At 42.3% G+C, this 61,427-nt stretch overlaps 3 protein-coding genes across 3 annotated transcripts in view; all 3 read right to left on the reverse strand.

Annotated features, from left to right (window-relative positions):
• Positions 1–7,964, reverse strand: part of srgn (serglycin) — an 8,912-nt gene extending 948 nt beyond the window's left edge. Inside the window, exons 1-4 of the mRNA XM_056278958.1 lie at positions 7,806–7,964; positions 4,113–4,254; positions 1,419–1,627; positions 1–1,123 (exon numbers count right to left, since the gene is read on the reverse strand). The exon at positions 1–1,123 is cut by the window's left edge and continues 948 nt beyond it. Coding sequence (XP_056134933.1) covers positions 1,056–1,123; positions 1,419–1,627; positions 4,113–4,254; positions 7,806–7,860 — 474 coding nt within the window. The 5' untranslated portion in view covers positions 7,861–7,964 and the 3' untranslated portion in view covers positions 1–1,055. The remainder of the gene's footprint in view (positions 1,124–1,418; positions 1,628–4,112; positions 4,255–7,805) is intronic.
• A 25,626-nt stretch (positions 7,965–33,590) lies between these two features.
• On the reverse strand, positions 33,591–52,824 carry kifbp (kinesin family binding protein). The gene is made up of 13 exons (XM_056278346.1): positions 52,357–52,824; positions 47,285–47,383; positions 46,901–46,980; positions 45,465–45,523; positions 43,466–43,590; positions 42,813–42,906; positions 42,474–42,586; positions 41,956–42,105; positions 40,700–40,774; positions 39,153–39,315; positions 38,462–38,636; positions 38,125–38,310; positions 33,591–37,771 (listed from the first exon to the last, which is right to left on the reverse strand). Exons 1-13 carry the CDS (start codon positions 52,810–52,812, stop codon positions 37,633–37,635), a joined length of 1,914 nt encoding a protein of 637 aa, XP_056134321.1. The 5' UTR covers positions 52,813–52,824; the 3' UTR covers positions 33,591–37,632.
• Positions 52,825–55,996: 3,172 nt separating this feature from the next.
• On the reverse strand, positions 55,997–60,421 carry mpc1 (mitochondrial pyruvate carrier 1). Its single transcript, XM_056278473.1, has 5 exons — positions 60,225–60,421; positions 59,470–59,473; positions 59,036–59,132; positions 57,835–57,967; positions 55,997–57,501 (listed from the first exon to the last, which is right to left on the reverse strand). The coding sequence occupies exons 1-5, from the start codon at positions 60,293–60,295 to the stop codon at positions 57,477–57,479; spliced, it is 330 nt and encodes a 109-aa protein (XP_056134448.1). The 5' UTR covers positions 60,296–60,421; the 3' UTR covers positions 55,997–57,476.
• Between the last annotated feature and the right edge of the window lie 1,006 nt (positions 60,422–61,427).

Raw genomic sequence — 61,427 nt, forward strand, 5'->3', positions numbered from 1 at the left:
TCCACGTTTTCAGCAGGTGTCTGACAGTGATCACAGTACAGCAGACCTTTGTTCATCCACACCAACAATATCCATTGTGAATACAGTTTGCTGACAATATTTATGAAAAATTCATGTTCTTTTTGTGATCACTTTTGTGATCCCTCTGCAAGCAAAAGCACAATGTAATATGCTGCTCGGATTGTCTTTGTTGCTTCAATGATTTTTGGATTATCAAGACTCTCCTGTGCATCTTTCCAGACTTGCAGTTCTCAACATTGAGTACACGACCCTCTGGATGGTCCCCAAAAGATACAAGGGGGGAACATGTGGAAAATTCAGACAAAGGGATCCTAATTTTATATGTCTATATTACATAATCAATTGTCATCTTGGTGTGTCTGAAAGGCACGTGTGCAACATGTTCCCAACCACATGTTGCTATGGGGGGTGAGGCTTTTAGGGATGGGTCAGTGGGGGGTTGGGTTTTAAAAGTGGTGCAGAGGGAGGGTCAAGGTCAAGGTCAAAAAATGGCTTAGAACTACCGATGGACATACAGAGGCACTATACTATTGCACTGATCTTACACTTTTAGAAAAGACTATTCCAAAACTTGTATGGCAAAGACATATTTCAACTTTTACTGCAGTCAGTTCCAAAAGGAGGAAACTTTTTAAAGTGAAGAGGTAAACACAGGTAATTACCAATAAAGCTATTCATTCACAAGAGTGTATGTCTTTGGCCTTGACTTGAGCCTTTTCTTTATGTTGACAAGTGTCTCACCATTGTTTAATGTTATTCTGCTCCTGAAGAGCTGCTGACAGAGAGAATCTGATTCACAATAATCGCATTTGGAATTTGAAAAAAATAATTCATCTCAACTTGTGATTGGCCAAGACAATCTTGTATCGGTTGTACTTTTCATTTAATGTTTGTCTTTGAATGGATACACAACAGATATCATCCGTGTGTGTGTGTGTGTGTGTGTGTGAGAGAGAGAGAGAGAGAGAGAGAGAGAGAGAGAGAGAGAGAGAGAGAGAGAGAGAGAGAGAGAGAGAGAGAGAGAGAGAGAGAGTCTACAGCTGCAGCAGATTGTCCTCTCTTAAGTCCAGTGCTGGTGGTCTTGCTTCATCCCCTTGCATACCTACAAGGTAAATACAGTGAGGTTAGATTGTTTGGTGCAGAGAATTGGAAGCCCTCTTACAGGACTACTAAACAAGCAAGATTCAAGCAGCGTCATTACAATTAGAATTTTTTAGCATAAACAAATCTACGGGACCACTGTGTTGTATAATGGGTGAAATCATCAATGGGAATTAATGTTTGCAGCTGATGGATTAATGGATTAAGTCTTTGTCAAGAATCTGTTCCCATCTAGAGGATACTATCAATATGAATGCAAAGAAGGTACCCCACAATCATACTTTAATCTTAATTACCTTGGAGCAGCCCGATCATGTCATAATAGGTCAAAGCCGCCCCAGAGCCGGGCTCAGGTTCAACTGTAGCAAAAATCCGGTCATCCACGAATGAAGGTTCAACCGCAGAGCCCTCTAAGATACCAGAACCTTCTTCAAGATGAAACCAGCTTGTCTTTTCTTCCTTCCCTTCAATGGGCCTATCCTCCTCCTCCACAGGCGTCGCCTTTCTAGAATGGAAATCAAAAATTAGTTGAAAGCAATGGGTGGATGGATGAAGACATGTCTGAGAATGCTCTTCAAGAAACTTTAACAAATAACAGCTCTTTTTTTTTTTTACTTGACAGTGTCATGTTTAAACGTTGCCCTGGGGGCTTCATTTTCCTGTTTAAACACTCCTCTAAAAAGCATGCGTTATATGTATTTCAGTTAATGTATATATATTCCTAGAATGCATTGAAACTTGTAAATTCCTGTCTTCTTATCATTTTCTACATCACTTCAAATACACTTGGCCCTTTATTCACTTTTTTTCTACATATGTACGGAGATTCTTCTCAGTTAAAGTCAGTGAAGCTCTAACAAAGACTGCATACAGTCTGTATAAAAGAGACTTTTTATCACGTAATTTGGTATTTCTACTTCATTTTTCTGCTCTACTTATGGCTTATATGTGCTGCTTTGTATTGTATCTGCTGATCTATTGTTAGTATGCTGTATGTAAGCATCCCACCAAAATATAATTTTAACATAGAATAAATTCTAGAACGTGTGCCAGCTGTCTTAATGGTAAACAGAACAGATTATAGTTGCCAATTTGATTACCTGTATCCCCATTGCACATAACCTGATTGTGCTCAAGCCTGGGAACCAGACTAGTTTAGTGCAGTAACATTTTACAGATGTAGACGCAGAACAATAGACCAGAAGCAGCAGGCTATCAGCCGTCAGCCCAACTTCCTCTCAACAGTTCCTTTAGACTTCCTGTTCAAGGTTGGTAGTGAAGTGGGTGAGAGTGGGGTGCTTAGATTGTTGGACTCTCAAGTTAGTCTAATAACGCCCAAGGCCGACAATGACTTTGTTTTGTCCTCACCCTCTATCTCACCTTCTCTTCCTCTCTATTCCTCCATGTCCGTTCTGGACTCCGCCCTCCGTCCTCTCAAATTTAATCTATCTGTCTCTTCCTGTTAAGCACGCCTACATCCCTTCTCTCTGTCTCTCAGTGCCGACTTCTAACAAATCAATATGATCTCACTGATAAAGCGCGATCTAATTTTCACATTCTCCACATTTCTTTTTTGGATTACCAGTTTAAATGGCTCTCATGGCAAGAACCATAGCACTCTGGCTCATGGAAAGGACACTGAAATTTTGACAATACATGCGCATCAGCTTGAAAATAGCGTGTCATCTCTATGTTTTTGGAAGGGCTTTCATCTGATAGCAGTAACATCTTTTGACAGGCGATGTTCAAGAGGAAACTGAGGGTTTAGCTAACAGAGTGTGATAGTACAGCTGACTTCCTTGGTAGTCCTACGTGCAAACATGCTGGTTACTAAATGCACATACAGGCCCCGAGTACTCACAACACACCAACACGCACACACCAACACAAAAAACACACGCTGGTTTGACATACTTAAAAAGGGCAGTCGATACGCCACAGTTTTGTCTCGGCTTCAGTTCTCATTTAATTATTCCATATGGGGGTAACAACTGCGAGTTTCAGCATAACCATGTTCGACAATCTCTTCCTACTTTCTCTTGGTGCAGAAGGTCCACCTTTCGATTTACTAATCCTAAATGCTGTGCATTTACATGAACAAAGGCTCACACAAAGGCAGAGTTTCAAGCTGAATTTGTTCTTTCTGGTGTCATCTGGAGTAGAAAACCATCCCAAAAGTAACATTTCCACCCCCTTGATTTGCGTATGAAAAGGTATTGATGGTGGAATTGCTTTGAGTCAATATTTAGCCCAATTTAATGACCTGTTTTACTACACAGGATACAGTGGATGGAGGTAAGTAAATTGGAGAGAAATAAAAAAGACATACAGTAAAGTTGGTAGCTGGGATTTGAAACCTGTATCATCATGTCCACACTATTTTTTCAAGTACACTTGGCCTAACATTTATCTAACTGTGACAGAAACGCATGTTGATCAGATGTAATGGCTCTTGTTTTGCATCTAAAAGTGAAGTTGCGCTTTATGTTACAAGTCTCTTCGGTTAAATTGCAAAACCACTTACTAAAGGCAACCATAGACCGCTGTGAAGAGGAAACATAGTTGAGTAAATCTGAAAAGACTAGCAATGTTTTTTTTTATTACATTTTGGTTCCATATCACCCACCACATTATTTTCATTAGTTTTACTCTCTTGTCAGTCCCCAATCAAACAAGTTTCATAGTTTGAATCTTTATTTTTCACTTATGTTTAATTTCTCTACCATGTTTCCTTTCAAATTAAATTGTATATTTTCTAATGAAAATAAATACCTCAGACACCATGTGGATGACATCAAGCTGAAGGGCTGAGAATATATGCGCATTCCCCAACCCCAGACAATTAAACATTAGCGAGAATGCCAAAACTGATCACAGATCAGCGTTTCTCTGCAGCTACAGTCCAAGTTCATGTTCTATATCCTATGGCAAACAAAACAAAGATCTGAGACAGACAGACAGAAACACACACACACACAAAGTACACTTACAAGTACGGTGCGGCTGAGACAGGAAGTCTGGTTGGCAGGTCTGAAGTCACTTGCACCACCGGACTATGGTAAGTCTGACAGTTGGCATCTGTATCATGGGGGTTACACTTCACAAACATATATCTAGCTGTGGTGGGTGCTCCTAGAAAGTGGGAGAGAGAGAAGAGAGAGAGTTGCACTGATAGATAAGATGGATTGGATGAAATCCAGGTAAAATACCCTTTAAATGATCCAGTTGTGGCTTATTTCATACAACTGATAAACTGAGGTAATAATCTTGAGCAAGGCGTTTAAGCATAGGTGTCCTTTGGTGTAAGACCTGCTCAGTTATTCTAAGTTGTGCTGAGGAGGAGTATTTAAGATCCACTGCCTAAAATGTAATATGGAAATGCCTGAGTGACAGAGTGACTTACACACTGGCACCTTAAAAGCATTGACTACTGCTCCAAACGTAGTTTCTTTCTTGCTGAGTTCAAGGAAAATAGTACACATTTCTAGTTTCTGATGACTTTGGTTTTTCTGATTGTTAAAATACAATTTTATATCAGGGAAAAAAACAGACCGTATGTCTTGACTTTGAGTTTTTTGGATGTGTTCGAAGTGCTATAGATACAGGACAGAAAACCGAAGCATAACAGCTGATTCAAACTGTGTTCCTTTGAGTTTTTCTAGCCTTTGATCAACTTGCCATTGTCTGACAAGATTAATGGAGGCTTGTGTCCAAGGTTTTTTTTTTTTTTGTGATGATGCATGCTACTGCTTTTCCATGCATTGAGTGGGGCTTACAGTTACTTCAAAGCTTTGCACCACGGTTCAGTAAATCCTGCTGATATAGATCAGTCTTCTTTGTACACAATGGCAACTTGATCAGTTTTTATTTTGCTCAAAGGAAGGTGATATATTTCTTTGGAAGCATAAATGTATTAAACTGTCAGTTTGTAAACTCATTTGCATAAACAAACTGGCTGAGGAGACTACAACATTGCAATTCGACTTTACTCCCACTTCTTTTTTGTTTAATCTACATATAACTAGTGCTCTGTGATGGCCTGGCGGCCTGTCCAGGGTGTCTCCTCGCCCAATGACTGCTGGGATAGACTCCAGCATCCCCGCGACCTTGAGAGCAGGATAAACGGTTTGGATAATGGATGGATGGACGGATAACCAGTGCTACAGACTGATACGTTCACGCTGCAAGAAGCTGCACCCATGGAGCCTAATATTCCGAGTATAATCAATTTGAAATTTCAATCGGTTGCAAAGGCGTAATTCAAACCTTTTCATAAACTCATCAATAGACAATGTGTACCATGTAAACGATTTAACCCGATTACTCTGGTTCTTTCTGTGCACGTGCGCCCTGCTGAGTAATTTCAGGTTGTCACCTGACGACCAGGTGACGGTCTGTTTGTTTGTTGCTCTGCTTCCTTGCTTTTCAACTTCTAGCAACTATAAATTGATTTTATGGCTTGCCTATACTATTTTATGGATTTTATCCGATCGTCGATCGTCCACTTGATCGCTCTGAAGTCTCCGACTCCGTACCCCTGCCGCTGTATGCGGCGAGAACCGTGTGGATTCAACCTTCGGCCGTGGGCATGATCGACGGTTTTGTTTAAACTTCCTCGCTGAGCTTTTTGTCCGATTTCTGGAAATACTGCCTATTATTGTTTAATTCATGAACGGGTTCGACTTTCGCTCGGCTGTGGCTACCTAAAATTCAGACTGGGCTTTCCTGGCTTTGCTCACGATCGCTGATCCCTGCATTTGTACCGCTAGCGGATTCTGCTGCTAGCTAGCACCGACTTGTTTTTCGTCAAAGTAGCTAGCTAGTGCTCCGAGACAGAGACTTTCGCCGGGTCGTATCTCTCCAAAGACTCCGGAATTCTCTTGCCTGTGTCAGTCGTGGTCCTCACAAAAGTCGGGATTGTGAAGACTGCCGGCTGTTTCAGAAGGCGAACAGAAAGACGGTTAAAGAACTGAATGTAAACTACTAATAAGACACGTTAGCCCCTAGCTAACGGGTCTGACCCTTTAGCCGAGCGGTTAGTGATATCGCCTTGTGGTGCAGTACACGCCCGTATCGAATCCCGCACCGGGCAAGAAAATAACCGGGTACATGAACATCACTGGAGGGCAGGAAAATAAGAAATAACGATCTATTCAGACACCCATTCAAGTGCACGAGGAAAAAGTCACACTGCGCATGTCCCACAGATGTCCCGATTAAATGCATCGGCGCATGTAAACAGCAGAACATTAGATCACACCTCATTTAAACAGCTGACCCGAAATCTTCAATGGGAATGATTTCAATCCGAATGAGGGAAGAAAAAGAAGAAGGGTGCATGTAACTGCAGCTAATGCCAGTCCGTGATGTATCAGGGGGAAACCTCATATCAAACTTTATTTATATAATTACATAACTAGCCAATGACCTCAACGATTTTGTCATTATACTGTTGTAATTGCGAGTTAACAACATATCCATCTTGTAGAAAAAAAACCAAACAAAAACATGAGATCAAGCAAATCTGTTGATAAATTACTATGAAATATTACAAATAGAGGAAGAGATGAAAAGTTGACCTCAACAAGTTTCCACAGTGGGGGAAGTTTTCTCCGTTTCAACGTAATCTGTCTTTTCCAACTGAGCGGTTGCCTTCGAATAGCTACACCGTGAGAGTAAAGGAATTTAACGGGGTCACGTGGCCACACTTCAGCCGACTCTTCCGAAAATATACGTCATATTCCCCTTCTCTCTCTGTGATAAATGAGTATACCCGGACCCATGCGTCTATATCGATCATTTAGACGAATGCATAGAGCCACAAATCTTTTTTTTTAAAACATTTCTTATCATGAACTGCACCTCGGCATTATAGAATAACAGTAATACTTGTATAGCAGTATGTGTGTGTGTGTGTGTGTGTGTGTGTGTGTGTGTGTGTGTGTGTGTGTGTGTGTGTGTGTGTGTGTGTGTGTGTGTGTGTGTGTGTGTGTGTGTGTGTGTGTACATACACAGAACATCTGTTGGGATTAAAATGTGTTGAAACCTTTTTGTTTTTGCCTGCGTACCACAAATTGTATGTGTGTGCATTTCGGGAAGGAATTTCACAGACCCACCTGAATCCAAATGAACCGTTAGACTGCCCATTTCACTCCTACACGGACCAAAACGCCCTCTCTCACTGATCATCTCTTTTATCAAGACGAGAGGCGATTTTCCATTTTGCCTCTCGTCTTCTTTCTTATCCACCGCAACATTTCCCTCGTGTAGAAATGAAGTCAACGTGTAAATGCACCTAACACATATACGGACAAGTTGTAGCGAATATTTCCGTAAAAGAATCTCTTTTTAATTTCCCTAGTTTGCCACCTTCACGCGGACTTTATATTGTAGCGAATTCGAGGGGGTTACCCCCCCCCAATTCGCTACAATATTAAAAATGACAGAAATTCGGTTTGGTCCTTTATGAGTCCACACGGTTCAGAGAAGCCACCTGATAGCCGAGAGAGGAAAATTGGGGACTTTTTAATCAAAATTTAAAGGTTAACGGGGGATTCATTCCCGAAATTTAGAAATTGAGGACGTTTCAACATCTTTACGGTCTGATTTTTTTAAAATTATTTTTTATTTTAACACGAATCAAGTGGAAAACAAGTCGTTAATGAACAAATTGATTGACATACCCATTCCGTTATTTAAGGCGAGGCACAGGACTGCGAGTGACAAAATCACGTTCATTGTCAGCGTTTCTCTTCCCTCTCAGACGCCAAAAATAAACAAAAAGTGGAGAAAATTAGTTAGGGGGAGAAAAAAAATAACGTACAAAACTAAATCGCTCCTTCTATGCCCTCAGCTGTGCACTGTGTGCGACTAGACTTTGCAAACTGCTTAAGTCGCAGTCGGACTTCCCCTCAAAAAGAAAAAAAGAGAAAAGAAAAGAGGAGAGGGGAGAAAAAAAAAGAAAAGCTCGGCCCCTCCGGTGCGTCACGGCTTCCTGAGATCGCCCGTCAAACTGTTTGAGGTTAGAAAGCGTTTCAACATCCGTAGTGGAAACTTTGACGGTACCGTTCATGAGCTGGGTTTGTGCTTGCGTAACATCACAAACTACGTTGATAAGTTAACAGAGATAATTTTTAGTTTCGCCTTTGAGGAACGGGGTCGGGGTCGGGGGGGCGGAGGGGGTACGCTTTCAGAAAGAAATGACAGAAAGGCAAAGAGGAAACCAAAAGAGAGAAATAATTCGCCTCGATGAAACTGTTAAGAATCATTTTGGGAGGGGGGGGGACAATAAACCCTAGCCCCCCCACCCCCCACGCACGCGCGCCTTCTGACTCAGGTTAGACGTGATGCTCCCCAGAGTTACAGCACAATGATTTGGCGGCAAATGAAGAAAGGTGGCTTAACTATGATCCTCAGTCAGCAGATCACCGTTAGCCGACTACCAGTAAGGGCAGTATGTTCAGAAAAACAGTCATCTATATAGTATGTTCACTTTCAAATCCGCTCTTCTCGATAACTTTCACTTTCATGTTTAGAAATGTAGGCCAGCCCTAAAAAATAAAATAAAAAAGGTGGGTAAGCTGCTTGTGTGTTTACCGAGCCAGAGAAACTTACCAGCATACAATGAGTCAATATTCATCCGAGATGCGCCGCTATAGCAGAAGCATTGTCAGCACTGGTAAGCCACTCAGGAAACTGCAGTGCACTTGCACCCTTATCTAGATCCTTTCTGTTTTCTTATCTGGGTTACTGAGCATGCATAAAGACGCCTTTCTATTTAAGATTTGTTGGGGATTTTTTGTTGTTGTTGCCTTTATTAAACAGGGCAGTGTGGCTAGACAGGTAATATAGGCTGAAGAGAGAGGGTGAACCCAGATAGCATCTGGATGTGGGCCACTTCAGACAATGACGCGGCACTGATGGTCTTCTGGCCCCGACAAAACGGATGTGAGCCTGAAGTGACTCACATGTATGATAGTAAATATGGCCCCAAATATGCCACATCAATTGTGGGCCTTTTTTGTGTGGCAAAGATACAGTGCTCTCAGCAATATTTAATCTGGATGTGACCCTGAAGTGGCCCGTGTGGTAAATGGTGAATAGGGCCCATCTTTGGTAAATATGTGGCACATGCGGCATTGCTATGGCTTGGTTCTGGCCCAGATCTGGCAAACAGGAGTGGACCGCCCAAGTGCCATCATTCCACACAATATGTGGGCCGGATCAATGTGTCAGTGTGGGTCAGGTCCGGGCCACAGCAATTTTGCTTTCTGGGAAGGCTCTGAGGCCAGCTCCATTCTTGTCGAAAATATGATGACTGCTTTGTACAACACATTTGTCGACGTAGCCCACATAGTGTGCACTTAACTAGCTGAGCCACTGGGGCATCCCTGGGCATTTGAACCCTTGAACCGGTGGACGGCAAAAGGCTGGTCCCATTAAATTATTTGAGAAAAATTTTCTGTATGTCATTTTTGGCACACTTCAAATACACAAAAGCCTTCAAATCTCCCAATTTCTCAAGCACCTAAAGTATTTATCGATAACAATGAGGACATCAAGTGTCATGATTTACGTATATCACATATTGTGTCCATAATTGTGTACTCAAGAGCAAATCTGTGCCCTTTTTAATGTGTGTGTGTGTGTGTGTGTGTGTGTGTGTGTGTGTGTGTGTGTGTGTGTGTGTGTGTGTGTATATATATGTGTGTGATTGTGTGTGCTTTTGTCCTGGTTCATGTGTGTGTGTGTGTGTGTGTGTGTGTGTGTGTGTGTGTGTGTGTGTGTGTGTGTGTGTGTGTGTGTGTGTGTGTGTGCGTGCGCACACATGTGTGGGCATGTGTTTTTGAGCTTGTGTAGGTCTGTGCATGTTTTCTGTTAAAATACACCAACATATTTGTGCGATTTAAGGCTCGGCTGACGAACAAGTTGAGACAGTTAGAGTACCGAAACTTTGCATGTCTCAGGGCCTCGGGCACATAAAATGTATAATATTAATTCCAGTCTTAATGATTCAGAAGCATGACAGTAATCAAATGGCTACTGGGTGCTTGGAGCTGGCACAGGGAAAAGTTGGCGCAATGTGCAGGTGTTACTGTGAAACAGGTGGTAAATATGGAGGCCAGAGTCTCATTTGGGTGATGTAAGGGGAATTCAGTGTTTCATGTGTGTGTTTCCATTGCTTTTCAAAGGTGCCCAACTAACACCAGTTGGAACAAGCTGGTGAAAAAAGGAACATAGGGACAAACTTCAGGGATGTTACAGAAGAATTAGTCTCCACCAAGGTCTCTCTCTTCTCCCAGCTTGGTACGACACCTCCAGTTGAGCACCAGAACACACCTGTCAGGAAGAGTTATGTTTAGCGGTAGAATTATACTCAAAGCAGCAAATTAATTCTGAAATGAAATATCCTTCTCGGTCTTCTGAGTTTTAAGCAGTGAGACAGCATGTAATGGTGAGGTTTGAATCTATGATCATTTGGTAAAAAGTGATCAGAAACAAACAAAAAAACAGAGATATTAAGTTTCCTTTATTAATCCCCTTGGGGAAAGTCAGTTACTGCAAATGAACCCATCCTAGCTGTGATCTGTGTAGCTAAGAGCACTTGGCTGCCGCCTTCATGCAGCACTCGGGGATCAACTCCAGTTCGTCTTTCCATTGCCTCGGTCAGGGGCACAGACAGGAGTATAAACCCTAACATGCATGTCTTTTTGATGGTGGGGGAAACCGGAGCACCTGGCGGAAACCCAATGCAGACATGGGGAGAACATGCAAACTCCACGTAGAGGAGGACCTGGGATGACCCCCAAAGTTGGACAACCCTGGGGTTCGAACCCAGGACCTTCTTACTGTTTGTGCTGTTCTCATTTAAAATTGCTTTTATACTATTTGTTTTAGCTACGACAACTTAAGCATCTCTTTCATCCCTTCTCTCATCTTCTTTCTCTCCCTGTGTGAATGGGCGTGGCAGTCTGCCTCTCCTCTTGTGTGCATGTGAAGTCTGTTCTCTCTGCAGGGCCCCACAGAGCAGAGCTGGTTTGTGGCGCAGGGTCCCGTCGGCTCCTGACTGCATCTGTGGGCTTCCCGACATCGTCTTGGATGGACACAGATTCACTAAATTTGCCTTGCACTCTCTTTACAATTTTGTTACCCAGCGAATTTAAATGTGCTACATTTTATGCATTAACTGTATGTATTCTACATCACCTCGCTGTGTGTAATCTATAATCTATGATGTTACATTATGATTCTGTTATTTATTTTGGCCATTTGACACCTATTGCATGTCCTGGAAGAGGGATCCTCCTCGTTTACTCTTCCTGAAGTTTCTCCCATACTTTCTTCCCTGATAAGTTTTCCTTGTGGAGATTTTACACATTTGGATCTAGGGTCCAAGGATAGAGGGTGTCATATGTCGTATATTGTTGTATATTGTACTGATTGTAAGGCTCTTCGGGACTACCCTGTGATTTTGGGCTATACCAATAAACTTGACTTGACTTCATGTCACTCACCACATACTCAATTCAAATGTTTCAGACTATGCAGTGACATTTTATGGAAGCCAAAAAAAGCACTTAGTTCCATTGATTTGACTGATATACTCTTATCGCTGAGACTTAAAACACAAAAACCTAAAAGGAAGCTCAGCATTGTGAATGAAATAAGCTAGGGTCATCCAAAACAACAAATGGATTTTAAAATACATTGTACATATTTTGGCATACCTTTGTCTTATCATGATTTATCACAAAATGTTAGGCTGTGTATTTATAATATACCCCTTCATATTCTAAATCTGTCATCATTCCTGTTTCTCTTCACCTCTCGTCTATCTTGGATGAGAAAGTTGCATTCCTCCGAAACCAAGACATGCAGTCAAACACAGGGAGAGTCAGAGTCTGTAGAGATGGTGAGCCGTCATGTTTGTCTGCTTCAACATACTGGAGCAATCTGACCCCACAGCCTGCGCGTGTGTGTGTGTGCGCGCGTGCACACGTGTGTCAGTGTGTTACTTGACTGTGGCAACTCTCGTCAAATGTTTAAGTCAAGTCAAGTCAATTTTATTTGCATAGCCCAAAATCACAAATTACAAATTTGCCTCAGTGGGCTTTACAGCAACACAACATCCTGTCCTTAGACACTCTCGTCGGATAAGGAACAACTCCCTAAAAAAAAAAAACCTTTCACAGGGAGAAAAAATAGTTCTTGTAGAACAGAGACAGATGTGGCTCTATGGACTAAAAACGGTAATCCTTAACTCAACCTCCCCATTTCTCTATCTCTCTCTTTTATTAGAGTATTTTTGTCTCCTCTTTGTCTTTCTCCTTGTTTTTTTGCTTCCTGTTGCTCTCTATGATAAGCCATGTCTCTCTGTTTGAGAGAAAAAGTTTGAAAAATACAGCAGAGAGTAGACAGAGAGAGAGAGAGAGAGAGAGAGAGAGAGAGAGAGAGAGAGAGAGAGAGAGAGAGAGAGAGAGAGAGAGAGAGAGAGAGAGAGAAGGAGCTCCTGAAATTTTGACAATTTTTTTGGTTCTAAAACGGGTTAAACCTTTCAAAACCAACCAAATGTAACAATTCCAAAAAGCAAATTAGTAATTAATATTTCTAACGTCAATTTTATTAGTCGGACTCATAACACTAAACCAATTTTAAATCTTGGCAAGCTAGCTAGGTAGCTAGCTAACTTCAGTGCATTTACGGAACTACCATCCACAAGACGGCGCCCAAGAGATCATATCCAGGATTCAAGCGGCCAAAACGACACCAAACTGCACTACAGGACTACAAAAACAAAACTAAAGGAGTACCAACTACTAATTTGGAACCGGAAAACAGGCAGAACCACCCTAGATTAAGGAAAAGATAGCTAACGCTAACCGCTAGCAACTTAGCTAACGAGCTAACAAGAAAAGACACACAAATTCAAACAGGGGTAAGCAAACCTTTTTTTCCCCACTGTTCGGAAGAAGAGATCCCTCATACATCACAACTAGCAGTGTAACTTACTTTTTACGGCAAGAACGGATCTTTCAAGAACTGGAACTCTTGTAGCTAGCTAACAAAATAATACCAACATTAGCTAGTACTGACATTAACCATCCCTCAGAGCTGACAGAAGTAAACAGCTGTTTTCCCAGCCCCTACCCGATTGGCTGAAAATACACGGACCATTTTTTTCCCCAGAATAATTGTTACATTTACGCAAAATAGACACAGCACCAGCAACAGCAGCACTGTGCAGTTCCCGCCCTTTTGACTATCCAGCAGACATACGCACAGAAAATGGCAGACAACAGTTCAGGGTGAAGCTCCAGAAAGAAAACCCAGAGACTCTGTTCAGAGACTGTTACCAAAGCAAAGGCAAGATGGTTACAACTAATCTGCTCTTTTACACAGACAACACAAATGCATGACATGCAGGTTTCTGTAAACATTTTGAATATATCACCAAAAAAGGGATATGCAAAGGACAACAAATTTATGTTTTTTGATGATGAAAACAAACAACGAGAACAAATTCCTCACCATGAACATATACCAAAATGGCACAATCATGATGCAGGGTTACCAAGCTGCCCTCAGTTCCTTTGAGAATGTGTGCCATTCAATTGAAAAACTATAAGAAAGTGAAAAAGAAAACATTAGCCAAGCCCTTGAAATGCCAAAGTTAACATCCAACACAGAGACTCTGACACCACCTTCCAGTGATCAGGGCCCCTTGGTCAATGCCATCACACATTTGTCTGCATTCCTCCCCCAAAGCCCTGGTCTAGAAGTTGAAATGGCCCAGTTAAGGAACAGTGTCTCCCTGATAGAGGTAGAGGTAGTGGAGCTAAGAGAAAAAGTGGGAAGCTGTGCAGCCAGCAACCCTCACACTGATGTTCTTAAGGACCAGCTCAGCCAGGCAAAGAACCAGATGAAAGTATCAGTGCAGGAAATAAAAAGAGAGGTTGAAAGTCTGATCCAAGACAAAGAAAATCTACAGAAAGAGCTCACAGAATTTAAAGACACAATGAGATAAGTCATAACAGAAATGTGGTGTGAAATAAAAAGGGAACTTACAAAACTCAGAGAGGAGCTCTACCTAAGAGATGAAATGATTGAAACTCTTTAAACAACATATCCCCCCTCCCACCCCAGACCCCTCACAGAGCTCTAACCTGCTACCCACCTCGCAGCCCAGCAGCCAACAGACCTTATCTGCCCCTGCAAAGAAAAATCCTGCTCCACCACCTGAATCCAACACACGCTCAGCCCCTGCACCCTCCAAGGAAAAAACTTCACCTACCTCACCTACACCAGCTAAGCTAGATAAAGACGCTAAAGTGGCCATCCTGATTGAGTCCAATGGCAAATTTCTCCAAGAACAGATATTCTTCCCTGGACATTTTGAATATAAAACTGAAAAACTGAAAAGAAAAAAAAAAGAATTCAAGATGCCCTGTGTTATCTCTCCGACCCTGAGTTTGGCACACCAGCTCACATAATAATACACACAGGCACCAACAATTTAAGATCTGAACAAGAGCGAGTAGGAAACCTCATCAACAGGCTGCCAAACAAAGCAACCAATCATTTCCCCAGCTCTAGAATCACTACCTCCACCCTTTTCCCTTGCAAAGACTTCCACCCAACAACAATCCAGAGAGTCAACGCTGACATCTCCAGAGGCTGTGCTCGTCTGCCTAAAGTTCATCTGACCTACCACTCCAACACAGGACTTGTATGACCACTACCATTTCAGCAAGAAAGCAGTGAGGAAGTTTGCAAAACACTGAAAGACACAGCACCAGGGAGACAGCTCCCCACAACAGATGGGCACCCTAGCCCCCAACCATGGCCCCCCAAAGGAATACACCAGTGTATAACCACCCAGACAGAGAGAGATATCCACCTATACATCAGCACCATGATCAACAGACCAACTAAGCCACAACACCCAGTCCACCATTTATCAGGACCAACACATCCCCCCCAGCACCTCAGCCAAAAAGAGCCCACAAGCCTGTCACATCCAGAGCAGGCCAAGACCCCTATCCACTAGGACCAGCCCACCACCCCTCCCACCCCCCTTTCAGACCAGTCCACTGGCCCTCAGCACATGCCCATCACTGCCCCCACCCCCCTGCCAGACCAGACCGCTACCCTTCATACAAAACACCCCACCACTACCTGGCTGTACCACCACCTCCAGCTACCAACTCAGCCCATCGCAACTCAGCCCAACAAAGAACCCCCCCCAAGCTGGAGCTATGCAGAAGTGCTGAAAGGACAAGGGTCACTTCAGATGGGTGAGATCAAACAGCTGCTCTAGTACATGTGCTCTAAATTCATTTAAGACTATCACGCAAAAAAACAAAACAAAAACGACCGATTAATGTATCTATCAACAATGTATTGTTACCGTTTTATGTTCTCAGAGGTTTATGTCATTGTGAACATTTAATTCTTAATATTTGTTAATATGGCCTCCCTTTCCATTAGTACTTGGAATATTCAGGGCCTGAGCTCATCAGCTTTTGGCCTGAAATGTACAAATAGAGAGTTTCAGGAAAACATTAAAGGCACTGATATAATGATATTACTATAAAGTCAAAATCACCCACTGTCCCCCAGACTATAACGAAATAATAGTATCTTCACAAAAATTCAGCACTGAACAGCAGGGAAGAAACTCAGGAGGTTTGGTAATGTGGTACAAATCAAAATTGGACAGACACGTCAGCGCCATGAAAACAGGCAAATATATCTGGCTAAAAATTAAGAAAGAAATCTTCAACTCACAAAAAGATCTCTTTCTCTGTGCAAAAAATATCCCCCCTTATGAATCTCCTTATTACACTGAAGACACATTCACATGATTAGAGACAGAAATGAGTCATTTCCAGGCCCAGGGAAATGTTCTTGTTTGTGGCGACCTAAACACATGGAAGACACCCAAAATGACTTTGTAAGTACTGATGGCAATAACTACATTTGTAACTCAGATGATAAGACTAATAATTTTGTTTACTCCCACAGAAGGAACTGCGATTCGGTTATAAACAGGCATGGAAGAGAACTCTTGCTGCTCTGTTGCAGTCTGGGTCTGTATATCATCAATGGTTGGATAAGAGGAGACACCTTTTGAAGACACATTTTGCTCACTTCTTAGGAATAGCGCAGTAGATTACGTAATAACTGATATAGACCCTTTGTCAATTAGAACATTCTCTGTCAAACCACTAACTCCCCTTTCTGATCACAGCCAAATCACTGTTTATCAAAATGACAGAAGATAACACGATCAGATTACTGCCCAGTAAGCTGTTCCACATTAAAAAAAAATCATACAGATGGGCCAAAAACAGTACAGAGGAATTCAAGAAAGCTATTGGCAATCATGAAATCCAAAATCTCCTAGATACTTTCCTAGATACCCCTTATGTCCTCAGTAAAGAGGGTGTCAATCAGACCGTGGAAACAGTTGACAACATATTTGGAAAAAAAACCCCAAAACAAAACAAAACAGCAGAAAAAGCAAGATTGAAAAAAAAAATCAAGATCAAAACCAACACTTAAGAAAGAAGACACTTCGTTTGATGCAGAATGTCAACCAATAAGGGAAGAACTTCGCAAATTATCTAATCAGAAACACGTATACATACATGCCTTCACCTGAAATGAGTAAAACACAAGTTAATACAAAGATAGTACGTATATCATATCTATGATTCACTATCTGTCACTGTCAGATCATTTTCTCATCAAATTTGAAGCATTATTGGCCTGTCCAGTTAATGTCAGCACAGATGTAATTGCCACTCGCCATATTGGTCCCTCCACTGTAGCTGCATTTGGCCAGCAGCTGCCTGAAGTCTTGGCTCCTTTCACTGTGGTAAATGACTCTGTTGAAAATTTCACTAGTGATTTAAATGTGGCCCTCTCTAGTCTCCTCGATTCAGTTGCACCTCTCACTACCAGAGCTAGGCAACTAAAGAGGCCTACACCCTGGTTTAATGATGAGACACGTGCTCTTAAGTGGACCTGCAGGAGACTGGAATGTAAATGGCGAAAATCAAAACTGGAAGTTTTTTACCTACCATGGCACGAGTGTTTATTGAAATACAAGTGTGATTTATCTACTGCAAAAACATCGTATCTCTCTCACTTAATAAATATTAATAAGCATAACCCAAGATTTCTCTTTGACACTGTATCTAAACTTACTAAAAAGCAGTCGTCTATTAGCTGCTCACCATTCACAGCCCACGAATTTCTAGATTTTTTTCTGCAATAAGGTTGATGAGATCTTAAACAAAAATAGTTCTTCAACTCCATCTAGTCCTGCAGATCCTGTCATACTAAATTCATATCTACACAATGAGTCACTGACAGTTCCAGTTATTACAGCTTTTGAGACTATCTCTCTTGATACTTTGACTAAGTTCGTGTGAGCTTCTAAACCAACCGCTTGTCTACTTGATCCCTTACCAGCAAAACTTTTTAAAGACCTCTGGCCTTTTCTTTGACATACAATGCTAGACATTGTTAATTTATCTCTTACTACTCGCATTGTTCCCAGCAGTTTTGAGACAGCTGTGGTTAAACCTCTACTTAAAAAACCGCACCTTGATCCAGGGTCTCTTAATAGCTATCGACCAGTCTCTAATCTTCCATTCTTCTCCAAAGTACTAGAGAGAGTTGTGTATCAACAACTTTTGACTCATATAAAAGAAAACCATCTATATGAACCTTTTCAGTCGGCTTTCAGGCCCTGTCACTCTACTGAAACTGCTCTGACCAGAGTGGTAAATGATCTTTTACTGGCTATCGACTCTGATTCCACTTCTGTGCTTCTACTACTGGACCTCAGTGCAGCCTTTGACACCATTGACCACTGTATACTTTTAGATAGATTAAATTGTAATTTTGGTGTCTCTGGCTTAGCTCTTTCTTGGCTTAAGTCCTACTTATCTGGAAGAACACATTGGGTCTGCTATAATAATATTATATCAAAAATTTCTGACGTTAAATATGGTGTGCCTCAGGGCTCAGTTCTTGGCCCTCTACTTTTCTCTCTTTACATTACACCTTTTGGCCAAATTATATGCAGTTATGGAATAAATTTCCATTGCTATGCTGATGATACTCAGTTGTATGTGCCTATAAGGGCTGATGATCATACTCAAATCACTAACTTAGAGGCCTGCTTGGCTACTTTGAAAAAGTGGATGTCACTTAACTTTCTGCTTTTAAATTCAGATAAAACCGAGATGCTAGTCATTGGCCCTGCTAGACACAGACACCAGTTTGATCAAGTAACGATAACCATCGTCAACTCTCTGGTTTCACAAAGTGTGGCAGCCAAAAATCTTGGTGTTACGTTTGATCCCAGCCTTTCCTTTGATAAGCACATTAAAGAAATCATCAAGACTGCCTTTTTTTCACTTACGTAACATAGCTAAAATTCGGTGTTTTCTCTCCATGGCTGATGCAGAGATTCTAATACATGCATTTGTTTCATCCAGACTTGATTACTGTAATGTTCTGTTCTCAGGTCTGCCACATTCTAGTACTAAAAGTCTTCAGATGGTTCAGAATGCTGCTGCTAGAATCCTAACTAAAACTAGGAAATTTGACCATATTACACCAATTCTTGCCTCCCTTCATTGGCTTCCTATCCATGTTAGATAAGAATACAAGGCGCTTCTGCTGACTTATAAAATCTTAAATGGGTTTGCCCCATCCTACCTGTCTGATCTCCTTAAATCTTACATGCCATCTAGAGCTCTTCGTTCTCAAAATACAGGGCTCCTGTGTGTACCCAAAGTGAAAAAGAAGTCAGCTGGTGGCAGGGCCTTTTCCTATTGGGCTCCATTGTTGTGGAATAACCTGCCTGCTGCCATCAGACAATCAGAGTCTGTTGAGTCCTTTAAATCCAAACTTAAAACTCATCTTTTTGCCTTAGCTTACAATTAGTTGCCTTTAAGTTGAGTGCTTCACAACCTGTACTGGATGGCGGGTTGGTTTTCTGTCTCAATAAATTTACCAACCACTGTTCTGCCGACGAGATTATCGAGCATAGATTACAGAGTATAGATTATGACTAATTGATGACTTAATTGATTATGGCTAATGACTATTGCAAACTGTTCTCTTCTCTAACATGTCTTTTCTCTCTCTCTGATTGATATCTTCTCCTTTCTCTTTTTCTGTGTTTGAATGGTGTCATGTGAGTCTCTCTTGCGCGAAAGTGCAGTCGGTTCTCCTCCCAGGTCTCCGTGGTGATGGTGGTCACCATTTGGATGCTGCCTGCCCTTCCTCTCCTCACATAAGTTTTTATTTTTTTACATAATGATGCTGGTCACGTGGCTTGGGTCCTGGACTGTTCCGTTGGCATGTGGACACTGCTTGGCATCCTGTGCATCATGTTCTTTATAAATTGTATGTCCATTATAATTCTGTTATCCTCTTTCAATGTTGTATTATGTAAATTGTGTGAACACAACATCCATTGCACGCTGTCCATCTTGGGAGAGAGACCCCTCCTCTGTTGCTCTCCCTGAGGTTTCTTCCTATTTTTTCTCCCTGTTAAAGGTTTTTTTAGGGAGTTGTTCCTTATCCGATGAGAGGGTCTAAGGACAGGATGTTGCGTTGCTGTTAAGCCCACTGAGGCAAATTTGTCATTTGTGATATTGGGCTATACAAATAAAATTGATTTGATTTGATTTGATTTGATATCTCCATATTCCAATGTGAGGCTGCACCCTAGATGACGACACTATTTGGTGCTCTATAGTGTCCCTTGGCAAGATTTTCTGTTGTTCGGTGGCACAGCGTAGCTGAGACGACCACAGAAGAATCCTGTTGCTTTTTGCCAGAACTGCTGCCAAGTTGACAAACAGAGCTGCTGGTTGCTGGAACCACTGCCGAGTTGACTGAGCAGAGCCGTCATGGTTTACCCTTTCTGGGTACTGACAGCTGGGTAGACTGTGCCCGGGGATTTGAATTCAGAGTTACCTTCTCCTAGCCTTTGCCTAAAGAGGCATCAACCTACAAGGCAGCAGTTGGTTTTGTTGTCAGAGTGTTTCCTTCTCCTAGCCTTTGCCTAAAGAGGCATCAACCAACAAGGCAGCAGGTGGATTTGAAATCAGAGTTCCCTTCTCCTATCCCAATGTGTTGGCTGGACCGGGCACCATGGGAAGTACCATACAGGCATGCAGGAGGACCAGATCTATCAGTAGGGACATCATCCTTGGCCAAAGGGCCCTTGCTGAGGTAAGGTGCTACCCCCTCTACCGCCGGCGGTTGCAGTTTAGCGTCTTACCCAGGACAGATAATCAGAAACACAGAGATCCAAATAATACATCAATTTGACTTCTATATTGTGAGACACTAAGACAACATAAATGCACACTCAGAACTAAAAAAGCTGTGCAGACATAACACAGTACACCTATAAGAAACTGACATTGATTGAGAAGTCAATAAACACCAATACGTTTTGGGACAATTGGAATCACTTAAAAAAAATCATCAAGAATTAGTAAGATGGAGATATCTGGACAAACTATTTCCAAACTCTTTTTAAGAAAGTGCAATCACATCAAAACGGACCAAGAAAACATAATAAGCAAACTAAAAAAATTGGAAATTTCCATCAAGGACAATCAAAATCCACTTTACTCCCCCATTACAGAGCAGGAGCTTTTAGTCCAAATTGACAAGTTGAAGCCCCAAAAAAGCATATGGGCCTGATGGCATTTTAAATAAAATGCTAAAAGATATGAATGAAAAGTTACAATCTGTTACACTTAAGTTATTCAATATAGTTCTGAATATGGGATTTTTTGATATCTGGAATCATGGATTAGTTACACCAACTTACAAAATTGGAGATAAATTTGGCCCCAACAACTACCAAGGTATCTATCTGTGTGAACAATAACCTGGGGAAGGTATTCTGCACTCTTATTAACTCTAGGCTCAAGAACTTCCTTATGAAACACAATGTCTTAAGTAAAAGCCAGATTGGATTCTTACAAAATTACCGCACTACTGATCATATTTACAACCTACACACCCTAATTAAAAAACATACTCAAAATCAACATAAACTATTCACTTGTTTTGTTGACTTCAAAAAAGCATTTGATTCCATTTGGCATTATGGATTGTTCTACAAAGTCAAAGTGGTGTAGGGGGTAAAACATGACATTATAAAATCAATGTACTCAGGTGCTAAGTGTGGCATTAAAATTGGATCCAAAAGAACCCAATATATCCCTCAAGTATGAGGAGTGAGATAAGGTTGCTCTTTAAGCCCAACTCTATTTAACATATGCATTAATGAGTTGGCAACCATACTGGAAAAGACATCGGCACCTAGGTTCACTCTGCATGACAGTAAGGTCAAATTCCTACTCTGTGCAGATGGCCTAGTCCTTCTTTCACCAACGGAGGAAGGACTTCAGATTCAATTAGACCATCTTCAAAAGTTTTGCCAGACCTGGGCCCTGGCAGTTAACATAACAAAACTAAAATATTAGGACATCCAGGTGGCATAGTGTTCTATTCCGTTGCCTACCAACATGGGGATCGCCGGTTGGAATCCCCGTGTTATCTCTGGCTTGGTCAGGTGTCCCTACAGACACAACTGGCCGTGCCTGCGGGTAGGAAGCTGGATGTGGGTATGTGTCCTGGTTGCTGCACTAGCGTCTCCTCCTCTGGTCTGTCGGGGCACCTGTTCAGGGGGAAGGGGGAACTGGGGGGAATAGCGTGATCCTCCCATGCACTACACCCCCCCCCCCCGGCAAAACTCCTCACTGTCAGGTGAAAAGAAGCGGCTGGTGGCGCCACATGTATCGGAAGAGGCATGTGGTAGTTTGCAGCTCTCCCCCGATTGGCAGAGGGGGTGCAGCAGTAGACCGGGACAGCTCGGAGGAGTGGGGTAATTGGCCAGATACAATTGGAGGGAAAAAGCCACAGAAAACCCCATTTCATATATATATATATATTAATCTTTCAAAAAAGATCCAGGTATCAGGGCCAAATGAAATTGAACATACACTAGATTACACCTACCTAGGCCTTAGAATACATTGTAAAGGAACATTAAACATGGCAGTGCATGAAATAAGAGACAAGGCACGCAGGGCTTTACTTGCCATAAAAAGATAAATTCCTTTCAAAATTCCATTCCGAATTTGGCTAAAAATATTTGCATCAACGATAGAACCAATTGCTTATGGCATTGAAGTGTGGGGCCCACTTGCAAGTCAGGAACGAGATAAATGGGGAAAAACATCAAATTGAGACCCTGCATGTTGAGTTTTGCAAAAACATCCTAAAAGTCCACTGGCACTCTACAAACAATGCAGGCAGGGCAGAATTAGGCCGATATGCTCTTCTGATTAGAATTCAAAAAACGGCGATTAAATTCTGGAAACACCTAAAATTCAGTGACCCACACTCTTTCCATTATAAAGCCTTGCAATAACAAGAGATGAGCAAAGATAAGAACTCTCCTGCCAACCTGGTCTTCAGCCATCCTGTTCCACTAACACATACCTTAAAGGCACAAGACCAGGTCCAGACTACACAACTTATTTGGCTTAAACAAATTTCCTCAAACCTAAAAGACAATTATTATGAATATTGGCAATCAAAAACAAAACCACAAAGCAAGATGCAATGCTATTTGGCCCTAGACAGAGAATATACATTAGTAGATTACCTAACTAAAAGAAAAGAAACAAATCTGAGAAATACACTGATGAAATACAGACTGAGCACCGCTTAGCAATAGAAACTGGCAGACACAAAAAAAAACTTTGCTGCCAAGAGACAAACGTTTGTGTCAGCAGTGCAAAGACAATGTAGTCGAGACAGAGTTGCACTTTTTAACAGAGAGCAAATCATTCCAATCTATCTGTGATTACTTCTCCCCAAAATCTGAAGAAAAACACCCAAAATTTGATGCTCTACCAAACCACAGTAAACTTATTGGGTGAAGATAAAGAGAGCTGTACTATACTATACTATACTATACTATACTATACTATACTATAGCTGCACAATATGTTCTCACTTGCCACCATCTGAGGGACGCTGAATGATACACATACTCACACACATAGTTCCAGCCTCTCACTCTCTCTTTCACACACACACACACACACACACACACACACACACACACACACACACACACACACACAAGCCCACAAGAGCTTCATAAATGCACATGCACACACATGCACGCACACCGATACAGTTGTCCTAACTATCCTACTGCTTTAAATACAATAAAATAAAATTAATAGTGACAACATTAATAATAACAATAGTTAAATAATTAATAATTAATAAGTACTACTGGTAACTGATTATCAATCTGGTTTTTATACCGCACCTGTATAATGTTCTGATTTCTTGTTCTGTTTGTAATGACTGCTTTGGCAATACAAGTGCTTATTTGTCATGACAGTAAAACACTTTTGAAATTGAAAGACAGACAGAGAGACAGAGGGAGAGCCATGAGGAGAGAGAATCATTTGTTTGGCGGACATAATGCATTTGTGAGATGCAGCAGGAAATGGCAACATCGGTCATTATCATCGGCCATCAGGAAATGGAGCACTAGTCTGTCCAGCCTCCTTCAACCTGTCCTCAACTATACATATGCACACACACACACACACACACACACACACACACACACACACACACACACACACACACACACACACACACACACACACACACACTAACATAAGGAAATATTGCAGTGACAGTCTCTGAGACACCCACACACAGCACTGGAAAAGTAAACTACTTTATGACATCTCTCTGTCTCTCTCTGTCTCTCTCTTTCTCTCTGTCTCTCACATAGGTACACACACATACAAACATACACACACACACACACACACACACACACACACACACATCATATATAGCATGATTCCTGCCAACATTACATTCCTATCATCTTTCTCTCAGCCACAATGGACAGGAGCTTACAACACACACACACGCACACACACACGCACACGCACACGCACACACACACACACACACACAAGCAAGCAAGCTCTCAATCAAACTGGTAAAATTCTTTCATTGTAAATGCAGAGTAAGCAGATTGTTTTATACCGAATTACTTCTATTCTATTCTATTCTATTCTATTCTATTCTATTCTATTCTATTGTACGCGAGGGTCTAATGACAGGATAGTGTGTTGCCATAGAAACCCCTGAGGCAGATTTACAATTTGTGATCTTGGGCTATACAAATAAAATTGACTTGACTACTCTATTCTATTCTAATGGAACACAAAACCTGAGACTGAAACTTCTGAGCTCAAACAATTTCTTAGCCGGCAATGTTTGGCATTTTTTTTGCATTTCACTAAGAAATCACCGCTGATGAGAACGATTGGTTGTTTTCTTTCTTTCAGAAAGAACAGACGAGAAAAGAAATGGAAAGACTCAGGTTGAAAGAGCGTTTCCCATCGGCAGTGTGTTGCTGCATGCACTTTAACTCTGCTGTCATCTGGGTTTCCATCCCCGCTGCTGTGCAACTCAAGCCTATTGTCTTAGTAGCCAGAGTTTGTGGCAACAAAGACTGCTATTTGCACACACATGCACACACACACAGACACACACAGACACAGACACACACACACACACAGAAAGACAAGGCCTGTTGCTTTTTATCCAGTAAAAGTTGTTAAAGTGACAGTTCAGCATGTGATGTCAGATGTAATCAAGCTCAAAAGAATTGCTGGAATATTCTGAACTAAGCAATGGTGACACAACAATAGTTAGTATCATTAGCTGCTAGCTGAAACGTGTAAAGCGTGCAGTGGTAAACATGACGTTGGCCCCAGCCCTGGCATACAGTACACTGGCAACTCCGACTGTCTTTCTATCACTACATTGTGTTGCTCTTCCCTCCATTTCTGTGCATGCTGTAAATAAATTAGGGGGGAAAAATGCTGCACACAATTCAAGAATAGCCTCAGAGGAAAACCTCTGTTGAAGACAGTTAGATACCGATTTGAGATTAAAAATAATGGATGTTTTCTTGAATTAATTTTAACTTAGTGGCTTGGATATGGCAGCTGCACCAGAGTCTGCCAATCATCTAGTACACAACATCAACTTTACCCCAAGAGTGTACTCAGAAACTCTCTCCTGCAGTAAACACAGTTTATCAGACTGTATGACTGACAGCTTTATTGACACCCAGAAAAACGGACACACATTTGCACAGTCGCAGTCAGCCCTGTTCAAAACGTTATCTGGTTTTCTACCAATGGTATCTTTATGTTCAGGGTGCTTAGTGGTCAGCACTGTTGCCTCACAGCCAGAGGGTCCTGGTTTCAACTCCACTCCACCCATGTGGAGTTTGCATGTTGCCCCCATGTTAGGTTGCCTCCCACAGTTCAAACACATGCATGTTAGATGAGTTGGAGACCCCAAGTTGCCCATAGGTGTGTGTGTGTGTGTGTGTGTGTGTGTGTGTGTGTGTGTGTGTGTGTGTGTGTGTGTGTGTGTGTGTGTGTGTGGCAGACTGATGGTCCGTCCAGACTAACTCCCTGCCTTCTGCCCAGTGCCTGCTAGGATAAACTCCAGCCCCCAATTACCCTGGATGGAATGATGGATTACCCTGGATGATTTTCATGTTTATACCAAAAACTCAAGGAAGTCATTGAAACGCAACATTTGCCTGTAGCACTGCTGAAATCGTTCAGTCTGTTTTATTTTAGCTACGTTTGCCTTGAAACTCCATTGTCTCCTAAGTAGTTAATTACACTAGCAGTGACAGTTTGGGTTTTGCCAGCCACAGTCCTCCAAACCACTCAGTGTGTGAAATCCATCCTGTGGGGGTTCCTCCTAACATCGACAAATACTCATAATTACCATTTAAGCCTCTAATTTACAGCACTCCTCATATTTTTTAGCCATTTTGACAGTTTCATTATAGGGATGTGAGAAGGCCAGGCCCGGACTTGGCGCTGTGTTGTTGGCCATTGTTGATCTACACAGTCGATGAAGACGGTTGTCAGCCAGCGAGAAGTGCAAAGCTCCATAGCCGTTGACAGTGACTGTAAAAACAAAAACTACATGTGCGGCACACACACGTCCAACAATCCTGATCTCAGGGCTTCATATCGAATAAAGAATTACACATTTGAGATACTTGGAAAGCACAGAGAAATAATAACCCTGACAAATTAAAATGAAGGGGAAAAGACATTTGTCTCGCTGTTGGCTATATATTTACATTCAAATATATTCATATTTTGAAATATAAATAGTAACATAAGAATAATACTGCAATTAATATATATTAATGGGTTGAACTGATCTTCAGCCATGACATCTGGAGTGTTTTTCAGAGTTTTTCAGATGGGAAATGAGTATTTGTATCAGCTTAAGCTAATACGTTTTGTCCTTCACCGCTGTCTAAAGGTTGGCTTTGACAGCAGTCAGCACATTTCACAGGAAGAAAACATCTGATGTCCCGCGGGTACGTTCCAAACCATTGGCATCAGCCTTTGACATTATTAGGAGACAAATCCATGGGTGTTGGAGCGGTCACAGATTTATCTCTGAGATCTTAACAACTCGTTGTGGATGTGTCGACACAAACAACTGGCTCCCACAGTGACAGACCAGAGAACCCCTCGGTGTGAACGGTGAATTTTCCTTTCATTTGTTTTAGGTCGTATCTGTTCAGTAGAATGTGGTTTAGAGGACGACTGTCATGTCCCGAGGCACGAGACATTCATTTGGTGGGTTTAGTGTTTGAAAACTACATGGGATATTACATCAGACATTGCAGGATACGACACAAAGTGCCTTGGCGTCGACCCACTGTCCCACCCTGGCCAGGGTGGGATCACTATCCTGTGCTGTTTGCCACTCCTGCTTGTCCATTGCCATCAGCCACGCCTCCTCTGGCTCAACCTGCCGCGTGGTGGACACTTGGAGGATTACTCTTGTCTCGCTCCTCTTGGCATTCACAATGTCTGCAGTCCTTGCAGGGACGATGGGAGAGGGCATCTGCACTGCTGTGCAGGCGCCCAGCTCGGTGCTGGCTCTCAAAGTCGTAGCTCTGCAGCTCCTCAATTCACCTAGCTACCTGGCCTTCGGGCTCCTTAAAGCTGAGCAGCCAGATCAGCGCCGCATGATCCGTCCGCAGGAGAAAGGCCTGGCCATAAAGATAGGGGCGAAAATGATTGAACGCCGCGACCACCGCCAGGAGCTCGCATCGTATAACACAGTAATTGCGTTCAGGGCAGCTCAAGACATGACTGTAGTAGGCCACCACTCTCTCTCCCCCAGAAACCTCCTGAGACAGGACGGCCCCCAGCCCCACATTGCTGGCGTCTGTGTCCACGATGAAGTGGCACTTAGGATCAGGAAGAGCCAGGATGGGTGCAGTGATCAAGGCGGTGCGGAGCCGGGCAAAGGTGGCTGCACAGTTGTCGTCCCAGTTGAACTCCCATCCCTTCTCGGTGAGACGGTGTAGGGGACTGGCAATGGAGGCAAAGTTGCAGACAAAACGTCCTGCAGGGCCCGGCGCGGTTGGGTGACTCGGAGGCATTGACCGCCACTGAGGGGTCGCGGCCCACTCTGATTTCATCCCCGACCCCATGTCCGCCGGCTGCCGCCGACCCATCGCTGGCTGCCGCCATTACGTCACTGGTCACCGTCACTACTTCACTGACCAACATCATGACAACCCCAGCACCCCCTGCTAATGTGCTGCTGCCACCACCAGTGATCTTCAAGCTCCCACGGTATGCTGGCATCACGGCCCTGGAGCCATACCTAGCTCAAGTAAAACTGGCAGCAAGGCACAACCAGTGGAGCACCCAAGACACTGCTGCTCATGTTGCCCTGGCGCTCGAAGGGAATGCGTTGCAGGTATTGCTCGACCTTACGCCATCAGAACAGCAGGATTACGAGACACTGGCCGCTGCTTTACAACGACGCTTTGGCCAACGGGTCTCTACTGACAGCATGCGAGACCGACTGGCCCACCGGCGCCGTCAAGAGGGCGAGAGACTTGGAACCTATGCAGCAGACGTGCGCTTCTTTGCACATCGTGGCTAGACTGGCTACCCCACCTTTGATCCAGCAGCTCGTGACGAGTTAGTCCTGAGTGCCTTCATCCAGGGGCTCCAACACCTCACAGGGCCCCACCCACTGCTCCAACACCTCACAGCTCACTGGCTCACAGGCTCCAACAGTTCCCAGGCTCTCGCCCTCTTGGCGGCGCCGGTGGGCCAGTCGGTCTCGCATGCTGTCAGTAGAGACCCATTTGCCAAAGCGTCGTTGTAAAGCAGCGGCCAGTGTCTCGGCATCCTGCTGTTGTGATGGCGTAAGGTCGAGCAATACCTGCAACGCATTCCCTTCGAGCGCCAGGGCAACATGATGTAACGTGCATGGATGGATACGTAGACACGTTGGTCTTTGACTAACGGGTCGGACCCTTTAGTCAAGCGGTTGGCGATGTCTCCCGCGGTGCGGACGATACGGGGCCGCGGCAGTTCCTGTGGTTGCAACCCGAATTCGCTACATTGGTGTCAGAAGTGGGATGGTGAGACCGCAAGGTCATCGGAAGCGTATGCGCCCAGAGGCGTGAAGGAACTGATATGCTTAAGCGCGGGGACACGCTTCCCGAAGAAGGGGTGTAGTGTAACGTGCATGGATAAGAAGACACGTTGGTCCTTGACCGACGGCTCTGGCTCTTTAGTCGAGCGGTCAGCGATGTCTCCCGCAGTGCGGGCGATACGGGTTCGCGTCCCGGCCGCGGCAGTTCCTGTGGTTGCCCCCCCCCCCGCGAGTTCGCTACAATATGTATGACGCAATAGGGGGCATTTTGCAGATCCATGTTGTGTTGGTACATGGTATTGGTTCCCCTTTAGTTGTTGCTACCCGAGCGGGAAGAGGGGGCGGACCTACCAGGTTGTTGCCTGGCATGGTGTGAAGGGTGCAGCATATTAATAAAGATCTAGTTATTGAACCCAAGCCCGTTTTGTCATTCAAGATAAAGTACAAACACAACACATATACAAGTAACAGGTCTGAATAATAACTCCAATAACCTGGTTCCAAATTACTGACAGCAGAGTCACGACAGCACGTATCGTTATTTTCCAAATAATCTAATTCCAGCTCCTCAAATTAAATAATGCCAGTGCAAAGCTCTCCAATACACCCCTTTCTGATGTGCGTCAAATGCACACACAAAATGTGTGCAAACGCATACCATCAGAGCCACCAAAACTTACCTTTCCGAAGCTACACGGCGGACTTTTTTCTTTTTCTTTTTCTTGAGAACCTTCGAAAGGCCAGGCTCGTGAGAGCTGGGGGCGGGAGGCGGCTGCAGGTGCAGCGGGATCGACACATTCCTCAGCCAGTCATTGCGTTTACAGAACGCGTAGCCTAGCGAGCCTGCTTGCGTGGCCCACTTTTCGCTTGTCAACTGCCTAGTTCGTGTTCATGGTTGGCCAGCAGGAGTCGGCAAAACGTCACCACGCCCACTTTTTCTTCTTTCTTTTTTTTGTGTGCAGGCGCCCCGTGCCGCTCCCGACAAGATGCAGCCCTTGGTGGCTGCCCATGTTGCCCTTACCCAAATCTGCCTCTGCCTCTGTCTGTGTATTAATCTTAGATCTTGGACGGCCTACCTTAATCTGGACATTACCAGGGCTGCATCATAATTTGAAATGACGTGTGAATTCTGTTTTAAAATGTATCTTTTTTTTCCAGTTCATAACTGTCCTGGTCCAAATCTGTTCCTTAAAATGTGAATCAAAATACTATAACTGTTACATTAACGGGAATCAGACATCTATATCTGTGGATGCACTTTTGGCTAATAATACAATGCTAAATAAAAACTTAAAGGTTCATTAAAAAATAACATCAGGGAAGCTGTTGGACTTGGCTCGTGGTGATATCCAAGATTGCAGGCTTAGTCATTTGGCTTCTAGCGTTGGGAACTGCTCAATATTTAAATATACATTATGTGAGAATTTGTTTTGTCTGGGGAACTATAGTTGTCTTGGCCTGCATATAGCCTTCAGAGTTTGAATAACAAGGCAACCGTTAACTCTCTTTGCATTTAAGCAGGTATGTCTGCGATATTACTCTTGGCAAATGCTTCAAAGCTAAATCAAACTTTAAGAGGAGGGGTGGGGACTGTGCACTGGTGTGACGACAAGGAAAAGCTGAAAGTGCACTAAATAACCCCTGTGTAATAGAATATGCCTGATCCTGTAGACACAGGTGGATGGGCCACTGCATGAAGACTGATCTGGAGTCACTACACTGAAGCAGACTGCCAAGGGCCAGCCTGAGTACACTGTCACTGTACAGCTAGAGACTTTTAGATTTATCCCTGAAAAAGGAGGCAGTGTATGTACAACTCCTTAATTGTTAAGTGTGTTCTGTCTTGAGGTGCTGGAAATAAATGTACTAGATGGAACATGCAACTCATCTCAAGTGTCCCTCTTTCATGCTCAATTCCTGCAGAAATATTAATTTAGTCATTATAGATCATATGGTGGCTTAGTGGTTAGCACTGTCACCTCACAGTAAGAGGGTCTCTAGCCAATCTGTGTAGAGTTGCCTTTTTCCAGGTGTTTGGGTTTCCTCACACAGTCCAAAGACATACAGTGCACCCGGAAAGCATTCACACCCCTTCACTTACCCCACATTTTGCTATGTTACAGCCTTATTCCAAAATGGATTAAATCCCTTTTTTTCTCTCATCAGTCTACATACAATACCCCATAATGACAAAGCGAAAAAGGTTTTGTAGAAATTTTTGCAAATTTATTACAAATACAAAACTGAAATATTGCATGTACATAGGTATTCACACCCTTTACTCAGTACTTGGTTGAGGCACCCTTGGCAGCGATTACAGCCTCAAGTCTTCTTGTGTATGAAGCTACAAGCTTGGCACACCTATATTTGGGGTATTTCTCCCATTCTTCTCTGCAGATTCTCTCGAGCTCTGTAAGGTTAGATGGGGAGCGTCGCTGCACAGCTATTTTCAGGTGTTTCCAGAGATGTTCAATGGGGTTCAAGTCTGGGCTCTAGCTGGGCCACTCAAGGACATTCACAGACTTGTCCCGAAGCCACTCCTTCATTGTCTTGGCTGTGTGCTTAGGGTCGTTGTCGTGTTGAAAGGTAAACCTTCGCCCCAGTCTGAGGTCCTGAGCGCTCTGGAGCAGATTTTCATCAAGGATCTCTCTGTACTTTGCTCCATTCATCTTTCCCTTGATCCTGACTAGTCTCCCAGTTCCTGCCACTGAAAAACATCCCCACAGCATGATGCTGCCACCACCATGCTTCACTGTAGGGATGGTATTAGCAAGGTGATGAGAGGTGCCTGGTTTCCTCCAGACGTGACGTTTGGCATTCAGGCCAAAGAGTTCAATCTTAGTTTCATCAGACCAGAGAATCTTGTTTCTCATGGTCTGAGAGTCCTTTAGGTGCTTTCTGGCAAACTCCAAGCGGGCTGTCATGTGCCTTTTACTGAGCAGAGGCTTCTGTCTTGCCACTCTACCATAAAGGCCTGATTGGTGGAGTGCTGCAGAGATGGTTGTCCTTCTGGAAGGTTCTCCCATCTCCACAGAGGAACGCTGGAGCTTTGTCAGAGTGACCATCAGGTTCTTGGTCAGGGATCTTGGTCACCTCCCTGACCAAGGCCCTTCTCCCGCGATTGCTCAGTTTGGCTGGGCAGCCAGCTCTAGGAAGAGTCCTGGTGGATCCAAACTTCTTCCATTTACGAATGATGGAGACCACTGTGCTCTTCGGGACCTTCAAAGCTGTAGAATTGTTTTTTTACCCTTCCCCAGATCTGTGCCTTGATACAATCCTGTCTCAGAGGTCCACAGACAATTCCTTTGACTTCATGGCTTGGTTTCTGCTCTGACATGCACTGTCAACAGTGGGACCTTATATAGACAGGTGTGTGCCTTTCCAAATCATGTCCAATCAATTGAATTTACTACAGGTGGACTCCAATCAAGACGTAGAAACATCTCAAGGATGATCGGTGGAAACAGGATGAACCTGAGCTCAATTTTGTGTGTCATAGCAAAGGGTGTGAATACTTATGTACATGCAATATTTCAGTTTTTTATTTTTAATAAATTAGCAAAAATTTCTACAAAACCTTTTTCACTTTGTCATTATGGGGTATTGTGTTTAGATTGATGAGAAAAAAAAGGAATTTAATCCATTTTGGGATAACGCTGTAACATAACAAAATGTGGGGAAAGTGAAGGGGTGTGAATACTTTCCAGATGCGCTGTACATCTTCAGTGAACTGCATGGAGTCTCTGAATTGCACATAGGTGTGAATGGTGTGTAAGTGATTGTGTGTGGGCCCTGTGATGGACTGGTAATCCGCCCAGAGTGTTTCTCTGCCAGCGTCTGCTGGGATATGCTCCAATGGGTAGACTGAAATACGTTATACCTGCTAAAGCTGCTTTAATTTGATAGGTATCGATAGGGAAACTCGACAGTGTTTTTCACTTCGTGACAACTCGTGTGTTTTGAGACACAGACAGGACACTGGCCATCTCTATCTGTCTATCCATCTGTTTTCCAAAACCACTGTTCAGGGTCAGTGTCATGGTGTCGATATTTGATTGTCAATCTCACAGACCCTTTTACCCTCACTCATGAATAACATCTAAACAAGATAACCTAAACTCCTTCACGTGGGCCAGGAGAATTTCAGCTTTATTGCAGCAAGGTCCAACTCAATCTGAGAGCTTGGATGATGGGAGTGTTGTCCACATGGTAGGGTCACCAACTCAAACCGGTCTTAGGCAAGGGGCCAGACAAACAGTGATTCAATATGACGACTTGTGATGACTCAACATGAATAGAGAGAAACTTCAGTGGAATATAAATACCAGCTCCCAGTCCTGGAGCTATGTCTGGGAGTGGCAGGCATAGCCTAAATAAGCAACACGGCACTGTTTGGTGGGCTCATCACCCGCAAGGTGTGTGGGAAGGGGTCACTTGCAATGCCCATAGGGCCAGAGGCAGGGGTGGCATAGGACCAGGTTTGGTGGCACTTGGCAGCAAAATCTGGAACTGACTACATCTGTAATATTAGGAATTAGATTGTGCAGAGTTACTATCTGTGAACATGAATGAACAAATTTCTCCCAAATTTCGAAGTACTCTGTCAAAAATCCAATGAGCAGCTCTATGCAAATTCTTTTTATGGATTGCTTTTCCCCTTTAGCAGTCCTAATAATTTCTATACGTCAAAGCTATAAATCAGCTATCTGTCATCATACAGGGGGTTAATTGCAAATCTTTAGTTGAGCAATACAAAACCACGCAGGAAAGGTTGATTTTGTGATTATAAAAACAGGTATTACAGGTTACATGCTGAAATTGCTTTATTTGCATAAATACTAGGTCCTAAATCAACTTCAGTAACAGTGCACATCAAACGATGGAAGATGTCCAACTGATGATTTAGCTCACGTGTGTGTGTGAGACAGGGAGAAAGGAAGTATCAACAGTTTGTGCAAAAGAAAGTGTGTGAAAAAGGAGTTACTATACGATCACTTGAATCAGCGGATATATATTTGGGGGACTAATCCCACTCTTGAATATTTTTTGATTGGGAAACTAAAATAAATGGCTTCTTCTCAGTGAAATAGTAAGTTCTGAATGCTAGACTAAACAGTAATACCGTGAAGAGAGAGACAAAGAGACAGAGGACGGAGTGACTACCTATGCTTGGGCAGGCAACAGTATACGAATGACGATGAATCTAAATTTCGCAAAGAAGAAATTGTTTACACAGCATGTCCTGGTTGGTACATTCGACTAAGCTGCTTACCCCTTGTGAATAACACAGTATGTTGGAAACCAACTCGTCATCAGCCACCTTACTTTACCAAGGGACACTTACACAAATGACTATCATGCAAATAAACCTGACACTTTAGAGGCATGAGACAATGTCTAACTACCAGATCTGTGACAGTTGCTGTTGTTGGGACTTTATTCCCATTACTGTGGGAACGCTTCTTTCACCATTACAGCATAATGAGGTCTGGACAGTTTGGAGGAAAACAAAGCTACATCCTGTTGCAGAGCCTCATGGTTAGTTTGGGCATGGTTTTACATGTTGGCCAACACCTCTACCGGCTGCTGTTGTAATAATCTTGCACGAACACCGCTCGATTAATAAATCCCTACGCCATTCTATGTCACCCTAAGCAATATTTCAACATGAATTCTCTCCGAAAAGCGAGACATTAGGAAGCCGATTTCTAAAGTCCGGGTTTGTAATGTAAAGGCCGACCCAAGTTATTGTGAAAATGCACCAACACCTTTGCAATAGCAACAAGTTTGAGTGCACGAAAACAGATTTCTGCCATGGCAGCAACCGTAGTGTTGACGCAGGAAAGCTGGACATTGCTGACATAGCCCACCTGAAGAAGAAAGACAGGATGCTAAAGAAAGACTTGACATGAAGATCTTTGTAGAGATAGTTAGTATCTTTATTCCAGATCAATGAGTTAAAAGAAAATGGTCACAGTATGATGGGTTAAAACACTTAAAGCCGGTTTCACAGACAAGGCTTAAGCCTAGTCCCAGACTAAAATGCCTGTTTGAGCTGTCGTAACTCAAAGCGACTTGAACAGACTTCTCTAAACTAGTCGTGGAGTTAGCCTGTTCTGGATTAAACTAAAACGATTGCAAGAGGGAGGATTAGAGCTACTCCGGGTCTAAATTGAAGCTCACATTAATCCTTCAAAGAGGCAGGTTTAACTTCTGCTCAGTGTTGGTCTTCACTTAAGATATTCCAGACAGTCCATGCCGTTTTTGAGGGAGGGTGGACTATTTGGAATATCTAAATGAGGACCAACATGCACTACAGAGGCCAGCCCGAGTACTTGGGAACAGGAGTAATCCATTAAATTACTTTAATGAAATAACTTTTCGAGACTGCTTTTGTATGCATTGGAGATAACTTTGCTGGCGCCTAGACTCTCTTCTCTGTCTCAATAAGGAAGACCTTTACCCAAATGTCTCCCAAGTTCTGATCACTTTTGAGGTTTTTTGGCATCTAGAATCTTCCATCGTGAAACTGGTGAGTTGCCTGTAGTTCACAAAGTCTGCAGAGCCATTTGTGAACTGAGGAGTCTCTACATGCTGCTGGCCAAGCCAACTATAAAGTGCAATTGTATGAATGTGGGCACTTAACAGGAGTGATTGGCTGTATATATGGATGTCATGTACCCGTCAAGTGTCCATCCACTCCTGATGCTGAGGAGTACAGGAGCCTTAAGAGCTAGTTTTATTCCAGACAGCACTTCACTCAACTCATGAGTCTTGTCTATTTTTGGTGGTCCACCACCAGTATTGAATCACTTTCTACTGATCTCTGCATTCTCACTTTTTAAAGACAGTTTAAACTTCTTCCACAGTCTACAAAAGGCAGACGTCATTCAATATAAGAGATGTCACAAAAATATGGACATGAGAAATGTGAAATACTGATACTAATGAATATATCTCACCTGAAGTTGTTATACTCTTCTTGTGGCTACATTTTAAATTGCATTTAATTCACTGCAAACTGCAGCCCAACCACTCTTTTTCTTTTGCTCAGCAGCAGTTGTATGGTTTCTACTTTCTACGTACACTTGGATGGTTTGACACAATTTGTCTTATTAGTGTTTTTTCATACTAGTGTTTTGAACAAATTCGTTGTGCCTCTGCCATTGTTTTGTCTCAAGAATATGGCAGATCCAATGCGAGGGTTTAAGGACAGGATATTGTGCTGCTGTAAAGCCACCTGGGGCAAATTTGTAATATTGGGCAATACAAATAAAATTGACTTGACTGGACACCAGCAATGACGTTTCTATTCCATTCTGGGTTTTTATGTGCACCAATACACAAACCGCTTGTACTTGTACTTAAGCCAACAGGCTTAACCCAGGTGTTCTCATTCAGGCTTACTTACCTCACTCTATAGTCCCTGGCTAAGCCAAATTTAAACCACAATCATGAAACCTACTTAAATGTCTTAGTACACATCTGGCTTAATCTAAGCCCTGTCTGTGAAACCAGCCCCTTAGTGAGACAATTTTCCACCGTCAAATTATCCATTTAATTTAGGCAGAAGGTTGTGAAAACTTCTTCTGTTCCACCACGTCCAACTCACTAAACTCAGCCTACACCCTGGGACCACAAACTAGTACTCTGTTTACGTGGGAACCTAAAAGACACAGGCAAATAATACATTCCACTAAAAACAAGAATGTGCAGCTGACTCCACATCACATAATATATGGACAGATGTTATTCATAATATTGGCTTATTAATGTTAGCTATAAAAATAGAACATAAGGAAATTCTCACTCTACTGAGACTGAAATAAATAAAGTTATGGTGGAAGAAAGATGGAATCATGCATGAATTCATGTCTGAAGAGCTTCTTACTGTTTACATGGAGCATTCAAGTGGCACAAAAGGGCATGGCATCTATTTATGCTCCACAAGCTCAATTATTGCTATAAAGAAACTGGTGATTTCATGCCAAATGACCTCCAGAACACTCATGTTCAACATCTTCTAAACCATAGTGATGTTAGAAATTGCACTGTTAAAGATTCACAGCTAAAACTTTTAAGTAGCGTAGATGCCGCAACATGTTGCATCCACAGTATACAACCTGGTCCCAACTCCACAGACCGTTTCCATGCTTTCTCTGGTTACCACCAGTAGGCAAAGGCAATGAGCAAACACAGGTAAGGCTTAAGAATTATGGCGAAAGGTTGGATGCACACTGGGCTTTCAATTAAAGCCCAATTTTAAATTAAAGCCCAACCAAGATGAGAATTCAGCACTGTCATTTTCCCCCCAGCTGTTTTCCTGTTGTGTATCACTCTTTGGGCTGCAGAAGGAGATAAATGTGTGTCACACTTTTCGAACAGTGACAGAATACTTTACAGACAATTTACCGGGAAAAAAACCCCTCAGTAAGATAAATATTAAAAACATCAGGCATAAATCAAAACAGGGTCACAGAAGACACTACCAGTTTACTAACTCAAGTATATATATCAACCTGGGATTTAAACACTTGGTCTTATTTGGTTACAAGAGCAACCCAAGTCTGTTTGAATGTACAGATACTTTTAAAGTCTGTGGTAATCTAGTGAAGAATGAATTTTGGGAGGAGTCCCCTTTCTACATTGTTTGAATTAAAAGCTTTTTAAGTACTGCCGTGTGTTTAAACATTGTGTTGAAGCAGCATTTCCACTGTACAGACAGGAAGGCATCAACCAGTCAAATTAACAACAGAATCAAACAGTCAGTCCACCATCCAGTTGGATCAGACACTGAAAGTAACCATGTTGATTCAGATTGACTGGCTGGTGGACTAAATAATAACTAGTCAACCAATCAGCCGCTATTCAGTCAATCAGCAGTGGCTTCCCTTAATTGTTTGCTGCCATCTTGGCTTTGAGGCGGTTGATTTTGATTGGCAGCAAGCCGACCATTTCTTGGCTGAGCTCCAGCTCTGTCTCCACGGCAGCTGCTGCCTCAGGGTGGGCCTCGCAGTACTGGACCACATACCTAGATAGCAGGTAGAGAATGAGAGGCCTGGACAAAAAGTGGGTACCAACTTACAATGCATCACATATCACATCAACTCTTTTCATCAAGTTTAAAAAAAAATACTTCATGTCACATTTCCTTTATGTTTTTCCCCTTCTGCTGGGAGGTCAGAGTCTAAGGGTAAGCTACGGGAATGTGTCCTAACAGCTGGTTGAAGATTCAGCATTTTGCTCAAGGACACTTAAGCAGCGAAAATCCTGGGATGGGGGTTTGACCCTTTGTATTACAGTAAAAGGACAGTCGGAACTGCTCAAAAAGTTACAAGGAGGTTGTCTGAATATTAGCAAAATGAAATAAACATGTCATCATACTTGTAGTTGTCCAGAGATTTGTTGAGGTTGTCCAGCTGAGCAGTGGGCGCAGTACAGATCAGTCTGCTGTAGAGTCGGGCGACTCTGAACTGGGCCACCAGAGCTGGCCTCAGTACTTCCTCCTCCAATCGCTCTGGAAACTTTCCCTCTGGTGAACAAAGAGAGTCCAGAAACATTTGGAAGTACCTGGAGGAGAGAAGAAGGGAAATTAAAAAAAAAAATTCCTTGATTGTGTTCAGGGGATCTTTGGAGAGATAAATTAAAGGTGAAAATACTATTTTATATCATCTGCATTTGCACACCTAAGTGCAGATACACACACAAGCACAGAACTTACTTGGCAGAAGAAGAGCAAAGGTGGTTGAATTTCTTAATTGTGTGGCTATCTAGTGCCTGTGTGTCAGCCTGTCTGTTGGCCAAGGTCAGTTTCAGATCCATCATCTCATTGTAAGTCTCAGCCAACTCAAACATCAGCTGCCTGCGGATCAACAGGTAGTACTGGGCATTCAGGTCTACAGAGTAGATAGACAGATCAAGGGGAGAGAGACAAAATGAGAGTGACAGATTCTATGCCATGAACTCCTAGCAACTAGCTGAAACTATTGAGATGAGAATAGTTAAATTTGCTGTCGAGAGCTCAAAAATTAGAAATTAAGTTGAGACTCTTCTGTGCTCCCTTGAAGAATGTAAATGAAGACAATGGATGAATGAAATTTAATCGCTTTTGTTCTATTCAATTTCATTCTGTACCACTTACAAACAACATTTTTAGTAGTTGTGGCAGAAAAACATGGCGAACCAATGACAAAATATACAGGACATTACAGGGTTCACATACTTTCTATTGCTTGTGTAGATGTAATAAAGGAAACCATGGGTTGCATTGCACTTGTGTTTTTGATTAACTGCATGGCTGTCTCCAACAGTTAAACCCAGCCTCTAATATCACCCATGTCAGTTTTATGGGGGTTTTGTTAAAACTGAGACACAGTTGAAAAATTACACCAGGCTGAGAGTTGACCCTATACCATTGCAGATTGGCTCCAACATGTCGACTCGCCGTTTGTGCATCTTGCAACGCCGCTCCAGGTCCTCTTCAAAGAAGGCCAGGGCCCTGAACAGAGCACTATGGTCCTGTAGGATCTCAATGTGATCTGTCACATAGCCGTCCATCTCAAAGTACTCTTTGGCCTGCATAGATGAATCGATGGGTGGGTAGACAGAAAGACAAGCACATTAGATAGACAGATAAATAAGGCAGAGAGGAGAGAAATGCAATCCCCTACTGTAAGGGTAAAAAATGCTTACAATATGAGGGCTTCAACAGCATAACAGTTGTGGGATAAGTGCAATAACCACTGATATTTCTTCACTTCCTGATGAAAGCTGTGATGTCAAAACGGCTTTTTTTTCTTCTTCAAATAAGTAATTTGAACACAGAAATTTTAAACATTCTTTCTCAAAGCTGATGGGAACTTTTTTTGCTGGTGAAATCTAACAGAAATTAGAAAATTAAAAAGGTGGTTTGACATAAATTATCATTAAATTTGAACAAAAAAAATATGTTGTTTGGAAATTGTAAAATAAAAAAATTACAATAGACAATGTCAAAATACAAAGAGTATATGACAAGAAATTTCTAGGTGTGATAATAGACCACAAAATCCACTGGAAACCTCAAAATATGTACGAGCAAAGCTGGCAAGGAGCATTGCAGTCCTGGGAAAAACAAGGCACATTCTGGGTCATAAAGCATTGTACACACTATATTCACTTGCACTACCATATCTGAATTGCTGTGTGGAGGTATGGGGCAACACCTACAAAAGCACCCTACATCCATTATGCATACTGCAAAATAGGGCCATTAGGATTATTAACAATGTAGGATCTCACGAACACACGGTTTTTGAAGTCACATGCCTTGAAGTTCATGTAATTCGTACAATTTAACACAACACAAATAATGTATAAAGCAAGAAATAATTTACTATCAGGTAATGTACAAAAAATGGTTTTCGACAGAGAGGGGGGGGGTCATAATTTCAGAGGAAAGTTTAATTTAAAGAAACTGTACAACTATGAAGAATATGCGTATTTTGTTGTGGGGTGAATTTCTGGAATGAGCTGGATGTGGGACTCAAGCAAAGTACACTTATTCAGTTCAAGAAGACATACAAAAAATATTTTTAAGAGGTATAGGGATGAGGAAGGGTTGTGATAACTGTTTTAAGTTTTATATTAGTGACATCGGGTGATATTTGAGTTGTACATAGAATTGGGATAATTGATCATAAATTGTATGCAAGATAAAGATTATAAGTTAATTGATGAGTAGTGGAGATGGGGTAGGAATAAAAAAGTGTATACCTCCTCCTACTCCTTTTCGATTATGTAATATTTAATTTGTGTTTTTGAGAATTTGTTTGAGTTTTTTGTATAGGTTTATTTCATTTATAACTGTTGTTTTGTTTTACTGCTGTTTTTTTTTACATGTTGAAATTAAAAATATACATCTCATAAAAATATACATCTCCAGAGTCTCAGTCTTTCCCTGAATGTATGTATTGCATACCTGTGTGATGTAAGTTTGTCCCACCAGAAATACAGCTCTGGCCTCAGTGAAGTCCAATGGGAGCAAGCAGCGCACCTAGAAAACACAAAATACTATAAAAAAAAAAAAACCAGTAGACAAAGCCCTGGTATTTTTGTATTTTGTACAGTATGGCACCCATTGTGGAACACTTAACAAATTATGAAGTTTACAATAAATACATCCTGGTTTCTGTGAGTGAGATCTTCTCAGATCAACACTGATATGTTGACCTTGGGCTGACTGACCCGAAACTAAACTGTGTTTCTAACATGAATCTGACTGGATAAATTAAATGCAAGCCCAAGGACATCATGTCACATGTTGATCTGACACCATCGCTTGCAGAAATCAGGATAAGCAGGGTTATGCAGCACAGGACTTACCTCTGACTGGAATATCAACTTTGTTCACCAAGACTGACTGACTGGCCTTTATAAACGGGGGCTAACCAACTTAAACTAAGTATTAAATTTAGGTTTGTGAGGCTGAAAGACATTTATTTGCATTAGAGTAGAACAAGGTTTACATTTTTTTTTTTGGATTTCCCCCCCTTTTTCTCCCCAGTTGTACCCAGCCAATTACCCCACTCCTCCGAGCTGTCCCAGTCACTGCTCCACCCCTTCTGCTGATCCGGGGAGGGCTGCACACTACCACATGCCTCCCCCAATACATGTGGAGTCACAAGTCGCTTCTTTTCACCTGACACTGAGAAGTTTCGCCAGGGGGACGTAGCGAGTGGGAGGATCATGCTATTACCCCCTCCCCCCCGAACAGGCGCCCCAACCGACCAGAGGAGGCACTAGTGCAGCAACCAGGACACATACCCGCATCTGGCTTCCCACCTGCAGGTACAGCCAATTGTGTCTGTAGGGACACCCGACCAAGCCGGAGGTAACATGGGGATTCAAACCGGCGATCCCCGTGTTGGTAGGCAACGGAATAGATCACTACGCTTCCCGGACACACCCCAAATCTTGTTTTTTTCAAGGGCAAAAAAAAAAAAAAAGAAAAAAAAAGATTTGTTTCCAGACATACATAGATTTCAATCACAAACGCTAAAAATGCAACTGAGCTGTTTTCAGGGGAGCCTTACATTAACACTGTTAACTTATTTTCCCAATACTGTAGCGCTAAAAAAAAAAAAGGATTAGCAGTCGTACTAATGATGACAGTAATAGCAATAATATTAACAGTAATGACAGTGCTGGTATCATGTGAACCAGCATAATGACCACCTTCTCTTCTAGACTGGCAATCGAATCAAATGTGTCTTCAGAGCCAAAGAGCAGCGCACTCTTCCTGCCCTTCTCCTCCTCCTCCTCCTCCACTCTCCTCGCTCTCTTTAACTCCTCCTGATGCTCCACATCCAGCTCCCCAATGTTGTCCTGGGGAAAAACACCCATGTGTAGACAGAGAAACCACGCACACATGCACGCACAGAAATATCAGCACACACACACACAAATATCAGCTAGTTATACAGTTCCCATTATAGTACGCATTGACAACACAAAAGGTACTGGTCAAAGTAAGTATCACACATAAAACACAGGGCTTAACGTTATCCCTAGTAATAAATTAAATGCTCATAGATGGTAATGTAGATTGTACAGTAGAACTTCATTGCATTTTTGTTAAATTAACAAGTTGCTTTGATGTAGAGAAAACCCCCGACTGGTGTTTTCTTTGACTTGTATTTTCTTGCTGGTAGATGAAAATATTTTTCATATGGACACACAGACACATTTGGTACCTCCAAAAGTTTCTTGGCATCCTGCAGCAGGTTGAGACAGTATTTGATCCAACATCTGGCTATTTCTGCCCTCTTCTGTCTCAACTGGTCCCTGCGCTCACACTCTGCCTCACCTGGGAGGAAGAGGGGAAGGGATAGAGAGAAAAAGAAAGAGAATTAGTGGGTAAAGGTCAAGAAAAAATAAAGCAGAGAAAGAAGAACAAAAGTGCAACAGAGACAGATTTCAGAAAGAGATGGGACCAAAAGGGGTGAATTGACAGTAACTATATCATGGCAGCCCAATTCAGGTCAGATAAACATAAGATGGATAAGAGACAAGAGATAGAGACAGATACTTACTCTCCTCTGCTGCAGCCTCAGAAGGGATCTCACCTGCCAGGCCGGCTATGACAGTGGCTGCTGAGAGGCAATGTCTGCCCTCCATGTATCGACCCTGGCAAACAAACCCAGACATAGCAGAATGACTGTCCCTGGTGTCACTACAATATCAGCTAACACAGTCCCTGCACGATTTTTTTTTTATTTTGTAAACTTTGTGTTGAACAATGAGATCTGATAATCTGCTGTTGAGCGGGCAATGTTCATTATTTTTTATGATGTTGCTTAGATCAAAACTGTAATGATATATACATAGGCTTGTTAAATGTTTGCTAAGAGAGATCTTGGACTTTAACTGATCAGTTTGATCAATATCAGTTTGCTTATGAAGGGAACATTCAGTTGTGTGTGAGGAAAATCTGCACTTGCACTCTCTTGATGAAGAATTACGTTTAATAAATTGAACGCCTATTTAGTCTCCTGCTAATAATACAATAACAAAAATCTTGTCATGGTTTATGATGCAAATACAAAATCATTTTAGTCTAACCATTATTACTTCATACACACGGTTTCTAGGTAGATTCAGGTCACAGTGAAGTGAAATATGGTGTGGTTGCATATTTTCATTGAAATTCTTGGACTCAACATGAGCATTGTAATCCAAATCTCACCTTAGTAATATAGTATTGTGAAAGTGTAGCAGCATTGAGGGCCCACTCTATTGGGTTGTACTGGTTTAGCTGTAATTGTCTTTGTAGGGTACTGTGGCAGTAGGTGGCAGCACGCTCAATTTCACCTGGGAGACCAAAACCATATCATCACATAACTAATAATAATTTTTTTAAAAAATCACATAAATCCTCCAAGATTCAGCTTTCTTATACTAGTTTTGTCCAAAGCAAGTTTCAATTTCACCATGAAAGGAAAAAATTTGAGAAATATGTAAACACACTCAAAACAGTTATCCATTAGACACAATTAGATAAAAAAAAAAGATTCAACCTGATGGAAACTATAATGAAACTGTCAGACGCCTGTAAGAAAACAGACTGACGATACTCAAGTTGTTTTATCTTAGATACATTAAGTAGAAATCCACAATTCAGACAAGCTTACACAATATGTCTGACGTCAGACGCCTGTAAGAAAACAGACTGACGATACTCAAGTTGTTTCATCTTAGATACATTAAGTAGAAATCCCCAATTCAGACAAGCTTACACAATATGTTTGACATTCTTGTGTAAGAAGTGGGGTTGTGGTGAAGCGTCTAGTGTGTTGGTGTAGTGTTGTGTGCCTGTCATGTCTCACTCTCAACCTTCACCGCTGGCTAGCAGAAATGTGAACAGGAGAGCCGAGCACACAAGTCTCTCCCTGCCAGTACATAGCCTCTCCAGCAAGCCCTATGTAGCGCCTCCTCATGGTGACACATGGTAACTGGGTACACCTTGGACCCTGGCTGAACTACAAGGGACTCGGAGGAGGTCTGGCCCCTAGACGTGTGGTACGCAGGCCCACCGGTGTGTGGATATTCCCTGATGCCCATGAACCAGCCCCCAGCAATGGGTTAAATAGTGCCCCTGCCTAGTGGATACCTCGGGAGAGGAATAGGCTATGGGAGTAAACCCCTACAGAAAATCAACATCTACAGTGCTGTTGTTTTTTTTTGTTTTGTTTTTCTTGCCCTTTTGTATCTGTTCAAGCGGGAGAGTACTGCTGGCGTCGTGTGTGGATGCCGCTTCTCCCTCTCGTAGCCCCCCTTCCCATCCACCCCTGTATGTCTGTGTTATGTTTATCTGTGGTCTTGTTTCACCCCATTTATTGTAAAGCGACTTAGAGTGCTAGAAAAGCGCTATACAAGTTTAATTTATCATTATTATTATTAATATTCCCCATCAAATTGGATAATGTTGTCAAACTCATATTTGACGACATTTTGGAACTATCAAGGGCATAAAATGAAAATTTTGCTTATGGGTGTCTGTTGCATGACCATGTAGTGTGAATATGCAAAAATGCTATAAATATGCCCGTGTATTTGATACACAGAACCAAAACACACCAGACGAGACTTGATTCTGTTGCATATCTGGAGGACTTTCTACCTTGTGATTTTGATGATGCACCAAAGCTGACTGTACACGCTTTGTTGGGTCTTAGGAACAATTTTGTCAAGAGGCACAGGCCTTGGGGATGTAATTCTAACACTGTGTGATACCGTATGACCTGTATAAAAATAGAGGCACAACTGTGTAATAGAGAGTTTAATGTTTGTTTATCTTAGGTAGCCCTGAAGCCTAAATACTTTTTATTTATAGATCACTTAGCTCTGACTGACTCCCATAAAAAAAGTCATCAGACTTTATTCTTACATCTTCTACTGCAAAATGGGAAGCGATAGCATTACCCGAGGAACATATTTCAAATGTGGATTTCAATAAAAAAATAAAGGTTAGGAAAGAAAATCCTTCAAAAACACTTTGCAGTTCATGGGAAAGCGGTTCTATTAATGGATTAATAAAATAATATCAATTTTCTGCCTTGTAGCTACATAAATATTGACACTAGCTGTACTTAAATTTGTGGACTCCCAATGGACCATGTGGATTTTCTGTAGCCGAGTTATCGTAGCTGACAAATAACGTGCTTTGGTCAACAAATTCAACTCACCGAGGTTCTTGTAGACCTGAGCAAGGTAGTACATAGTGTGGGTGTAGGCCAGCTCAAACCTAGAGAAGCACAGATGGGAAGAAACCAGAGGGAGAGAGACAGACAAGGAGAAAAACAGAAGAGCAAGAAGACAGAAAAACAAGGAAAAGTATAGAGGGCGAGAGGAGGGGGGGGTTAAAGGAAAGGAAGTAGACTGTGAGAGAGAGAATCTGCAGTGCATGACTGTCAACAGGTTGACAACAATGTGACAAAAGCGTAACAGGTAGAAAGCTTGCAAGGCAGGGTTACCTCCAGATTTCTGAATATTTTGATATTTGGCTGGTTTTTTGTTTTTTTTTTGGTTTTTTTTTTTCAGATTTGTTTCCTCCTTTTTCTTCCCAATTGTACTTGGCCAACTACCCCACTCTTCTGAGCTGTCATGGTCACTGCTCTATCCCCCCATGCCGATCCAGGGAGGGCTGCACACTACCACATGCCTCCTCCGATACATGTGGAGTCACCAGCCGCTTCTTTTCCCCTGACAGTGAGGAGTTTCACCAGGGGGACATAGCACGTGGGAGGATCACACTATTCCCCCCCAGTTCCCCCTCCCCACTGAACAGGCCCCCCGACCGACCAGAGGAGGCACTGGTGCATCAACCAGGACACATACCCACATCCGGCTTCCCACCCGCAGACACGGCCAATTGTGTCTGTAGGGATGCCCGACCAAGCCGGAGGTAACACGGGGATTCGAACCAGCGATCCCCGTGTTGGTAGGCAAAGGAATAGACTGCCACTCCACCTGGATGCCTAAATCATGCATTTTTTGTACTGCTTTTTCCTGCTGTGACGTCATCAGTGCTCAGGTTGAAAAAACTGGAGCTCTGAAATAATATCCAAGTTTCCACTTGTAATTCCAAGTTAGACAAACATTCAGTTTGCTTTGTCACAAGTCAGACAATGTTTTTTTACTAGTTGCAATTTGTCTTGAACACAGCATCATTCTTGATTATGCTAAATAGGAGTAACTTGCTATGTATTCTGGGTAAATTAAGACTCTCTCTGAACTAAAAAAACATGGCCAACAAAACAACCACTTAAAGCTGCTCAGTTCCATTCACTCCAGTAGAAAACTTGTGTCTTCTAGAAGAACATATAAAAACATTTCATGAGGAAAATCTAGCGATGAATGTAGCAATGTCTCTATAAAGGTCTCTTAAAAACTCGTCCCCTTCTAATTGCTGGCTCCATAATGTTGGTAGCAATCCATGAACTGTATTTTCCTCTTTTTTGCCAGTAGGGGCCATCAATTGTTACCATGAAACACGGCTCTTATGCTGCATTGGAAAATGTGCTGAGTATCCAAGCTTGAAAAAAATGTATTCCGGATAGCCCTATTGTCTGGTATTAAGTTTATTTTTGTATGTGTGCACATATTAGTGTGTGTAAGTTACCTCTTGGTCCTCTCCTGATGTGTAAGCAGGTTCTCCTCAGTACTGAAGTACTCTGTCATGTCAGTGGGTGGACTACCCTCCTGAAAAATACAACCATACGATTCTGACAAAGAGAATTGGGGACTTAAAGCTTTTATTGGTTGGCACAGCTTGGCAATATTGCTCCTGCGCTGTGGTCAGGTAACTTCTGTCAGCTGATGTTTCAAATATGGCATATCACAATGGTTACATTAGACCAGTCAGTATACCCGGATAAATCTGACAGCAAACTCACTGAGGTGGAGGACGCTCTTCGCATCACCAGCTTTTTCGAAATTTTAATTTGTCAGTCAGTAATTTGATCAGCAACTAGCAATCCAGTCATTCAGCAAAAACAAACCTTACCTCCTTCATGTATCGTAAGTAGATGGACTCTGCTGTTTCCAGGAAGCCTTGAGCCATCTCGGTCTCGTCTCGTCCTGCCCAAAGGATGCCCAACTGGTTCTGATTGACAACACAAACAGCTAATCCATGAGCGGAAACAAGAAAATCTCAAACAGTAGCTAGAGGTCTTACTCAGTCTTTAAGAGAATAGCTAAATGTCTTGCTCAAAGATGTAGTAAGTATAGACAAGCAAGCTAGCCTGGGCTGTGGACAAGCTAGCTCTATCTAATAAACATATATCACTTTTTTCATTCGATATCAATATAACACTGAGTATATTTAAATAAATTTTTCAATATATTTTTATGCATTCACTGTATAAATATAAATCATTCATCATATACCTATATCAAAGATCATTATCTATCAAATGTTCATTCCAAATATATACGAAGGAGCTGATTGTGGACTTCAGTAGGTCTAGAAGCTGCAGCCACTCCCCCATACACATCAATGGGGTGGAAGTGGAGCGTGTTTCAAGCTTTAAATTCCTTGGGAGTCCACATCAGCGAGGAACTTTCCTGGACATTAAACACCCAGGTCCTTGTGAAAAAGGCCCAACGACACCTGCATTTCCTGAGGAGTGCCCGTCTATCCCCCAAAATTCTCACCAACTTCTACCACTGCACCACTGAGAGCATCCTGACCAGCTGCATCTCAGTGTGGTATGGCAACTGCACCTCAGTAGACCAGAAAGCTCTGCAGCGGGTCATCAAGGCGGCCCAGCATATCACCGGTACCCAGCTCCCAGCCATAAAAGACATTTATCACTAACGCTGCATTCGAAGGGGTCTCAGCATCAGCAGAGATCCCACCCACCCCAACCATGGGCTGTTCTCCCCCCCCCCCCCCCCGCGTGCTCTGGGAGGCGCTACAGGAGCCTCAGAGCCCGCACTACCAAGCTCAAAAACAGCTTCTTCGCACAAGCTGTTGCCCACCTGAACCTGGCTACCCACTGAATGTCTGTAGATATTTTTAAATATTTTGTACTCTTGCTCTTTTTTAACTTATTTTTAGCTTTTGGTCTTCATGTGTGTATATCTTATACTGTGTTTGTCTGTCTGTCTTGCACTGTTTGGTGAAGCTACAGCCCTCATTTCATTTTTACCATTTGCCTGCACATTGTTTTTAATGACATTAAACTGAATTGAATCAATGTTCATATTTTATATATTATAGCCGTTTCCATCTCTTCCTGTCCTCTGCATCTTTCTCTGTCACACCAGCCACCTGCATGTCCTCCATCAGCACATCCATAAACCTCCTCTTTGGCCTTCTTCTTTTCCTCTTCCCTGGCAGCTCCATATTCAGCATCCTTCTCCCAATATACCCACCATCTCTCCTCCGCACATGTCCAAACCATTTCAATCTTGCCTCTCTTGCTTTGTCGCCAAACTGTCCACAATGAGCTGTCCCGCTAATATTCTTGTTCCTAAATCCTGTCCTTCTTCGTCACTCCCAATGAAAATCTTAGCATCTTCAACTCTGCCACCTCCAGCTCTGTCTCCTGTCTTTTCGTCAATGCGACCGCCTCCAAACCATACAACATAGCTGGTCTCACTATCATCTTGCAGTCCTTCTCTTTAACTTTTGCTGGTACCTTTCTGTCACAAATCACTCCTGACACTCTTCTTCACCCACTCCACCCTGCCTGCACTCTCTTCTTCACCTCTCTTCCACACTCATCGTTACTTTGAACAGTTGACCCCAAGTATTTAAACTCAACCACCTTCGTCACCTCTACTCCTCACCATTCCACTGTCCTCCCTCTCGTTCACGCATAGGTAGTCCGTCTTGCTCCTACTGACTTTCATTCCTCTTCTTTCCAGCGCATACCTCCACCTCTCCAGGCTCTCCTCAACCTGCTCCCTACACTCACTACAGATCGCAAATGTCATCTGTGAACATCATAGTTATGCCTGCCTTATCTAGTCAGTCAACCTGTCCAACATGGCAAACAAGAAAGGACTCAGAGCCGATCCTTGATGCAAACCCACCTCTTCCTTGAACCCATCTATCATTCCAACCGCACACCTCACCACTGTCACACTGCCCTTGTACATATCCTGCACCACTCCTACATACTTCTCAGCCATTCTGAACTTCCTCATAATATACCACACCTCCTCTCTTGGTACCCTGTCATATGCTTTCTCTAAATCCACAAAGACACAATGTAACTCCTTCTGACCTTCTCTATACTTCTCCAACATTTTCAAAGCAAACATCGCACATGTAGTGCTCTTTAATGGCATGAAACCACACTGCTAGTTGCTTATTATCACCTTTCCTCTTACCCTAGCTTCCATTACTCTTTCCCATATCTTCATGCTGTGGCTGATTAAGTTTATACCTCTGTAGTTCCTACACCTCTGCACATCACCTTTATTCTTGAAAATCGGTACCAGTATTCTTCTTCTCCACTCCTCGGGCATCCTATCACTTTCCAAGATTGTGTTAAACAAACTAGTTTAAAAACTCTACTGCCATCTCTCCTAAAAACCTACATGCCTCCACAGGTATATCATCAGGATCAACTGCCTTTCCACTCTTAATCCTCTTCACAGCTGCCCTCACCTCCCCCTTGCTAATCCACTGCACTTTCTGATTCACTATCCCCACATCATCCAACCTTCTCTCCCTCTCATTTTCTTAATTAATTAGTCCCTCAAATAACTCATTCCACCTTCTCAACACATTCTCCTCGCTTGTCAACACATTTCTATCTCTATCCTTCATCACCCTAACCTGCTGCAAATTATATACATATATATATATATCAATGGTCATTCCATATATATCAATTTTCATGCAATATATAGTATAAATGTTCATTCTATATCAATGTTCATTCAATATACATAAATGTCCATTCCATATACACCGATCAGCAAAAACATTAATACCACTATGCACATGGAGAGCGAAGGCTAGCCCATCTGGTCCGATCCCATAGCTCAAATTGTTGAAAAAGTTAATGTTGGCTATGACAGACAGATGTCAGAACGAACACACAATGCATCATAGCTTGCTGCGTATAGGGCTGTGTAGCCGCAGACCGGTCAGAGTGCTCATGATGATCCCTGTCCACCACCGAAAACACCTACAATGGGTACGTGAGTGTCAGAACTGGACCACTGGAGCAATGGAAAAAGGTGGCCTGGTCTGATGAATCACATTTTCTTTTACATCATGTGGACAGCTGGTGTGTGTCGTTTACCTGGGGAAGAGATGGCACCAGGATGCACTGTGGGGAAGAGATGGCACCAGGATGCACTGTGGGAAGTAGGCAAGCTGGCAACAAGTGTGATGCTCTGTGCAATGTTCTGTTGGGAAACTTTGGGTCCTGGCATTCATGTGGATGTTATTTTGACAAGTACCACCAACCTAAACATTGTTGCAGACCAAGTACACCGCGCTTCATGGCAACGGTATTCCCTGATGGCAGTGGCCTCTCAGCATAATGCGCCCTTCCACACTGCAAAAATGGTTCAGTAATGGTTTGAGGAACATGACAAAGAGTTAAAGATTTTGCCTTGGCCTCCAAATTCCCCAGACCTCAATCCGATCAACATCTGTGGGATGTGCTGGAAAAACAAGTCCGAACCACAGAGGCCCCACCTCGCAACTCACAGGACTTAAAGGATCTGCTACTAACGTCTTGGTGCCAGATACCAGAGGACACCTTCAGAGGTCTTCTGGGGTCCATGCCTCAAGGGGTCAAAGCTGTTTCAATGTTTTGGCTGATCGGGGTATATTATAGTTAGTACCCTTGTTTTCATTCGTATTCCTCTCAATCAAGATGGGATGGAGCAGCTACAATTTGGGATTTGCAATGCTTATGTATGTATTATTTCCAGAGCATTTAGTGAAGTTAATGGTGGGACTGTATCTAAAACATTTAGCCACTTTTTTTTTCCAGGGACCAATATGTAAATTCTGAACCTGAACATTAATAATGACCACGACCACATTCTCTTTCCTAAACAACTATCACAAGCGATTTTAACCAAGGCACTTATATAATCTAACTACCCCAGCTGAGTTATGGTACAGCTGGTACAGTCTGGTTCATTGTGTGAATGTGTATGTGAAAAAAGGGTGATGCAAATAAAAACAGCCTGCTTGGAAACCTTAAATACTTGACTAAGTAAGGCCTCCTCACCTTTAATTGTTGATGTCATATATATGGCACATTCTCAAGCACCTGACCTGTTTAGTAATCCAAAGTATTAATATTGTAGCGAATTTGGGGGACAACGCAACCACAGGAACTGCCGCGGCCGGGAAGCGAACCCGTATCGCCCGCACCGCAGGAGACATCGCTAACCGCTAGACTAAAGGGTCGGACCCGCGAGCCAGCGGCCAGCGTGTATCTTCTCCGTGCACATTACACTATCAAACCAAAACCAGTTTTCCAAATGATACTCCTTATTTGTGAGACCTCATATTGTGATAAATGTTAAGTTAAAAAAAATTCTCGCTCTTATCAATTAAGACAACAAATCTGCGCATCCAGACACGATGCCATTGAAAGACGAGAAACGAAAATGAATGCCAGCCAGCCAGCCAGCCAGCCTTACCTGCGGCTTCGTGGCAGACTTCTGGTGCACCGAGGACGAGCAGGATTTGTATTGAACAAAGGCAACTATGGGCAACGTTTCTCTCACATTTCACCAAAAAAAGTGTATGATTTAGGTCACGATTAGTTTCGAAGTTTACGAAAGGTATTTAACCCTGGTTGAGTTTTTGAGACGTAACCGCCACTGTTAAATGGGTTGATTGATTGACTGATTGATTGATGGGTTACAACAGCTTTATTAACCACGCCATCGACCGCCTACCATCTGCTGGCGCACCAGTCATTACTGTGCAACTATCAAGTCAATATGGTCGTGAAATAACCACAACGCTAGTTGTCGCTTACATCCACATCGTGTTTCTCATAATCAACTCACGAATCTATTTAAATATTTAAAAAAAAGAAAAGAAAACAAGCGAGACTGACAAACACACAGCTTGAGCATCGTTACCCTGACATGGATGAAGAGCGACACGTTCTCCGGTGAGACGCTGCATTTCTCCAGCAGTTTCAGGCAGTTCATGAAGTGCTCCTGGCCGGCTGACAGCTCCTCCGTCTCGGCGTGGTTCACCCCCAGATAATACTCCACCGCCCCCAGTCGGGCAGCCCGCAACCCGGCCGGCGAGTCCCCGGTGAACCCGCGGCTGAACACGCCCTCCTTCTCCCCATCTAACGGCTGCTCCGTCGGCTGCTGGTCGCCCCTCTCGTCGCCGCTCTCGTTTTCTCCGTCGCTGGCCTCGACGTTTTTCAGCGAGCTGTAAATCTCCCTCAGCAGCTCCCTGGCCTTGTACTTGGAGCGGAACGGGTCGTTGGCGGGGTCTTTACGAGACTCGATCTCGGAGAGGTTCTGGGCGGTGGTGAACTTGTCGCAGAGGGCTCCCCAGGCCAAGCTGTGTAGGGACGCCATGTTCACGGAGTGGACGGCTGTTTCTTGTTGTGCCTCTTCTTCTCGTTGCTTCTCGATCGGCGGTTGGCATCCGAGGTGTCGCATTACCGCCACCTACCGAAATGTACGAACCTCACAGTACCAATTGTACACCCAAAGCGATCCCATTCGAGACAATCCCCAGACCCCAGACCCCAGACCCAGTCTGAGCTGATGTAAATCCTTCCCGCAGTGTAGCATCTGGATCTTCTCCAGATGTGTCCACAACGTTCAGTTATCTCCCGCAAGCGTCCAACAACATCTTGGTTCTCTCTGACCTAAATGTATGACCATGGCGATGAATGCCAAACATCTTTTCTTGTCCATGCAGATATTCTGGTCAGCTCCATTCCTTTTCTGCTCCGGTTCTTTTTGTGCTTCCGCCATCTCGTCATTTCTCTCCATTCTCTTGGCAGCTTCGGCGTACGACAATCCCACTGCAAGATGACCCATCCAAAAGAAGTAAAGTCGTGGGGGAAATGGCACGCTGCAGCGACTTAGGATGGGTATGTAAAATGCAATTTCCCAAAATACTTAAAATCTCCAAGGCTGTGCTCCACAGTCATACATTTTGTTGCCTCTCCCTCTTACATGTGGCATGATGCAAGTACAATAGCTTTACCATGCAGTAGTAGTAATTCCTTTTCTCTGGTGTCTTTCCAGAATGAGGACTCATTGATAGAGAGGAAGGCCTCAGAAGAAAGGGTTCTTCTCAGCTCTGAAGAGGAGGATGGGGTATGTATGTGATATGCAATCTGTTGTACCTTACCTGAGATTTTCAGCACTTCCTTCTGTTCCTCTGCAGCTGTTTGACTGGTATAAAATGGCTGGGAAATTTTATTTTGTACCAGTGACAAGTCTAAATTTTGATAGTGCTGCATGAGCAAAGTTTGTGTGTCATAATTACACAAAGTGTCTTGTTGCAAATCAGTAGCAGCACTATAAAAACAGCGAAATATTCCTTCAGGTGAAGTACAGCATAGTAGCAATTCACAAGTTATTTCTGTATTTTTGGAGGAACGTGTAGAAAAAGAAAACCTGAAAATTAGTGCCTCTTTTGAGGAGTGCAGCTGAACTGAGGGGTTGAATTTAGTCAGAAAGATGGAAATGAAGGAAAATATTGCATTAGCAAAACCTTTCACTGCTGTATATTTTTTTCAATTATGCACTTGCCATTTGCACTATATTAACTGCTTTTTGCTTTTTCTGTTATTCTATTTTGCCTTCTTGTTTCTGCACTCTGGCTCAGTAGAGCATGTTTAATAAACTATTATGAAACTGAATTTTAACACAAGAGTGAAGAATGTTATTTATTTAATACATTTTTAGATTAGATTCAACTTTATTGCCCTTGCCCAAGAACAGAACAATGAAATGCAGTGCAGTGCAGCTTCTAAAATATATGGACTAGATGCGTATGTAAAGTAACGACTAAATAATAAATAACAATACATTATTAAAATAAACACAATTGAATAATGAACTTAAATATACTAGAATATTCTGAATAGAAAAAATATGCATGTGAGTTGGGGACAATATCTATTTTCTAGCTACATTTTTTGGACGGTATATACTGTATGTGGATAGTAGTACCACGTTGCACATGGGGTATAAAAGATATATTTAAAAGATATTCATGCATTTGATTAGTGGAGTTTGTAGTTGTTTGTATTTGTACTTCTTGCAGTTATCCAGCAGATGGCAATGTTTGTCTCATTAGGCTATCCGTACTACCGCCCATCGGATGTCCAGCCCCGCCTACATCTGACAACGCCCCATTCCACGTGCTGCAGGCAGCCAGGGGTTATTGTGTTTTGGTTTTTTTTTTGCAGCGCCACCAGTATGGAGGACGTCAAGGTAACTAATTTTAGCTTTGAATGTTAGCTTTGTACTAGTATACAGCAGCTGCACGTTGTAAATATGCATTTATTTTATGTATACTCCAGGATTCTTTTTTTTTAAACTTTTTTTAAATTGTACGTATTTTTTATTTTATTCTCATTTTAGTATTGTTGTTGTTCCATTTCTCTTTTTGCAGTTTTGGAGTTTGCAAAGTAATAATAATAATGAACATCCCCGCAACCCTGAGAGTAGGATACGCGGTTTGGATAATGGATGGGTGGATTTAAAAAAAATCCAAATCACTGCTTATTGTACTTGTACATGAAGTACGTGAGAAAAATAAACTTCTGAATATTTGAAACTTTAAATGTTCTGAGTTGAAAGTGATCTGGGCCTGAATGCTGGACTTCTGCCCCCAGCTCAATAGACGATGTGATGCTGAAGGTTAAATTTGTTGGGTGGTTTGTTTGTACTAGTTTGTTATTACAATGAATCCCGAGGCTTGTCGTTCATTCATTTCAGCCAGGTCACCTACAAATGCATTTTGGTATTATTGGGCTGGTAAGCTGGGTTCTGCTTCTTGTTGTTTTATTATGACCATTATAATCTCTGTCAAAAGCCCTGTGAGAACACTTGAACTGAGTGCATGTGCTTTTCTGAGGAGAACTCCCCTCACTTTTCCCCTCAGACTCTGCAGTACAGAGCCATGTTATGAAATAAGTCTGCAGCCTTTCTGGGAAAAAAACAAAAACACCTCTGATCTCCATATATGCAGCATTTGGACAATGCCACTGGCATTGCACGGACCCAGCAATATTTGAACATGTTAAGATTACATCAAATGAAGGCTTGAAACCCATCAACAGCAGACTCCATATTTAAAGTTATCATCCCCATCACAGCTTTCTGTATATATGGTACACACACCTCACTGAATGTATGTTTTTCAAAATCTAGAAGTCGTTGCCTATTTCTGAATTTCTTTACAAAACAATTTAGAAATATATATTTTGAAATGCCCCCCACCCCAAGTTGTTTCATGTAGTACTTAAGTGAAATTTAGTAAAAAAATAAAGAAAAACCCTACGATGAGTCAATGTGTCCAAGCTTTTGACCAGTACTGTACTTGTGAGAATTTCTAACACTGACATTACATACTTGGGGGATAAATGTGAAAAATAAATACAATTTTGAAACATGATACTCTCACAACTCAGATTAAGGTCTATGGAGCTCTGTAGTAGAAATACTGCAGGACAGTCTGTCTGTCTTTGAATATTTGTCCGTCCTTTTCAAATGACAAGACATCGATGCACGGTGATGAAACTTGGTTTCTCATTTGGAAACGTTTATTCAAACTTTTACTGAGGGGAGGCAAAATTTATTTGCTATGGGTCACAAATCAATATGCAATACATTACAGATCAGATTTGGACTAAACGTGGAAAATGAATCTCTCTTGTTTCAGCATTTTCAAAATTACACTTTTGTTTGAGAAGGTTCTGCACCGTTGGTTCCCTCGTCAATGTACACAATTTCTTTATAGCCATTGATTGAATTTTGATTAAACTTGGGAATATAATGGGAATGTCACAATGTTACGTGTTAAAAAAAAAAAAGATACCGACTTGGCCAGCAGGGGAGGAGACGTTTACTGTAAGCTCCTTGTGTCCTATATATCTTTCAATCTGATGAACAAATTTCATTTTTTGCTTTTTATGTTCCATCATCTGCTTTTCTAAGGGGCATAATGTTGCCACAACATCTGGCACCATGACACGGGTTGATATTCATGTTACGGTGTTTTACATGATGTCATCATGTCTAAAATCAGGTTTAAGGTCAGACGGCAAAGAATTACCAGGTTCATAGCTATGATCGTGGTGCAAACAAGCCTTATGTCCCTTTACTCACACGTTAAGAGATGATAAACCATGTTTAGGTTCTACACTGTCAATTTATTTCAATAAATCCAGAAACCACCTGTAATGAGATCACCAATCGGGGGAACAAATTAATGTGGATATGACACATTAAAGGGAATAAATTAACGTGAATGTCATGACAGTAGCTCACAATACACAACTGGACAGCAGTAACAGAAGCAGCCTGCCTTGTCCAGTTAATATTACACCAGTCACACAACCTAGACAGCTCTAGCTCTTATACCTCACCTTACAACCAGGGAAGCTTCAATACATAAAATATATAACAGAATTTAAAAGCTTTTACATTAGCACCGAATAATTATTAAATACAATTCCATCACCATCAACTGACATTAGTTTGAAATCAACATTTTTTCTCTCCCATTTTATCATACAGCCTAACGCCTTGCACTAGGGCACACCCAAAAAAAAAAAAAAAGTTAAAATGTATATGATTGAGTGGAGATAAGTCAAAGCTTTTATGCCTTGACTCTTGTTGCAAATGTGCAACATTCAATGGAGCTAATGTGCAACAGGCAAGTTTGGTGAAGGTGCGCATTCTCCCTCATTACATTTAATATGTGACAGCGCACGTTATAAAAATCTTAGAAAAAGGTTAAAATCATAGAAGCTGTGTCGTTTTTGGGTTTGTTGTTTCGGGTTGGCTGTCTTTGCAGTAAAAAGTGAATAAAACTTATTTAAACCCTATGTTATCGGGATGACGTTTAAGTGCAACTACAGTAATTTGTTTATCACAGACGATATTTAGGTGCACTAGTTTTGATGTCCAGTAAATGTAGATGTTCTGGCCACAGGGCCGCGCTCTGCCACTGGTTCCTGAAGATAACACTTCACATCAGCTTCATTCTGCCACTAGGATTGCGTCTTTTTCTCCATGCTGAAACAATAAATCGACAGCGAGATGATGTAACATTCCCTTCTTTCCTTAATGTTTGTTCAAAAATCAACATATTTTTTATGGCAGTTATTTGTTTTATATTTTTCTTATATTTATTACAAGGCAAGGGACAAAGGTAAACATGCCTTAGAGTAACGAGCGTCATCTGAATTAGGACAGGGTAAACAGTGTGCATGTTAGCTTACTGACTTTGGATGACATCAATAACATTTATTTTGGGTACGGCTGGGTTTTGTATCTGGACAGCTGGCTGAAAACTAAGTGCAGTCCAAAATGGCCATGTAGAAGACAATAAGAGACATAATGGCTTACTTGTATTTGATGAGCCTGCTACCCTGGATAAGCTGTGCCGTTTCATTGGTGAGATGGCAAGCAAACAGCAGCCAATTGCGCGGCTGCACCTTGTAGGCGAACCGCATGAAGAGCAGTGAATAGCAAGTCAGAGCTAAGAGAGAGGAAATATAAAACAAAATATTAATAGAAGTGCATTTTTAAAGCAGTGCTTACCCTTACTGGTGATGTGATATAAACAGTTGTTGTCCAGATTTATGCAAATATACAGCAATTACAGTTGCCAAATGATATAAGCATCCAAATATAGGCCTAAAGTACTTTTAAACCCCAACAGGTGAAACTAGGAAAAGGTCTAGGTGCAAACTCTTGATGTAACACTAGTCCCCCGGCTCCCCTAACTACCAAACATACAGCCAATCAGAGTAAGAGGCAATGTTGTTAATATTAGGAATTTCTTTTTACAATGTTCACACCACTGATCAAAATGAGAATAATGCTCATTTTTAAAACTCCATTACGTGATGTTTTTCTTGTCTTCTACAACACAAATACCATTTGTGAGTGATAAACAACCCTCTCCCCAGACTGAAAAACAGAAAAAAGCAAGATTCTGATATACTATGTGCAACCCCACCAGAGACAAAAAAGGGAGGTTAACCTTTGGACTAATGTTTGACTCAACGTCATAAGTTCCAAACCATAAAATCTTATTTAAAGCAGTAAACCCAAACTATGGGGCTAAAGACACTGTGTACTGTTGGGTTTTTCATTCTGCCAGGTATTTACCAATCCATTTAGGAATTTTCTAGCCTGGCACTAACGAAGAACCTAATTGACTACATGGCGAAATAAAGACACACCCCAAAACTAACAAAAGTAGTATTTCATAGTTCTCCAGGACAAGAGTTGGGAAGATTTGACATCAAAATGTGCAATTCTACTTTTGCTTATGGTCTGTAGGAAAATCTGAAGTTCTGGATGACTTCAGCAATCAACATTGGAGAAATCTGTGCAGTCTATATGGACATTGACATTCAAACCATTTAACTAGTCTTATTCAGATTGATACATAGCATTCTAGAATCTGATAACTACAGGTTACATGAACAACTGAAAGTAAATCAAACATGAACTGGACAGAGTGTTGTTTTGTATGTTCTATATGCAAGTGGAGCAGTAAATGTGCCTTTTTGGGTGTTTATTTAGATGCATATCTCACCAAAAGTCATTCTGCCACTGATAATCTCAGGACTCTTCTTCATATCTGAGATGGCTGCCACAGGAAGACCCCAGTTTGCTACTGGACCCCAAAAATGCTGTTGACATGCACACACACACACTTAAGCATTCTGCAAATACACTTGTTAAGAGTGTTCAGAGTGACTATCAATAAGTGCAAATAGTATATAGTCTTTATTTGTGAATCCCATATCAAATAACCTTGGATAGAAATGTAAAACAATCGAATCAAAAACTGGAGAAAACCATAGGAACTACAAAGTGTGTACACACACACACACACACACACACACACACACACACACACACACACGCGCGCAACTAACCAGTAACCCTTCCACTTTAAAACACACAGACAAAGGCAGACAGACATGTGGAGGAGGAGCTAGGGGTCAGATAAGTTGGAGTACTTACTGTGCTGTTCAGTGTTTTTTTTCCAAAAAGGCAAAAAAAAACGAGAGCAAGGGTGAGGGTGGGGGAGAGAAGGAGGGGGAGAGAGAGAGAAATAAATAAGACATTGCGATATAGGTGAGAGTGCCAAGCTATCAAAACGGGTCACACTCAGCTAAAATGAATACCACTATAGTTTGAGTTGATTAAAAAAAAATCATAAGTTCACAAAACAATCACGTAGTGCACTTTATAGGGCCACATCATCTCTGCAGCGCTTTTGTGTACTTTTAGGTGCAAGGCCAAACTGAACTAGTTACACTTGTTTGGGTCTTGCTGGCAATCAACCGTGTGCTTTGAGTCTAGGATGTCGTATGCCTCCCTTGGTTGGTCTGGTTTATTCTCAGTTATTTCAAGCTCTCTTCTAACAACTAAAAACTACAAACATGGTCCTCACACATCAAGCTATCTACCAGATAGCGGTGTTTACAGTCAACCTCGCCGGCAAGGACGCAAACGTCACTCAGCAGCCACAAACGACCTTCATAATGCACCGTGCAGAACATCGCAACTAGACCCAACAACTTAAAAGGGAATTGTTGTCGAATCGACATTTGTAAAATTATGCATTTATGAGGTTATCTGAATTACATGGATAAGCTTGTGAAAAGTTAACAGCTAACGACGACTGTATGTACTGTCATGCCTCTGAGCGGCGTTCTGCGCTAGCATCGTCTGCTAATGCCCAAAAAATGTCGCCTGAAATGTAAACGCCTTACCTCATCAAATAGTCCCTGAAGTCTTTGCTTTTCACATAGTCAATTGTTTTCCGTGCAATTGTTCCAGCCATTTCTAAACTTAGGAGTCTTCCCGTTCAACACTACAGTGTTGGTAGCTCAACGCGTCTCTAAAGATTAGCTCAGAGGACACTTGGTCAAAGCGTAATCTTTTTTTTCTTCTTCTGTGAACCAGGCAGACCAGGCGCAGCGATGACGTACTGCTGCCCTCTATCGTTCGGAATGTGACTCACAGCGCTATTTAATTCGACTATTCGAGGCCTGCAGCGTGGGGGAAAGTCAAATACTTCCAATCACTCGAAGCTACTAATGTTTTTGAGAGCACACTATTACCCTCTGCTAAAATCAGTAAACAGGAGTCCATTTTCTTTTCTCTATTTCAGATGGAAGCAACACATGTAGCATTGTCTTGATGCATGCTCAATAATCCAGGTAAGAAAATCAAAGAAGCTTGAATCAGTTCATCTGGATACAATGTTTATTGAGATACGTTTCATCACTTAACTAAGTGACGTCTTCAGTCAACCTTCGTTGAGACACATGTAGCATTGTTTCTATTTCCACATCCCACACTCTCACTTTTCATTTAAATGTTTCTCAACCAAAACCAAGGCACTCCCTAACCCACAATGTCCCAACCTCAACCATATAAACTTAACCAGTTTCCTTCTATCGCCTCCAAAGCGCATTCTTTTCCCTTCTGATGGCTGGATGGAATATTAAAATCTGCCTTTCTTCTTTGTTCTCTGTCCCCCACTAATCTCTGATTTCCCATAAATAACTCTGGCCTGGCTCTGTTCCCTCAAGGTCATTAAAACCGGAACTGCATCGAAACATATCACCTTATTTGGTTTTATTTCCTTCATCCACTACAGTGCCCATAACAATGCTATAGTTTTGGCAGGGAAGATTCTATCAGGAAGTCACTTCACTTCAAGAATCTGAATTCGTGGAATCAATCCATCCAACCCCACTTAATCCAGGGGGCTGGGAGCTGCTGCAGGAACCAATGCAAACACAGGGAGAACACGCAAACTCCACACAGACTGGCAGGGACCCACTTCAGCACCAAAGATCACCCTTTGTTTGGGTGCTTGGGTGTTTGGGTGCAGTGTAAATCTGGAGGTAGGAGTCCACATGTCTACTCCAAGTGACTTTTAACCATAGACATTGACTCATCTGCAC

The sequence above is a fragment of the Lampris incognitus genome, chromosome 4, assembly GCF_029633865.1.
Source record: "Lampris incognitus isolate fLamInc1 chromosome 4, fLamInc1.hap2, whole genome shotgun sequence".
Taxonomy (NCBI): domain Eukaryota; kingdom Metazoa; phylum Chordata; class Actinopteri; order Lampriformes; family Lampridae; genus Lampris; species Lampris incognitus.

Excerpts from the sequence above, each read along its gene's own strand:
- kifbp (XM_056278346.1), bottom strand. The coding sequence starts at position 52,812 with ATGGCGTCCCTACACAGCTTGGCCTGGGGAGCCCTCTGCGACAAGTTC. Across the intron at positions 40,775-41,955 it reads TTGCCAGTCTAGAAGAGAAG|GTGCGCTGCTTGCTCCCATT; the intron begins GTGGTCATTATG and ends TGTGTTTTCTAG. Across the intron at positions 38,637-39,152 it reads GTTGGAGCCAATCTGCAATG|ACCTGAATGCCCAGTACTAC; the intron begins GTATAGGGTCAA and ends TCTACTCTGTAG.
- mpc1 (XM_056278473.1), bottom strand. The coding sequence starts at position 60,295 with ATGGCTGGAACAATTGCACGGAAAACAATTGACTATGTGAAAAGCAAA. Across the intron at positions 57,968-59,035 it reads CAGTGGCAGAATGACTTTTG|CTCTGACTTGCTATTCACTG; the intron begins GTGAGATATGCA and ends CCTCTCTCTTAG. Across the intron at positions 57,502-57,834 it reads AGCAGGCTCATCAAATACAA|CATGGAGAAAAAGACGCAAT; the intron begins GTAAGCCATTAT and ends TTATTGTTTCAG.